The sequence below is a fragment of the Molossus molossus genome, unplaced genomic scaffold (assembly GCF_014108415.1).
Source record: "Molossus molossus isolate mMolMol1 unplaced genomic scaffold, mMolMol1.p scaffold_m16_p_13, whole genome shotgun sequence".
Classification (NCBI taxonomy): domain Eukaryota; kingdom Metazoa; phylum Chordata; class Mammalia; order Chiroptera; family Molossidae; genus Molossus; species Molossus molossus.
In genome coordinates, this window is record NW_023425348.1 from 32,264,171 (window position 1) to 32,336,259 (window position 72,089).

Consider the following 72,089-nt stretch of genomic DNA (forward strand, 5'->3'; position numbering starts at 1 on the left):
ATGAAAAACCTACAGCCAACATCATACTAAATGGGCAAAAATTAAAAGCATTTCCCTTAAGAACAGGAACAAGACAAGGATGCCCACTTTTGCCACTCTTATTTAACCTAGTACTGGAAGTCTTAGCCACAGAAATCAGACAGGAAGGAAAAATAAAAGGGATCCAAATTGGAAAAAAGGACATGAAACTATTATTTTCAGATGACATGATATCGTACATAGAAAACCCTGGAGACGCCATCAAAAATCTACTAGACTTCATAAATGAATTTGGCAAAGTAACAGGATACAAAATTAATGTCAAGAAATTGATGACATTCTTGTACACCAACAATGAACTTACAAAAAGAGAAACTAAAAAAACAATCCCATTTACCATTGTTCAAAAAAAGTTACGATACCTAGGAATAAACTTAACCAAAAAAGTGAAGGACCTCTTCACAGAAAACTACAGGTTATTTAAAAAAGAAATAGAGGAAGATATAAAAAAGTGGACACATACTTTATTCATGGATCGGAGGAATTAACATCATTAAAATGTCCATACTACCCAAAGCAATCTATAGATTCAATGCAGTCCCCATCAAAATACCAATGATATACTTCACAGAACAAGAACAAATACTTTAAAAGTTTATATGGAACCAAAAAAAGCCCCAAATAGCCACAGCAGCCTTGAAAAAGAAGAACAAGGTAGGAGGAATCACAATACCAGATATCAGGTTATAGTACAAAGCCAATGTAATCAAAACAGCCTGGTACTGGCACAAGAACAGGCAGAGAGATCAATGGAACAGAAATGAGAACCCAGAAATGGACCCAAGACAATATACTCAATTAGTATTTGACAAAGGTGGCAAGAGCATACAGTGGAGTCAAGACAGCCTCTTCAATAAATGTTGTTGGGAAAATTTGACAGCTACATGCAAAAAAATGAAACTAGACTATCAACTTACACCATACACAAGAATAAACTCAAAATAGATAAAAGACTTAAATGTGACTCATGAATCCATAAAAATCCTAGAAGAAAATGTAGGCAGCAAAATTTCAGACATCATACACAGTAGAATTTTCACTGATACATCACCTAAGGCAATAGAAACAAAGGAAAAAATGAACACATGGGACTATATCAAACTAAAAAGCTTCTGCAGAACAAAAGAAACAACCATCAAAATGGAAAGGGAGCCTACTATATGGGAGACCATAATTGCCATTGATACATCAGATAAGGGGTTAATTTCCAAAATATATAGAGTACTGATACAGCTCAACAAAAGGAAGAAAAAAAACCAATTAATAATGGGCAGAGGACCTAAATAGACACCTCTCCAAACAGGACATACAAATGGCTAAGAAAAATGGTCGTGAAAAAATGCTTGACGTCACTAATCATCAGAGAGATGCAAATTAAAACAACAATGAGGTATCACCTTATACCTGTCAGAATGGCCCCCATCAACAAATCATCAAACAAGTGCTGGTGAGGGTGTGGGGAAAAGGGGACTCTAGTACACTGCTGGTGGGAATGTAGACTGGTGCAGCCACTATGGAAAACACTATGATGTTACCTCAAAAAATTAAAAATTGAATTTCCATTTGACCCAGTGATCCCACTTCTAGGAATATACTCTAAAAAGCCTGAGATACCAATCAGAAAGAATATATGTATCCCTATGTTCATAGCAGCACTATTTACAATAGCTAACTTCTGGAAACAGCCCAAGTGTCCATCAGTAATTCAGTGGGTAAAAAAGCAGTGCTACATATACACAATGGAGTGCTATGCAGCTGTAAGAAAGAAAGATTTCTTATCCTTTGAGTTGACCTGGAGAGTATTATCCTAAGCAAAACAAGCTAAGCAGAGAAAGACAAATATCACATGATCTCACTTATTTATGGAATGAAATGAACAAAACAAACTAATGAACAAAATAGACCCAGAGACATAGAAGTAGGGTACCGACTGACAAACCTCAGAAGAGGGGGTGGGGAGGAAAGAAGAGATAAACCACAGAACTTATATGCATGTATGTATAACCCCAATGGACATAGACAACATACCTGGGGACGGGGCGAGGGGTGGGGGGAAGAGAGGATAGAAAGGAGGGGCATCAAGGGGGGGGGGAGGAGAAACATCTGTAACAAAAATAAATTAATTTTAAAAAATGAAAAATAGGGAAGATTTGGAGTCCTGGATACAGGTCTTGAGTTTGTGACTGATTTGCTTTGTAATGTTGATAAATTACTACTTATATACTGTACTTCCTTGTCCCCAGGCATCATCCTTGATATCTTATATTCATCATTCTGTTTAACCCACCAATCCTACAAAAGAGTTATTATGTGGAAGACACTACTAGATTCCTACACATTAGTGATTCTCCTTATCATTGTCTTTAGAGAGTCCTAATTTTATTTTAGGTTCTTGATGCAGAGAATATATACAAAAGGGCTGGAGTTCTCACACCTGTCTTGAACTCTAGGATGACTTGAAGAATAGAATCCACTTGCTAAGAGTGCAGAATAGAAACAGCCTGGGTTCCTGAGGACACTAGAGGACAATGTACATTCTCTGGATGGTTTTCCTCTATAATTCTTTTACATAAAATAAGTAAATCATTTAAATCTTTGGTTTTCTCTAATGTTCCCAAACATAATCCAAAGTGCTACAGAACTGGGTTCTCATTTTAGAGTGAGGAAAGCAGGTACAGAGAGATTAAGTAATTTTCCTGAGGCCACACAGCTAGTGAGTGCTGAGCCAAAATTGTTCACCTGGTAACATGATTCTAAGGCCAATCTTCTACGCTATATGACCTCCAAAAAAAAGATACGTTACTTTTATGTTTGGTATAGATGAGGCAAACTAGGATCTGTTGACACTTTTTATGTGCAGGTCATTGTGCTAGGTACTTTCACATACGTTCTTTATTCTTTAAATATTGGTTTCTCTGTATCTAAAAGTTAGGTAATTTAAATAAATTCTCCTTCTTTTCATCACTGTAAACCAAACCAAAGACCTTTATCTATAGTCTAGCAGAGAACATTTGCCAGTCTACAGCCAAGGGCTGGCTAAGGTCTTTTCTCCAAGTCAGGCAGCTCACGGGAGACAATGATCTATCTCTACATCTTCAGTAAACACTCACACATGAGATTCAAACAGGCCAAACTTTTCTTGTTCTCTGCTTCCCTTCCAAAGTTACTCGCACATTGTGGAAGTTGTTTTAGAACCTTGTGACCCATTCTAAACAGAATAAAAGAAAACAGAAATATATATATAGTTCTCCTGCCAGAGGAAAGAGATGAAAAAAGAGAATGGCTTGTTCTCTTAAGCAGCAACTCCACATTACAAGGTTAAATAAAGAAGAAATCACACATACACACACCACATAAAAATAGAGCAAGTAGAGACTGAAGCTAGGGAATTCTGAAAACACCATACATCACTGCATATTTAAGTACAATTAAAGTGTTGAGTGTAAAACAAAAACAAAAATGCACACAAAGTGAAGCCTTAAAAAAAAATAAAAACAATTATTTAAGCTCGTGATAAAAAAGGATTTTCTAAGCATAGGAGAAGAAAAAAAAAAGATCACAAAGGGAAAAAAACAATAGACTTGATTATTAAGAAAAAATAAAAGAAATACAAATGACAATAGGAAAAAGGTGAATTGTATGAGGAAAGAATTGCACATTACAGTGATAAATCATCTCTAACACATTAACAAACGTATTTAAACAACACAATGTTAGTCAAAAGCTAATTAAATAGGCATCTTAATATACTGATGTGGAGAAATAAAATACATGATGACTTATATAAAAAGAATTTTGAGCCCTGGCCGGTTTGGCTCAGCAGTTAGAGCATTGGCCTGTGGTCTGAGAGACCCGGGTTCGGTTCCTGCTAAGGGCATGTATATTGGTTGCAGTTTGTCCCCGGCCCTGGTTGGTCGTGTGGGTGGCAGCCACTCGATGTGTCCCTTTCACATCGATGTTTCTCTCTCTCTCTCTCTCTCTCTCTCTCCCTCTCACTCTACCTGAACAAAAAAAAAAATGGAAAAAATGTCCTCGGGTGAGGATAAAAAAAAATAAAAAGAAAAAGAATTTTGGCAATAACTATTTTCACAGGAATTCAGACTAAAACTTATATGCAAATATTTTTAATTTTAAAAATTTTATTAAGTATGACCTTTCACTCTTTGTTGAAACAAAAGCCACTTTTATATTTTTCTCTGAAACAGTTGTAATTTTTTCTTTTTTTTAACTCATTTTTATTGTTTAATGTATTGCATATGCCCTCCCTTTTTTTCCCCATTGACCCCCTCCTCCCCAATCCAGCCCCCTCCTGCCTTCCCCACACTATTGACAGTATCCATTGGTATATCCATATATGCATAGAAGTTCTTTGGTTTATCTCATTCTGCCCTCCCTCCCCCCTTCCCTTTGAGGTTCATCAGTCTAACAGCCAATTTGTACTTCTTAATTCCTTCATCTTTTTCACCGATCCCTCCAGCCCCTGCCCATCTGGCAAGCAACAAAAGTTCTCTGTATCTATGAGCAAAAGCCACTTTTAAATTATGAATATTTACTTCCACTAAAAATGTTTATTTAACAAAATGCACAACAGGCTTGCCAAACTTCTAGAAATGATTTACTAATACTAGGTTTATCAGAAGCAGCACGAATTTTCCAAGAAATCTCTAAAATCCTTTAGAATGTGGATGATGATGGTTCTAGAATGATGACTAGAAGAGTCTCAGTCATTCATTCACCCATTTATTCAACAAGTGGTTTTTGCTATTTCTGTGCATGAAGTATGGTGTTAGGCACTAAGGATGCAATAGTGAACGGAGGACGTGCAATTGCCACACTTGTGGGCTTGTTCTCCTAAGCAGCAACTCCACTTCAGTGATACAGGGAAACCAATCAAATCATTACTCATACTAATAGAAACATTGTAGCTGTAGCGATACGTGCCTTGAATAAGGTTATTACATGGTACTCAGAGAACAGAGAATAGGAAAATGAGGCAATGACAAAGCTTTCATTTGTTGTGAGTGTAATAGAAACTATTCATTCAGAAATTTGACAATTATGATTTCGACTATATCGTGATATACTTGAAGGTCTCTGATATTTAGATGATAGAGAACCCTCCTCACTGTGGCTTTTTTGTTTTCTCTTCAAGGCTCTAGGAATTTGTGAAAATCTGTGAATTCATCCCTTACAGATCACAAGATCCTTTCCTACAGTTAATATTTCTCCCAGGATTCGAGCTGTCTGACAATTTAAGCTTTAAACAATCTACTGTCTTTCATTGCAAAATCAGGATTGATTTTATTCACAGTTATATCCTCTTTACCAGGTGCCAACCATATATGAGGTGCCTAGAGCATATTTCTTTATTGATTGAACTACTGGGATGGCTGGTTTTGAAGAGCCATAAGGAGGCTCCAAAAAATCAACTTGTCAGAACCAGCTAGTGGGCTTAAAAACACAGAGAGGAATCCCTGTGCACACTGCCCCCTATAGGTAGGGAACCAGAATATTTAGGCATAGGAATGGAGCTCAAGGAATCTGTATTTGTTACAGGACCCCGGTAATCTGATGTAGTCTATTGGAAATCTGCATAAAAGAACATTTCTGGCCATTTAGGGATTCTTCTTTTATTTTTTTAAGCCACCTGGGCACTGTGAGAAAATTGATGCAATAAAATATGACATTAATGATATAACAAGGTCGAGAGAAGGGCCCAGAAACATATAGAAAATCTATTTGTTTACCAAAAAGGCTAGATATAATTCATTTTTCAAAAAAATGAAAGATGGTTTTTGTCAAACACTACATGTCATTTATTTCCCCAGTAATGAAATCATCAAGTATATGTTGAGTGCCAATGAGGTTTCATACCTATGTCGAGAGTGGGAAATCTGATTTTATAGGATTTGTACTTTGCATCCTAGGGACACTTAAATGGGGATGTGAATACTTATACAAACACAAGATTGAGAAAATAAGATATGAGGGGAAGGAGGGACAGTAAAAAAGTGGGGGGGCTTACATTCTTTGAGCATTAGTTGTAAGAGCTTTGATGATACTGGGTGGTATACAGATACCTCATTTAAGAATTTGATTTTGCCCTGGCTGGTTTGGCTCAGCAGTTGTAGTGTCAGCCTGCAGACCAGAGAGTCCTGGGTTCGATTCCTGCTAGGGGCACGTACCAAAAAAAAATTGATTATTATCATCTTGGATATTTAAAAAACTGAGCTTACAATGGAATCTTGGGCCAGTTACTTCACCCACCTAATATTTAGTTTAGTCACCTGCAGAAGGGAAATAATAAAGGTGCCTTCCTCATAAGGCTGTGGCAAGAATTAATGCAGAAAGAATGTTTGCATAGCACAAAATAAATACTAGATAAATAAGCCCTGGTCAGTTTGGCTGAGGGGTTAGAGTGTCAGCTCTCGAACCAATGAGTCATGGGATTAATTCCTGTCAAGGGCATGTACCTCGGTTGTAATTTGTCCCCAGCCTTGGTTGGGCCATGCAGGAGGCAACCAGTTGATGTGTCTCTCTCACATCGATGCTTCTCTCTCCCTCCCTCCCTCTCTCTCTCCCGTTCTCCCTCCCTCCTTCCCTTCCTCCTACTCTATCTAATGATAAATGGAAGAATATCTTCAGGTAAGGAATAAAAAGAAAAAAAAAAAAAAAAACGTAGATAAATAAAATGGCTTGTCCCCACAGCATACACAGGAGCAGTTTTCCAACTGCCTGTTTCCCTTAAATGATAGAATGAGGCCCATACCCTTGGAAAGGACATGGATAGTGGTTCCCTCGTGACACCCTTGATGCCTCGTGGGAAAGCACTTTCACATCAAATCACTGTTTTGTTTCGCATGGCCGGGTCATGATTTCTGTCCAGAGAACTAACATTTGACCTGAGATGACATATGCACAAGGCCAGTAGAAAATAACATAGTCTAAATCATCCAATGTTTATCTCTGTGCAGCTTTCTTTTGTGATTTTTTTTGAGAGATTAAAAAAAAAGCCAATCCCTCAGTGGTAGCCTTTCAGCAGCGTGTCAGTTCACATTACCTGAGAGATGTCTACCTATGTCTGTAAGTTTTGTAGCCTACCAGTGAGCGAATAAAAGCTAGACAAATGTGCTAGGGACTGTTTTTCTCTTCATACATTCCACCTAAATGATTGTTACTCTAGATATTACTGAATCTGACATGTGAAGAATGTTACCTCGGGTCTCAGCCTTCCACAATCTTTGCCTCTCCCCACCAGCCTTTCTGCTTTCTAACCCCATTCTATCCTTAAATGTTTAGTCTTGGGGTGATAATTGAAGTTACTGTGGTCCTATTCCCATTCCAGTTGAAGCTTTAGGAGTGGGTGGGGGTCACAAATCAAGCCAGTGAGACCCATAAACATCTTCCCATATAACACTTCTCTGCTATTGATGTCTGTCTCTTTATCAGCGTACTGCCAGATGCAAATATTGAAAGTGTCATCTCCACATGGTGTATGCTATAAGGAAATGCATGATTTTAACTAACACAGCATCCAAAGTTATGGTTAGTTCTCTGAGAAATTTACTCTTGGATAAGTAGCAAGAGAGCTTCAGCTCTGCCAGGTTTTACATCTAGGCAGTGCCAGTGCTCATTGTAGCTGGGTAAGAAGCAGCAAAGTTGACCTAGAAAAGCTCTCTCCCCTCAAGTTCAGTTAAATCAGTGAACACAGAGAGGGAACTGTGTACCAGGCATTGAACTAAGTGTAGGTTTACAGGTAAAAATATAGTTCCTGCCCTTAGGGAGCTTACAGTTTAGTTAGAAAAATGAAACAAGATAACAGATGTCCAAAATGCATTAAAAAAAAAATAAGTCTGTTCGATAACTATACTTAGGATACTATGAGAGGGGAGATGACCAGAGGGGGTTTAGGGAAGGCTTCCTGGAGGATAGGCTGACTTAGCTGGCCTATTAGCTTAGCATGTAGTTCAGCGGTGGAGAGAGGTGTGCGTAAGGGAGCACGACTGGGGTTTAGGACATGTGGGTGCCCAGGGGAAGAACTGTCAATCTGCCTGCAACACTCTGAAAAGCTTCTTGAAAGACAGGGTCCTGGATTCAGGCCAGTGGGATGAGTAGGCTTTTGACAGGCAGGAAAGATTACAGAGAGAACAAGTTATTAAGATACTGAAGGACTACATGGATTAAAGAAAGCAAATAGGTAGTCTAGAGAAGGCAGAGGGTAAGTGCTGTCAGGTGTGAACTGGGAATTAAAAACTGAGTGCTGCGTAGGGCTCAGATTATGAAGGACTTTGCACACTAGGATAATGACATTGGACACTATTCTCTAGGTGGTGATTATGAGGAATAAGAGAGCACATTTCCTATCCAAACTGAACACTAGTTACACATATATGACGGATTGGCCCCATTCTACAGTGTGTTCTGTGCCCACAGTCATTTGCTCTGGAGCAAATGTAAAAGACAGGTAAACAGGCTGGCAGTCCAGTAAATCCAATGTGATGAAACGTGGATATGAGGAATAAGGCAGTAGGAGAAGGAATCACAGTGCCAGAATCAAAAGGACGTGGAGGCTGACTCGATTTGAATAAATAAGGAAAATGAGAAGTCAAATGACTAATTTTCAAGTTGTGTTGTTTAGAAGATGATATTATAAACCTCTTGAGTTGCCAACTATTTTGACTTGAATTAAGCCGCAAAGGTGCATTTAATATAAGCAGGGTAGCAGCTAATAGTGAGCATTTACAGTCCAGGGCACTCTTCTAAAAGCATTCTAATTATCTCATTTTCTCCTCCAAGATGGCACTAATGAGGCAGGTACTACTTCCATCTCCGTTGTATAGATGTGGAAAATGACCCCTGAGCTTTTAGCCAAAATTACAGCTAATAAATGATAGCGGGAGGATTTTAACCCAAACGCTCCAGTTCAGAGTCTGTCCTCTTAATCAGTAGTCAACATTTCGTTACTATGGTTAAGGTTTATCTCACAGAATACTCCCCTTCTCCAAAGGAAGATAGGCAGCTAGCTTTCAGGAAGTGCTGAACAAAGATTTGGGGAAACTATTGGCAAATAAAGTGATGTTCATCTTTTTATCACTCGCTGTGCGTCCGTAGCCAGGGGCTGGGATATGGTGATGCTGGAGAAACAGGGCTCCCCATACTTTCCAACTTCCACACCTGACTTCTAGCCATGGTGGATCTTTCACCTTTTCTCTCTCGATTTTATTATTTTTATGCTTACTTTTCTTTTGTGCTCCAAAGTCCTAGCAAAGGAATTTTGACTGAACTGGAATTACATGCCCAAACTGGGAGCTGGAGTGTCTACGAATCATCAAACATTTTTGGACTTGAAATTTTAAGTGCCTGAATTGAGATTTGTATTTTACAACTGCTGTTAACAAGTTATTCTCCCTAGATCTTGATCCCCTCAAAATTAAAGTATCTATACTCAACCTTACCCAGCCTACCTTACAAGGTGCTTAAAAGGACCAAATCGAATAACTCCTCCTCCTTATATAAGCACTGTCACACATAAGCTCCATGTTAAGTGCTTTACAGATTATTGCTATTACTGCTCTCATTGACCTTATGAGATAGGGACTAATTTATACCCATTTCACAAGTGGAGAAACTGAAAAGCAGAGAAGGTAAAATCTTGCACAAGCTTACCCAGCTACAGCAATGGGTTTTTGAGTTCATGTTCTCAACAACTCTTAACGTGGATGTGAAAACACCTAGCAATCTACAAAGCACTCTCTAAAGATTGTTATCACTGTCAAGCACTGCATTTTAAAACCAGAAGAAGAAGAAAACCAGTGTTGATGTCAGAGGATCAAACAAATGAAATATGATTGAGCATGTGGATATTTGTTAATACAAGGTTTTGGTACCCTGGTTTTGTCCTATTTCAGTAGTTGTAGAAAAGATACTTAATTCTGGCTCAAATTTTTTCATGTGAGCTTTTTGGAAAACGTGTTTGGTTTTTGTGACAAATGTTTTGATGCCTCTGTCACAAATTAATACTTTGGGTTTATTCAGTTTCATGGCTCATAAAATGTGTATGATTTATTGCTGCGCTGGGACCTCAGTTACACTCTGTTGCAATTCCAGAACAAGGGCCTGTGGCAAAGAAAAGGAAAGCATGAGAAAAATGGTGAGAGTGACTGAGTCAAGGAACAAAGGGTCAAAGGACCCGGCAGAGAGCCAGGGAGGGGAACAAAATCTTGGTCACTTCCTGAAGGAGCATGTTCTCCTGAAAAGAAGAGTTACCAAACTAACTTAGAGAGAAGGGAGAGGGTACTGTCAGAATATGGTGGAACTTGAAGTGTGGGGTCTGTGCTATGGCTGGGCACCCTGGAAGCTGAGGCCTGAGATCTGAGAACAAGACAAGAGTCTTAGCAGAGGCCCTCCATCAATGTGACTCAGTGATTGTGTGTGCAACAAACTTTGCCTCTTTATTTGCTGTTTTCAACTAATTCAGTTTATCATTATAGTGAACCAAACTTAAAACTACAGCTTATGTTTTTGCTGCAGTTTAGATGGCCAAACTTTGATTCAGGTGTTCACCCTGGTCACATAAGCTGTGTCCCAAGAGGATATTCAAGGTGTGTACAGCCAAAACTGGGGGCAAAGAATATTCTATTAAAAGAGGTTGTGGCTGGGTAGACACATTAAACTATCCAATAACATTCCCTGTCCCTGGTTAATTGTGGGTTTATGTAAGGCGGACAAAACAGCACAAGGTATGTAATTTTTTCCACAAAACTTGAGCTCTGTTTTGAAATATTGGAGTATATAAACAATAAAACAGAATTAAAAGAGAAATTGATGTCTGATAAAAAACAAAAAACTTTGTGGTGCAGAAGACAGCATATACCATGAAGAACTCAAAGAAAAATGAAGCCAAATGACCAGAGTGGTAGGAGAGGGCTTCCTAGGGGAGCTTGGGCCTGACCTGAACTTGGAAGGATCATTGGGTTTGAATAGGATGGGTCAAGGCCATTCTATATAGGAAGGAGTGGGAAAGGGAAGGTTTCTTTCATTCATACTTATTTATGCAACACATAAATTGAACTTCTTCTATGTGGCAGATCCTGTGTTAGGATGCATATATCAATGGGTGCTACATAAGTTCTTGATGAATGTAATGATGGAGATTCTACATAAATAGGAGACAGGCATTAAAGACTAGTAAAAGATGCAAAATTGAGATGAGGCCATAATATGGAGAGATTTAAAAGCCAGGCAGTGGTCTTTTGGGAAACAGAAAACTATTAAAGGTACTCACATTAAGAAATATCATGGTGAAATTGGCATTCAAAGAGGATGAATTGAGCTAAAATGTACATTCAGAAGGCAGAGAAGTCAGCCAGAAGAAAATGTCCACAGACTTGGTATGAATTATTGAGGACCTGATCCAGGTTGTTGGCAGAGCATAGAGAAAGGTAATGACTGACATGAATGATCAGAAGAAGACAGAAGAAGATAAATCAATGGTACTTCTGAGGTCTTCATGCCATACATCACTAGAGGTGATAGGTTAAAAACGTAGTGGTTGGGAAGAAGAATGTGTTTAGTATCTTCCTAAATGTGATGTGATGATGACAGAAGGTAATAGAAACTTAAAGCCCTGATTGTAACTCTGTTAATGACATTGTTAGGGCATTTCTTTTCTTGTGTCTTTCTATTTTTTCCTGACTAACTCAATTCTGGCCTGATTTCCAACGGATACCGAGAAAAGAAATAGATCTAGCATTAGGCTTCTTCACATGTTTAGTGAGTGTCAAGACTGCACTTAGAAGTTGTTGTTAAGTAGATGGTTGTCTTGTCCAGCTGGTGTGGCTCAGAGGTTGAGCATTGACCCACGCACCAAGAGGTCATTGGTTTGATTCCCAGTCAAGACACATGCCCAGGTTGTGGGCCTGAGCCCCAGTGGGGGGCATGAAGGAAGCGGCCAATCGATGTTCTCTCTCATCAATGTTTCCATCTCTCTCTCCCTCTCCCTTCCTTTTTCTCTAAAATCAATAAAAGAAAAATAATTAAAAAAAAAAAAGAAGAAGATGACTGCCCCACAATCAAAAAGTACTCCTGCATGGCATGGAGCAGCTGGCTGTTTCCCCTAGAATACACAATTCTTTTATTGGCACTTTGATTTACTAACTGGGACCGGTTTCAACAGAGGCTGGCATACTGAGTTAATGGCCCTGGCTGAGCAGGTGAGAGTGACAGGAAACAATGCTCGATTAGCTCGGACGAACGCCAGCCTCACGTCACCCTCACGTCACCCCACCCAAGGGAAACGTTTTTCATACACCCAAAGAGCAAGGCATGCTCTGAGAATACAGCACCGAGAACACATCCAAATTAGGGCAAAAATGTTCATTTGAGCCTACTTACTTAAAACAAAAAGTTTATTACTCTCTGCTCAAAATAATGTCTTTCTCTCCCAAGGAATGTTTCCAACTCTCAAGTCTTTGGCCAGAGGAGAAGACTGCATTGCCATGTTCCTTCTGGCTTTTCTAGTTGTCCACCAGAAAGTCCCTTTAGTGTCTTCACAGAGATCCCTTCCCAGAAAATCTACCCCAGAGGCAGTGTCTGTGGACATTAGGGTTTTGTGTCGGAATTCCCCCTGCCCTTTAGAACAGAATAGTTGTGCCACAAACAGAACTGGGAAATCATGACTAGGTTGTGGCTGGCACTTAGAAAATCTAGGTGGAAGATGGAAAATTCAGCCCTGCTAATGTAGAATTTCTGGATGATTTCCTCACAAGTTGAATTTTGGGTCCATTAAGTCAGGGCAGTTTAAGGAATGATTACATCTTTCACTTTGCAGTAAATCCTCATGCAGATTCATTAGTTTAGCACTATCTCAATTGCTTAGTTTTCTACTCTCAGAAATTATGAAAATGCTTTACTTCCAATAGTTAGAAGTTTGAGGTGGTCAGGCACTCAATGCAATGTACAAATCATGTGTCATAGAAATATACACCTGAAACCTATATAATCTTATTAACTAATCTTACCGCAATAAATTTAATTTAAAAGTGCAATACTTAATATAGAATGAAATTGATTTTTTAAAAAATTTTTGGTTTTACTTTTCCTAGTTTCATTGAGGTATACTTGACAAAAAATAATTGTATATATTTGAGCTATGCTGGGTGATGTTTTGATATACATAACATTGTGAAATGATTATGACAATTAAGAAAATTAACATATTCATCACCTCATATAGTTATGGGGGGGTTGTGTGTACATGTGGTAAAAAAAAATTAATATCAACTCAGAAAATTTCAAGTATACAATGCAGTATTATTTTTTATTTATTTTTAAATTATAGTTGACATATTCCAGTTATGCTACATATTGCTTAGACATTTATATAACTTATGAAGCAATCACCCCTGATAAGTCTGACACTATACATGGCTATTACAATATAATTGACTTCTCCCTAACCCCTCTCCCATCTGGCAATCATTGGTTTGTTCTAATCTATGACTTTGTTTCTGTTCTGTTAGTTCATTTATTTTGGTTTTTAGATTCTACATATAAGTTAAATCATATGGTTTTTGTCTGTCTGACTTATTTCACTTAGCTCCATCCATGTTGTCACAAATGATAAAATTTCATTCTTTATGGCTGAGTAATATTCCAATGTATATATGTACCACTGCTTCTTTTTCCATTTCTTTATTAATGGGCACTTAGGTTGCTTTCATATTTTGGCTATTATAAGTAATGCTGTGATGAACATATATTTTCGAATTAGTGTTTTGGATTTCTATGTATAAATACCCAGTAATGGAACGGCTGTATGATGTGATATTTTGATATACATAACACTGTGATTGTGTGACCACAGGCAAGTCAACTGACCTTATCTGTAAGGTGGAGAGTACTCCTACCCCAGAGAGTTGCTACCCAGATTACATGGTATGATGTTTGTCTAAATTCCAGGTGGTATGCTTGACATATTGTAGGGACTTGAGTTTATATATATTTTAAATATGAGTAGATAGTTGTGCTTGTATGGTCAACTTCAAGCAAGATTCGTGGCAGTCACTATAAATTACCAGTTAAAACCAGGGGGGGTAGTATGTATATGCTCTAAAGGAAATTTGTCTTCATTTCTGAGTAACTGGTTCCTACTACTAACCTTCCCTCTTCCTACCTCAGGAACTTCAAGACTTACATTTCAGGCTTCAATGTTCTTGTCTGTTAAACAGAGATATTTTGTATATATCCTTCATCAAACTGTCGTAGTAACATTCTGCAGACAGAGGTACTTTGTAAAATAAACTGCTATTAAAATCAAATGATTGATTTGACTACAGACAAGACCTGTGGAGAGCACTGTGGTACTGCTTAGGAGAAAAGCCAGAGTGGTCTTATTTAGATTCTGAATAGAGAATCTACAGTATGCAATCACCTGTTAAGCACTTTATAGACACATTCACTGACTCACTGAATGCTCACAACAATCAGGATTTAGAATTTCTCCCAGATTCCACTTGGCAGTGAGTAGGGCCAAGGCACAAGCCCAGGTCTGACTGCTCCGAAGCCCATGCTCTGCACATGTGGTGCAGCCACAGCAGTGTGAACAGATGCCACCCAGATTGTGGTGAGCACGTTGGCATGGGCTGTGTGAAGTGGGCAGGACGGATGCTGAAACCAGGCAGCAGTATGTGTACTGTCTGAGGGGATCCAGGACAAACAAAGAACTTGCTGATGAAAAAAAAATCTGTTGCTCTCAAAATAGTAAAACATTTTGTTTCAATCGATTACTCATGTCCCTGCAATGAAGAGCAGAGATTTAGTGGAATATGATTAGTGAGGCGGTCAGGAAGCCTGTTCCCAGTGACGGTGTTGCTGGTCTTGGGAATACACCCTAAATATAGAGTGACCTTTAAGCGGGCCTCATTTAAAGGGTGACCCTTCAATTCATTAACGCCCCTTTCAGCAATATTTTTAAATTGCTTATAAAAATGTCACATGAGTTGTTAAAAGAACCACATAGGAAATTTTCAACCATCTTGACAAATAGGGTCATAGATCACCCCCCAAAAGAGATGTTTTATTGGGAAATGGTGTTCTTGCTCTTTAAATTGTGAGTAGAACAACTACAGCTACTTTGTTAATTTAGTGAAAGTTGAATTTCAAAGGAGCAGAGAAACTCATTGGTCCTGTCTATACTATCTGGTTATAAAGTTCTTTCTGCCCTGACTGGTTTGGCTCAGTGGTTGGAGCATTGGCCTAAAGGGTCTTGGGTTTGATTTCTGGTTAAGGGCACGTACCTGGATTGTGGGTTCAATCCCGGGCCACGATCAGGGTTGTGATGGAGGCAACCAATTGATGTGTCTCTCCCATTGATGTTTCTCTCCCTCTCTCTCCCTCCCTCTCTTCTGCTCTATCTAAAAATCAATGGAAAAATATCCTCTGGTGAGGATTAACAAAACAACAACAAAAAAGTCCTTCCTGAAAATATCATAAAAATGAAAACTTTAAAAAGGAAATAAAATGCTACAGATCCTTTAGTAAAATATGTTGGATTTCCCAAGCAAATATTTGGAGTAAGTCATTTCCATTTATTTTTTTTAACATTAATTCAGCCCTGTTAAGTGTTTACAGATCACAAACAATAATGCATTCTTGTTCTAAATATTTTGAATGATACCAAAATTACATAGAACAAATATCATTTAAACATAAATATTGTTAGCACTTTGATGAACATTCTTCTGCATATATGTATCTTTTATGTCTGTCTCTCTCTCATGCACACACTCATACACACATGCAAAATCCTATATGAATTGAATCAAACACATCTAATATATATATATTTTTTTATCCTCACCCGAGGACGTTTTTCCATTTATTGTTCAGATAGAGTGGGAGGGAGAGAGAGGAAGAGAGAGAGAGAGAGAGAAACATCGATGTGAAGGGACACATCGAGTGGCTGCCACCCGCACGACCAACCAGGGCCGGGGACAAACTGCAACCGAGGTACGTGCCCTTAGCGGGAACCGAACCTGGGTCTCTCTGTACCGCAGGCTGATGCTCCAACCACTGAACCAAACCGGCCAGGGCACATCTAATATTTTATTAAGGTTCTTCTTTGCAAGTTTCCATGGATTTATTTCCAAGTTTTCTAGTATCATGTTTTGTGTCAGCTTAGCATTTTCATTGTATGGATGGATGAAGCTTGTTAATAGTATTGATCAAATAGCCTGGAATCAGAGTCAGCAGTTTCTATCAACTCATAAGTACCTTTCTCTCATCAATTTTTAAGGCCCTTGCTTGTAAAATAAGGTGGTTGAAGTAGGGAACTTACCTGATACCGACGTGCCACACTTCTGCACATCCTACCTTGAATTGTTCTTTCCAGTTTTGTGTGCCCCTTTTCCCTCACCTCCCAGAATGAACGAAATACTATAAAAGAGGTATTGTGAGGGAAGATTACTTCATTTGGGAATCAAGAGGTGTTTTTTGGTGGAGAAAGCTTTAGAGGCTGAACTTAAAAAACTGGTAGTATTGAATATGAGGCATGATGTGGAGAAGCATTTGAAAAGCAGGGAATAGCTCAGACATGGGCACTGAGTCAGAACTCAGCACACAATCGGGTGATGCCTACATAAAGGCTACTTTAATAAAAAGTGACAATAAGGTGGTTGGGGTCAGACTTTCAAGAAAATTTATAAATTGTGGATATTTCAAGATGGAAAGGGGTAGAAAATGAGAGTTTTTTTAAGGTCTTAAGTGAGAGGAAGATAAAGTAAAAGGTAAAAGTTTTCTCACCTCCTTCTCCTTGCCTTTTTTTTTTTTTGAGTAGCTCAGGAGAGGAGGGTTGCTAGATGCCAAAGGCCAGGTGGGAGAGTGCAGGTTCTGAATCTTGTTAGCAGCACGGGGATAGGCAGGCAGGCAGTCTCTAAGGACATGGCCGCCAGGACCAGACTGCCTATCTGTGGATCTTTTCTCCAGGGTTCAGTGAATATGTGAGTCCAGGGAGCTACCTAAACTCTGCTTTAGTGTCTTCATCTGAAAAGTGAGGATAATACTATTAACTACCTTCATTATGCGTATTGTGAGGATTGAATGTGTTGTTTGCTTATAGCAAGCACTATACGTGTTGGACAGAAGTGTAAAGATGAGATGAATGAAAGACATTTCAGAGATGGAGTCAGTGGGGAATTTAGGGAAAAAGATTTGATGCCATAAGATAAGGGAGTAAAGATGACTCCAACATTTCTAGCTCAGGTTACTGAGAAGATGCTAGAAAGATGGGGAATCAGGAGCAGATTTGCACAGAACATGAATAATATCTGATTCGTGCTAGGTGGATCTTAAGATTTAGAAAGTATATTGATATAAAATATGCAGCTGGAGATTTGAAATAGAATATGGGACTCAGGAACTCAAAGAGAGGGGTAGACTTTAGAATCATGACTTTCATAAATCATTAGGGGTGATTTGGGTTTTGGGATATAATACGGTGAAAATTCTAGGCTTAAAAAGACAGAGTGCATGCATTCAGCCAATAAATATATATTGGAGGACTCTGATAATGTGCATGGCAGAATATAATTTTAACATTGGTCCGGTCCTGAATAACAAAGATCCATTTGACAACAACTTAAAATGGTCTGTTGTTACCTCCAAGAAAATGTTGATGATAATAGTACTGTGCTTTAGATTCTCAACTAGGCTGTAGTGTAACTTCCAAATGATGATTTTTTCCATCTGGGCTGCATAAAACAATGACAAATGCTCTATTTAATAAGCCTCAAAGCAATTAAGACACAGACACATCAGAGAATTTTATTGCATTTAATCATCAGTGAAATAGTAAGCAAAAAAGCATTGTGATGATTAAATGAACTTGATAAATCAATTACAAGTTGATTTCTAGAACAGATTTGCGAAGCTATAGATCTCTGATATAACATGGGTGTAGGTTACTTGTTAAGTTCTGAAAGAATGAGAGGGAAACAATGGAAGAAGTAGGTAGGATTTAGAAAAAATGAGTTGTTTGTGCTCGCCAACTAATTTCAGGACTTTTATCAAATTATACTTTTCCTGAACCTCAATTTCCTTATTTGTGAAATTATACTAGAACTATTTTTTTTCCTTGATGCTCTGATGGAAATAAATGATATATTGCAGGTAGAGATTATCTCATAGTCTGCTCGTTAGTTTTGCTAACACATACAGGGTCGAAGTGGGGTGGGTCATTGGTGTCTGTGGCAAAGAGAGTGGGCCTAGGTGCCAAGAAACCTCACCAACAGCTTGGCCATTACTTTGGTGTCTTTAACTTACTACATGTCAAGGTCTGGACAGCAGCCTTGCAGGCTCAGCACAGTGGAGAACAGATCCACTTCTCAGTAGCAGGCTCATATGTACAAGCGAATAAAACAGAAAAGAAAACAGAATCCCAATGTGCTTATTTATAATAAGACATAAGGATCAGTGAGAATTGAATACCTAAAATAGAAATTCCATCATATTCTCTTCCTTCTGGCATACTTTCTTGAGAAAATAGATATTAACAATGTATTTTTAATGTACAGAATTTAAAATATGAGGAATTGCATAGAATCAGAAGTGTAACTGTATAATATTATACACTAACCGGCTGCAGACATCTCATAAAAAGAGGTCTGGTCTTGGCAAAGGCTTCTGCTTCTTGGATGGTACTTGGTCACGGCTGAAAACTCTGTGATTCTCCTTTTCTAATCTTTAGTGACTGATCAAGCACCATTCTCAAAGTACATCTTTAATATGTTACTATAATCAAGCAAGTTATGGTTAAGTCCATTGGCCAGAGAACCACTACCACTAGATCTTTCATTTCTGTGATGTGACCAAGCTGGCATTGATTCTACAGGTTTCTTCTCAATCAAACGTCTTATTTCCCAGTTCCTGAGGAGCAACTCATTGTGCTTCCCCACCCTGCCCTCTCCCCTGCTTAAGTATATGGTAGCAACAAATGTTCCTTTATATTCAGCTAGGCTGGACTGTGAGCTCCTAGGAAGTAGAATGAGATAGACCATCAGTCCAGTCCAATAGAATTTTCTGCAATGATGGTATTATTCTACCATCTGTGTGGTATAATAGAGTAGCCACTAGTCATATATAGCTATTGAGTGCTTTATATATAATTAGTGTGACTGAGGAACTGAATTAAATTTTATTTTAAATTTAAATATAAATAACCACATGTTGCTAGTAGCTACCATATTGGACAGCAAAGGTAGAGTTAATTTCCAAGGTTATAGAATCAGAAAAGTTTATTAGTGGGACCCAGCCATCTCTGCTTTTTAAAAAAGCTCCCCAGGGCCTGGCTGGTGTACTCAGTGGTTGAGTGTCGACCCATGCGCCAAGAGGTCACCAGTTTTATTCCTGGTCAGGGCGCATGCCCAGGTTGTGGGCCTGATTCCCAATTTGGGGCATGCAGGAGGTGACTGGCCGATGTTCTCTCTCATCAATGTTTCTATCTCTTTTTCTTTACTTTCCTCTCTCTCTCTCTCAAAAGAAAAAAAAAAAAAAAAGTTCCCCAGGAATTCTGCTGGGAAAACACCTTTGGAAATATGTCAGGAAAAAGTAGTAGATTTGGATCAGAGAAGCCTAATCCTACCCTTGATCTTTTTACCTATTTAGTTTTGGATATTCAGCTTCCTTTTGTGTAGAAGAGAAAATTACCTTGGGGTTATTGTATGCATTACTTAAATTAATACTTACAATAAATAGGTCCAAATTCTTGGTGAGTCCCAAAGTTTTTAGCACAGTAGATGAAGTTGAATAAGTGACTGAATAAATGATTAAAACTATGGCAGGGTAAAATCCCTAACAAGAGGCTCCTAAGTTGTTCATAAGCATGATCTAATAATAATACTTATAGATAAAACTTATTAACCAGTTACAGTATGCCAGCCAATGTGCTAAAGACTTAACTTGTGTTGCTCTGTGTAGTACATATTTTGCCAGTATGACATCTAAGATTCAGGGAGGTTAAATTTTTACACAAGCCCGAGTACCTAACAAATGGTTGGGAAGGGGGTCAGATCCATATCCATTTGAATCCAATATCCATGAGCTTGATCAATAAACTCCTTTTTAATTTCATCATGGCATTAGCTTTTCTTCCATTGGAATATCTAAAGAAGAACAATAGAAGAAACAGCATGTATGGGCTTCAACTGCTTATACATTGACTGATTAAAGTCGCCATCAAAGTGAAAAGACTGGATGAATTCAAGAGAAAAGAGAAACTTGACAAGAACCAACTATGAGCTGAGAGTAGACTTAGGAGTGGGGCACCAGCAAGCTCTGTATTTGAGTACCAGGCTTAAGGAGGAGCCAATCACTTGACCACATCCACCCAAGGTCACTCCCCTACTCAATTCTTAGTTTTAGTTAACATGTCTGAAATCGAATGCTATGACAGATTTTGTTGACAGCATTAAATTGTGTACCAACCTTTCCCAACTCTCAATTTTGATATTAGATATTTTTCATAATTTTGTCTTGTCCCTTCTTAAAATGTAATTGTTGACCATTATAATTGTGTATATTTAACAACTAGTACAGATAACGAAAATTCTAATTCCAAAAATATTTGTTAGTCTCTAAATCAAATGCTTACCACGTGATAGAAGTTGTAGCATTAACCATTCTTAAAGTTTCAAAATCATTTGTTCATTTTAGAAATTGATAATGGCCTCTTTGAACTGACTCATCTGTTATTAGCTAAGTGATGCCTTTTTTGGTGCCTCATTTTGAGACAGTTTTTAACAGAGAATCACATAAATATTTTATTTATTTATTTTATTAAATTATTTATTTTGTTACAGATGTTTCTCCTTTATCCCTGCAAACACCCTCCTACCTATCCTGCCACCCCCCGCCCCAGCATTGTTGTCTGTGTCCATAAATGTAAATATATATATATATATATAATATATATGTAAATATAAATATATATATGTAAATTATTTGGTTTATCTCAACACCCCCCCCACCCCCTCCTCTGAAGTTTGTCAGTCTGAACCACATTCCTTTCTGTGTCTCTGGGTCTATTGTGTTCATCAGCTTTTTTTCTTCATTATATTCCACAGATAAGTGAGATCATGTGGTATTTGTATTTCTCTGATTGGCACATAAATATTTTCAATAAGCAATCTCATTTAACTTGATAGCCATTAGCCCTGACTACATCAGCTTTCACACTAAAGACTAATGGGTTAGATTCCTGGTCAAGGAGTAATGGGTTAGATTCCACATACTTGAGTTGCAGGTTCGATCCTAACCCTGGTCAGGGTGCATGCAGGAGGCAACCAATCGATGTGTCTTTCTCACACTGATATTTCTTTCAATCTCTCTCTCTCTCTCCCTCCTTCCTTCTCTCTCTCTCCCTCCCTCCCTTCTTCTCCTCTTCCCCTCCCTTCCTTCTCCTCCTCTCCCCCTCCCTTCCTTCTCCTCCTCCTCTCCCCCTTCCTCCCTTCCACTCTCTAAAACAAATATTCTTGGGTGAGGACTAACAATAAATAAATAAATAAACAAACAAATAAATTGATAGCCATTAGGTGACTTGTAGCCTCAACAATTAAAACATATTTCTTGGACTTCCAGTCAAGATGGTGGCGTAGGTAAATGTAATACTCTCCTCCTCCCACAACTACATCAAAATTACAACTAAACTACAGAACAACCATCATACAGAACTGCCTGAAATTGAGCTGAATGGAAGTCCTACAGCTACAAAATTAAAGAAGCAGCCACATTGAGACTGGTAGGAGGGGCAGAGGTACAGATGGGCTGGATCCATACCCCTGTGTGGCAGATAAAACTCAGGAGGATACCTCAGCTGTGGAGGTCCTCCCTGAGAAGTGAGGGGTCCCCATCCCACACCAGGCACCGAGCTCATGGTTCCAGTGCCATGAAGAGAAGTCCCCATAACTTTGGAATGTAAAAGCCAGTGGGAACTGAGGCTGAGGGAGGCTGTGGCTGCTGGAGCCCAGGCAGCTCCTCTTAAAGGGCCTGCGCAGGGACTTACTCAGACATGCTCCCTCTAAGCTCAGAGGGGAGGCAACTTGAAAAGCACCTGAGACATACAGGGAAGAACTGAGCTGTTTGGTCTCAGAGGAGGGCTGGAGAGGTGGCTTTCTCCTGGACAGACTTGCTGGCAGAGGCCTTTGTTCCTTTGGTGAGTCCTTCCCCGGGGCAGCAGACTGAACCAAATCTTGGACTCCAGCAACCTGGCTCACACTATTTGTCCCACCCTAGTAATTCCCTGAGGCCCTGCTCCACCCAACTTTCAGGCCCACCCAAGCTGTTTCCAAAGGCTTGACCATAGTATTTGCCTGTCTTGGATCCTGCTTCAGTTTCCTAAAATTTCTCAAACAAGCAGCATCTGGTCTCAGTGAGCCCCATACTTCTCGTTAAGTGGCCCCAAAATGGAGATAAGCAACCAGTCAGATGGAGAGTTCAAAACACTGCTTAGAAGGTTGCTCAAGGAATTTAGTGAGACCTTCAAGAAACTTAAGGAGACCACCAAGGAACTTCATGAGAACATCAGCAACATAAAAAAGGACCACTCAGAAATGAAGGATGCACTAACTGAAATAAAGAATAATTTATGGGGAATCAACCATAGAGTAGGTAAAGACAAGAATCAAACCATCGATTTGGAATATAAGGAAGCAAAAAACACCCAATCAAAACAGCAATAAGAAAAAGGAATACAAAAAACAAGGATAGTGTAAGGAACCTCTGAGTCAATTTCAAGTGTACCAACATGCTCATCATAGAGATGCCAGAAGGAGAAGAGAGAAAGCAAGAAACTGAAAACCTATTTGAGCCCTGGCCGGTTTGGCTCAGCAGTTAGAGCATCAGCCTGCAGTCCAGAGAGACCCGGGTTTGGTTCTTGCTAAGGGTGTGTACCTTGGTTGCAGTTTTTCCCCGGCCCTGGATGGGTCATGCGGGTGGCGACCACTCGATGTGTCCCTTTCACGTTGATGTTTCTCTCCCTCCCACTCTATCTGAACAAAAAATAGAAAAATGTCCTCGAGTGAGGGTTAAAAAAAAAAAAACTACTTGAAAAATAAATGATAGAAAACTTCCCTAACTTGTTGAAGAATACAGACACACAAGTCCAGGAAGCACAGAGTCCCAAACAAGATGAACCCAAAGAGATCCACACCAAGACACATTATCATCAAAATGCAAAAGGTTCAAGACAAAGAGAGAATCTTAAAAGCAGCAAGAGAAAAGCAGTTAGTTACCTACAAGGGAGTTCCCATAAGACTGTCAGCTGATTTCTCAAAAGAAACTTTGCAGGCCAGAAAGAAGTGGCAAGAGATATTCAAGATGATGAAAAGCAAGGACCTACAACCAACATTACTCTATCCTTCAAAGCTATTGTTTAGAATTGATGGACATATCAAGAGTTTCCCAGATAAGAAAAAGCTAAAGAAGGTAACCACCACCAAACCAGTATTATATGAAATGTTGAAGGGTCTCCTTGCAGGAGGAGAAGAACAAAAATATGAACAATAAAATGGCAATAAATACATATCTATCAACAATTGAATCTACAAACAAAATGAGCAAGCAGAACAGAAACAGACTCGTGGAAACAGAGAACATTTTGTTCTCTGGGCAGGGGCTGGAGGGATAGGTGAAAAAGATGAAGGAATCAAGAAGTACAAATTGGTTGTTAGACTGATGAACCTCAAAGGGAAGTGGGGAGGGAGGGTGGGATGAGATAAACCAAAGAACTTCTATGCATATATGCATAACCAATGGACACCGACGATAGTGTGGGGAAGGCAGGAGGGTGGCGGGATTGGGGAGGAGGGGGTCAATGGGGAAGAAAAGGGGGGGTATCTGTAATACATTCAACAATAAAGATGAGTTAATAAAGTATTTCTTAGTAAAGATGATATTATTGATGATACTGAATCCTCTGTTTCTTTTGAACAACAATTACATTCAAAATTATTTTTAGCTACCTCTAAATATATTAAAAGCTCAAGTAGTAGTACTCTCTCTACTTTTGACTAAGTGAAGACAATTTATTAGATTATGTTAAGTGGTGAAGATTACTTATTAAGATATATGAATTAGTTGCCTCAATTTTATTAAATTACATTTTATTTTATTATTTTAATGTTTTCTTTTTTTTTCTTTATTGATTTTAGAAAGAGAGAAAGGGAGAAGGAGAGAGATAGAAACGTCTATGAGAGAGAACATCGATTGGCCATCTCCTGCATGCCCCCACTGGGAATCAGGTTCACAACCTGGGCATGTGCCCTGACCAGGAATCAAACTGGCATCCTCTTGGTGAATGGGTCAACACTCAAAACATTGAGCCACACCAGCTGGGCTAAATTCCATTTAGTACTAACTCATAGGGCTTTTGTTTTTTTGTTAGTCCTCATCCAAGGATATTTTTTCCATTAATTTTTCAAGAGAGTGGAAGGGGTAGGGAGAAAGGGGATGAGAGGGAGACATTGATATAAGAGAGACATATCAATTAGTTGCCTCCTGCATGTGCCTTGTCTGGGGCCAGGAGCAAACCTGCAACCCAGGTACATGCCCTTGACTGGGAATCGAACCCGAGACCCTTCAGTGTGGGAGCCAATGCTCTAACCATTGAGCAACACCAGCCAGGGCGACATAGAGCTTTACAGACATCATTGGGCCAACTTTCAGGACTCAGTAAATTAGAAGAAAAACAGAATTTTATTATCTCATTCATGTTTGTCGTTTTATAGGCACATTTTCTAATTTATTAAGCAATCTAAGCCTCTAGACATTGTTATTTAGTTTTGTTTCAAATGGTGTTTCTTCATTTTTAGAGTTTCATTTTTCTTTTATGGAATATTTGTTTTTATTTGTACATTCAGTCGCTTTAACTGTTTATTGAATTAATCTATCAACTTTATTATTACTCTGATTCTTGTGAAGAGAAAAAATACTAGCATCTCTGTTAAAATGTCAGTTAGAAAGCCAAATTTAGTTTAAAATTTACTTTTTCAAATTTGTAATGACTTCTATTTCATAATTTCTATCAAAGTGAATATCTAAGGCCTGATACAATTTCCAAACCACTTTTGCAGCTAGTTTGCAAAACTATATGTAGCTGCCAGTTCGGTTTAATTTCTGATTTCTAGATCCTCAGGCATATTAATTATCTTTGATAGTTATGTGACAACCAGAAGTAAATTTAAAGTTTATTGAAAAAGGAGGATTAAAATAATTAACCTAATTATTGCACCATCTAGAGATACTTTTATTTGGAGACAGTGCCAATTAAAGCATCTGGACATTTTCAAAATCTTGGCTGAACTCGAGTTTCTCTCTTTAATGTTGTACTGTACCATTTGCACAAAGATTTGATGCAGTTTTCAAAGTTCTCAATAATCCTACTTTTTTTAACTCATAAATAATAAAACAATGTATTATTTCAGATAATACCCCTTCTAGTCCACAGGCTGGATATAAACCATTAAAATAACTTCAAAGTTATGAATTTTACATTTTAAGTAAATTTTGAAAACAAGCTAAACAGTTGGAACACTGTTGATAATAACTGAATTTTTAAAAAACATTTTTGGCCTTGCCAGTGTGGCTCAGTGGATTGAGCGTCATCCCATGGACTGAGAGGTCCTTGTTTGATTCCCCATCAGGGCACATGCTTGAGTGTCAGGCTCCATCCCCAGTAGGGGGTGTGCAGGAGGTACCTAATAGATGTTTTCCTCTCACATCAATATTTCTATCTCTCCCTCCCTTCTTCTCTCTCTAAAAAAAATCAATTAAAAAACCATTGCTGAATGTAACAAACATGCAGCAAAGTGCATAGATTGTGAGTTTATATCTATAGCTATGTCATTTGTCACAGAAAAATGACTGTGACTGACATTTGGGGGAAAGCTTTCTCTTTCTACCCCATATGAAACAGAAACTCCAATCCCAATGTCCTCCCCACCCCTGCTCCACCCTCCCAATATGGCACTTATCATCATCATATAGAATAAATTTCTTTATTTGCCTAGAATCTTAAAATAGCCCCTAAGTCTACCTGCCTATAACCCTTGTAGAATCTTAGTTCTTAGGTTCTCAAAATTCATTTTACCATTTCAGTACTGAAATGGCCACATTGCTACCTTTTTTTTTTCTTTTTAACTGAGTCTTTCATATCACTTGGTAAATAATATAATAGTGATTGTGGTAAACAGCAATATTAATTAATAAAAGTATGTCATTGGTTTATGGTGATTGTCTTAGGATGTCACAGAGAACCCTGGGGAATCGGATTCCCATCATGGTGGCATTTGCAATACGCTCAGCACACTCAGCACTGCCTTTCAGTTGATCTACATTATGATTAGTTGCAAGGCTGTTCTGAGGTTGTTTATGAAACACTGTGCTTTATGTGAAGCATCGGTTCATTATTCTTAAATAATTTGTGATTGATAATTCTGAGTTTAGATGAATCTTCTGGATCTAGAGAAGAGAAAAAAATGACATTAATAATTAACTACAGTCAAGACATTTTTCTGATACTGAGCAAAAGTCAGAAATGTCTGGAATTGAAATGTCATTTGATAATATGAAGGAGTTAGTACAAGATAAAAACAAATAATTTGTATTTGTGGGAAGAAAACTGATTATTTAACCACAAACATGAGTGACTTATTATTGGTAGTAATATAAAGGTTAGTTACAAATGACACTTAGAAGTGTTATCACTAAAAATTGAAAATGCTAAGTATTTATTGTTTCTATCATTCATGTTCTGTTTAAAATTTATGGTTCAGGTAAAGAAGATTGTATCCATCAAAGAGAAAAATGTCTTTAAGTAAAAAAAACATGAATAAATTTTACATAATGAAGTAATTAAAAAAAAAAAAAAAGGAAACTCGGGAAATATTCTTAATCACAAAGTGTCTGTAAACCTTACTGGAGGGGATCTTTAAGGGACCCCATTTCAGATGAACATTTTTGTCTGTCTGAATGATTCTATAACATATTGCCTTACATATTTTTGATGTCTTAGCAAATGAATATCACAGACCTACCCTAATGTTGGTCTTTGACTGTAACCCACTTCTTATATTCATAATTATTTGTTATCTGGAGAAGGTGGGAATGGGGTGCAGTTATATATTTGAGCCCAGCAAGCCCTGGCCCTTTTAGATTTAACTATTTTTCTTTAGTTCATCTCTGGTCTCTCGCATTTATTAGTGCAGTGAGAGAAAGCCAGGTGGTGCTTTCAGTAATATTCCTGGAAATCACCTCAGCTACATCATCCAATTCATTAGGTAGTATCTTACTTCCCACATTGCTGCAGGTGACAGTGTTGCCAAACTTTCTGTTACTTAGTAAAATTGGTCCTCTTTCTTCTAACTACCAATGTTACTTTCCTGTTTGCTACTGATGGTCTCCTCAAAACTTCATTGGCTTCACTAACACTCTTTCTGTGGCCTTCTGGCTTTCACTTACTGCACAGTCCCAAAGTCAGTGTTTTAGATTTTTGTTATAGTAGCATGCAACTTCTGGTACAAAATCTCTTCTAGTTACTCTCTTGCTGGCTACATAGCAACTTCAAGCTTAGTGACATAAACCAACCACCATTTTGTTGCAGGAATTCAGAAATGTTACTGCAAAGATAAGTTGTTTCTGCTCTATGATGTTTGTCTGGGGCCTCACATGGGAAGTCTCAGTGGCTAGGCATAGAGTCAGTAACAGAGAGCTGGAGTCATCTGAATGTTTGCTCACTCACATGCATGGTGGATTTTGCTGCCTACCAGCTGGGACTCATACCTACATATGAACAGGTAAAAATGGCCACTTCATAAAGCTGATTAGATTTTCTCATGCATAGTGACTGAGTTCCAGAAGTAATAGTCCCAAGAGAAGCTGAAGCTTTATCACCTTTTCTGGCCTAGCATCAGAGGTCATACAGCATCACTTAGCTGTCACAAGCCCAACCAGTTTCAGGAGAAGACAACATAAATCTCACCTATCTATGGGAGGAATGTCATATTGTAGGAAAAGCATGTATGATAGGAAATAGCTTTGTGGCTGACCTTGGAAAATACAATCAGCAACAATAGTATTTCCAAGCTAAATGTACATAATTTTGAAAGTTAAATCAGATATGAATCCAGCAGAAACAAATGGCATGCATACATACATTATATATTTTAAGAAGAGTTTTTAAGAGACTACTAATGTGAGAGCAGGGTGTCATAAAATTGGGAGGAATAGTGTACTTTCCAAGGCAGGACACTTAACCCTTAAGTTTGAAGCAGCATACCTGGTTTTTTTTTGTTTTTTTGTTTGTTTGTTTGTTTGTTTTTATCCTCACCCGAGGATATTTTTCCATTTTTTTTTGTATAGATAGAGTGGGAGGGAGAGAGAGGAAGGGAGAGAGAGAGAGAAACATCGACGTGAAGGGACATATCGAGTGGCTGCCACCAGCACGACCAACTAGGGCCGGGGACAAACTGCAACCGAAGTACATGCCCTTAGCAGGAACCGAACCCGGGTCTCTCCGGACCGCAGGCCGACGCTCTAACCACTGAGCCAAACCGGCCAGGGTGATTTTGAATCATACTATATCCATTATTTCATATCTTGCTCCTTTTATCAGCAGTATATTTGTAAGATTTGTCTGTTCTTGGCATATAGCTCACATTCATTCATTGTCATTACTGTATATAATTCTCTTTTATGAATACATACACCACAATTTATTTATCCTGGACTTTCTTCTCGTATTGGCCATTGTGAACAGTCCTGCTCTAAGCATTCTTAACTGGTGCACACATGCTTAGATTTTTCAGAATATACACCATGAGTAGAATGACTGCATCATACAGCATGTACATCTTCAGCATTACTAGATAATGCCAAACCATTTTCCAATGTAACTGAATCCATTTATAATACCACCAACAGTGAATAAGAGTATCTTTTGGTAGATATCTTTGATAACACTTAGGATTGTCAGACTTCTATCATTCTGGTGTAATGGTGTGGTTTGATTTTTTTTTTTTCCTGATTACTACTGAGATTGTACTTTTTTTTTTCCTCCTATTGATTTTAGAAAGAGAGAAAGGGGGAAAAGGAGAGGAGAGAGAGAGAGAGAGAAACATCAATTGGTTGTTCCACTTGTTTATCCATTCATTGGTTGATTCTTATATGTGCCCTGATCAGGATCAAACCTGCAACCTTGGTGTAGCAGGATGATACTCTAACCAACTTAGCTACCTGGCCAGGGTAGAGAGATTGTACGTTTTTTAAATATTTATTGATTGTTTAGACTTTATCTTCGTAAAAGTAATAATAGTTTAAGTCTTCTGCCTAATTTTTTATTGTTTCCTGTCTTTTATTTCTGCTTTTTTCAGATGTTTTGATATCGTCAAACCCTTTGCCAGAAATATATGCTGCAATACTTTTTCTTTTTTCACTTTCCTTAAGATGTCAATTTTTAATCACATGATTAATTTTTCTTTCTTTATTGCTTAAGCAATTTTACCATAATAGTAGGTGATATTTTCTCATGTGATCTTTTGAAAGTATTATCGTTTTCCTTTTTTATTTAGGTTTACAAATGATCTGAAGTTAATGCTTTTGATTCATGTTTAAGATGCATCTGGTTTAATTTATTTCCCTATGAATACTCAGTTTTCCAAAGCATTTATTGAAAAAGATATCTTTTCTCCCATTGCTCCATGTTTATATAAGAGAAGTCATCTCACATTTGCAGTAACAACTGATATACCTGGTTTTTTTTCTTCTATTTTACTTTATGTTCATTATATAATGTTTTCTTCTTAATAATTTTCTTCTATTTTGGTTTCAGTAAGTTTCAGTCAACATTCCCTCCTTTTTATTATAGAAGATGTGTATTCTTCCACACCCCTACGTGTGGCCTCCATTTCCTGAAACTCAAATATCTACATGGATCTGTGTTTAGAAATCTCTACATTCAGTATTATATGAAAACAAGATACCAACTATTTTCACACCTATAGTCCCTGTTTCTCTTGCTTATTTCACACCCTATTAAGATGAACATTTCGGTGTATTCAGATTTCACCCTTAAAAGATGAAGGAATTAAGAAGTACAATCAGTTGATAGACTCATGAACCTCAAAGGGAAAGGGGGAGGGAGGGCGGGATGAGATAAACCAAAGAATTTCTATGCATATGTGCATAACCAGTGGGCACCAACAATAGTGTGGGGAAGGCAGGAGAGGGGTGGGAGTGGGGAGGAGGGGGTCAATGGGGAAAAAAGAGGGGATACTTGTAATACATTCAACAATACAGATAAGTTATAAAAACAAAAGATTTCACCCTTGTCTCCGACTTCCTGTATACCTGTACTTGTTAAGATAATTCAGAAATTGTAATCACAGATGATATCAAGTTTTCCCTTGCAGTATAACAATATTAGATTAGTAGCCCTTCTTTAGAATTTTTTCTACAATTTACAAACTGTCATTATCCATTTACACACACATATACATGGAGGTTTAGAATGAGAGAGAAATTGAGTCATTGCTAACCTCTTCATTTTTGTTCATCTTGATTCTCTGGTCTGTTTTATTTCCTCATTTGTTAGAATCCTTCTGGCCATTTTTTAAAAATCAAATAGATATATTCTCTGAATATTTTAATATCTACAAATTATTTACTTTTAATAAAATACATGAAAAATGATATTCTGGTTGACTATCAGAGTCTAGGGTAATTCTTTACTCTATCATCTGGAGATGTTATTTTTTATCTTCTAGATTCTGTTGTTTCAGATAAAATGTCTGATACCACTCTAATTTTTGTTTTTTACAAATAAGTTGTTTTTCTTTGAGAAAACTTTTAAATTTTCATCTCTATTTTTTTAATCTTTTAAAAACAGCTTTACCTTTAGATCGCACATATTTTACCAGGATATGTGCATGTATATCTTCTTTTATCAATCTTGCCTGGAACATGGTGAGCACTTTAAATTAGAATATTTAAATATTCTAAAATTTAATTTTCTAAGTTCTTCAACTGATTGGATGAGGCCCATCCACATTATAGAGGGCAATCAAAGTTTACTGATTTTAATGTCAACTTCATGTAAAATACCTTTACAAAAATACATAGAATAATATTTAACCAAATGCCTAGCCTTGTTGATACATAAAATTAACCATCACACATAGTAATAGACTTCAGGGATTAGTTAAATATCTTTGGAGGGGCCATTATTCTGCCTACAACAGTGATGATCTAAAAATAATGAAGAATTGACTCCCTAGACAGTTTCACTCAGCAGTTAGAGTGTCATCCCACAGACCAAAGGGTCATGTGGGAGGCAACTGATCGACATGCCTCTCCGACATTGGTCCCCCCCCCCCCCCGGCCTCTCTCTTTCTTCCTTTCTCCCACTCTCCCTCTTCCACCCTCCCTCCCTCTCTCTCCCCCTCTCCCCCTTCCTCCCTCCCTCCCTCTCTCTTTCTCCCCCTCTCCCCCTTCCACCCTCCCTCCCTCTCTCTCCCCCTCCCTCTTTCTTCCTCACTGTTCCTCCCTTTCTCTCTAAAAATCAATGGAAAAATATCTTCAGATAAGGATAAACAAAAAAAATTTTTTTTAATGTGAGAAATTGAAGGAGTAAAGTAAGAAAACCAAAGTGACTGTGAAGGAGGAGCACAGGTATAAATGGAGGTGTGGGGGGATAGATGGGAGTGCAGGTGGCCATGGCACCTAAGAGGTTAGTTTTCATAAAGGGTTTTGATTTTTACCTTAAAGTGAATTCTTGGATGTGGATAGGGAGACTACCCAGAGTGAATCACTGCAGAGTTTTTCATCATTGTGTTTGAGGAAAACCACTCTGGTACCAGTGTGAAGACCTAACTTCCAAGAAGTGTCATTGGCAGTAAGGGAAAAACGAATAGTGACTGCAATAAACAATGACATTGAGTGAAAAGAGCTCACAGAACAATCAATAAGACTTGGTGATGGATGAGTTAAAGATGATAAATTGGTAAAAATATGTCTAACAAGCATTTGAAAGATTATGTTCATATCTAAGACAGAAATGTGATTACAAGGACAATCGATTATATTATTATAAAGCAGTGTAGACATCTGGCAATGTTAGAGTGGTGATGTTTTGTTATATTCTAGGAAAATGCCATGGTCGATTGATAAGAAATGATGGGGGGCTTCTGGTTACTAATGACTTTCAAGGAATTTTCAGAGAGTCTATCGTTAAGATTGCTCTTTCTGTTAGCCCCACTGTGAGAAGAGAAAAGGAGGGGTTGGTGAGGATCCTGGGAATGTAGTGGAAGTAATGGAAGTCTTCCTAATTATAGGAGAAATAAAATGAGGAAAAAACCCACTGTCATGTAGTATGTACTATTTGCTAGGCACTGTCATAAGCATATGACACATGATTTTTAAAAATCTTGATAATAATGACTCAACATGTGTTGAGCATGCTGTTAGGCTTTAACAGAAAGCCTGTGAGCACTTATCATTTAATCTTCATTTAATCTTCATGTATACCTGGTATGAGATACACACACACACACACACACACACACACACACACACTGTTTGTATTGCCATCTTAAAAATGAAGTAATTGAAGCTTAGGAAGCTAAAGCATCTTACTCCAAATCACATAGTACAGAAGAATTCAAACTTAGGCCTCTCTGACTCTACTATTCTTTTAAGGAAAGAAAGACATGTTCCATCTCTATTTACTGGCAAGGTCTCAGTTGGTGTAAGTAATGGGCCAAACAGCAGCTATGGTATAATGTACAAAGAAACTTGTATATTATGCAAAGATCCAAAACTTATAACATACAAGTATCTTTGTACATTACAAGTTTTGGATCTTCAAACAGCCAGTGGCTAGCTGTGTAACCTAGAGTAAGTCTTTACTGTCTCTATGTCCCCTTTTCCTCATCTGTGAATTGGATCTAAGTTTTCTATCTATTGATCCATTGACCAGTACAGAAAACTGTTCACTCTTTTGTGATTATTTCTTTCATCATTTCCTTCAGTGGGACTACGAGGCTCAGTTTCCCCTTTTTCCTTTCTCACATTCTAGATTTCATCTGGTGAGTGGAGATCACTGACTGAGTCTGCAATATGATTTGGTTTGCAAAATATCAGACAATACGACCTCTAAAGTCCCTTCCAGATCATAAAGCCTACTAATGCACCATAGCTGACAATGTTCGCTTTTTTTTTTTTCCAAATTGTAAATATATTCAGCTGTGAAAGAGAAATGCTGTTTACTAGACACATTTGAAGGAACATTTCATTTTGTGCACAGAAGAAATCTTAAAGTTAAAAATAAAAACCTGGATGGAATTTCTTTTCTGTGGGACAGATTAAAGACATGCTAACGTGGATTAAGGACAGTGGAATGTGGACAATACAGACTCAGTCCGGAACTTTGAGATATCTTCATTCCCTGGAATTAGTTAGAAAAAGCAGATAAAAAGAAATGAAGACTTCCTGGTGTGAACCCAGAAAAAGTAATTTGACATTCGTAAAACTCTTTAGTCCTGAGTTCCAGAAAAACAAATTGTTTACTTAGAAATGTAATTTAATTTAACAGCTGCCAATAACATGGAAGAAGCAGGTGGGCTTTTAAGGGTAAACACTGAAGTACAGAAAGTTATTATACAAGGTACGCACACTCTGTGACAAGCTGGAAAGGAGTGTGTGTCTTTAGTAGAAGTGTAGGACGGGGTTTGCAGCTGCGGAAACAATTGAAGTTCCTTCTAATTGGGAAATTGCCTCTTGCACACAGTCCATCAGACACTCACTTGGCGGCACTTAATGGAAGATGCTGATGGAAAGCCACAAAGGTGTCACTGGGGTGACATTTCATTTAAAGTCACCCTGAAACAGACAGTGTGAGCTTTCCAAGGGGAGGCATAACCGTTGGGCTGGAACAGGCAGGATTATAGAGCAGAACCTAACAACACAGGAGAGACTTGTCGAGCCCCGTGACTGAGGTTGGCCCAGTGGGATGTAGTATCACTGAGGCTTGCAGATGGATTCTGTTTCCCTCTTCCAACACCTCTCTAAGCCCTGCCTGCTCCCTGGAGGAAGAATGTAGAATACGAGAGCAAATGTGCACTTTTATTTGATTAAGAATTTGTGCAACTGGAAAGAAAACAAAAGTCCTTGTATAAGAGCATGAAAAGTAGATTAGGACGCAGAACAACTATGTGTGACCTTCCCTGTGTGACCTCCATTTTGTCATCAAGGAGGCAGTTGGCTTAGATAATGTCAAAATCTACTCCAAAGGTGTATTTCTGCAGATTCATTATTGTGTGTTTATTTCAGTTGGAGAGATGAATTTAAGGGATAAAACAAGAGCAAATATATAGGTATTGGCAGGTCCTTTTAAGAAATAAAAGAAATTGACCTAACTTATTTATGGTGACTGGTGATAATATGACATTGTACCTACTCACTGACTCTTGAATCTGTGTCCCTCTCTTCTTCCATCAGCTGTGCATCACTGTTCATTGTCTCAGTCATTACAAACCTCCCCTTAATTCCCCTGCTTCTATTCTTACCATCTTCTAATTCCTTTCTACACTGCAACCAAACTGAAATTTCCCCAAATGGCAAAACTTCTTTGCTCACAAGTTATAAATTGTTCACTGTTGGCTTCAGAATTAAATCCAAACTCCTCAGTATGTTGCACAAAGCTCTTGTGATATGACCTCAAGGGGGCACCTCCCGTGGCAGGTGGGAGGAAGCCTGCAAGCACTGGGGGTTGTGTATCTGAGGGACTGGAAATGTTCTTGGGAGAGAGAACAGGAGTCATATATAAAAAGAGGTGCATAGAAACTAATAAAGTGCCTAGCATCAGATTTGAAGTGTTGAGGGGAAAAGCATGAGGCCCAGAAACAAGTTAGTAATGTTAGAAGCAGAACAGATAGAAGTGGTGCAAAGAACGGGTGGCAAGGAAGCTTTAAGAGGACAGTTCTGTGAAGTGCAGGTGGCACTCTTCATTTACATGCTGCCTCCCACGTGTTGTGGGGCAGCGTGAGAATGGACGGGTTGGGGGTGGGGGGAGGGCAGGAAGGATTCACCACTACATCCCTTACCAGCCTTAACTGCTGCTTACCCTTATGTATGCTATCCTCTTCCAGTGAAAGAAACTGAAAAATACTGTGTGTTTTTGCATGACCTTGCTCACATGGTTCTTACTTTGGAATAGACTGTTTTCTTCATCTGCCTGACAAACCCCTTTTCAACCTTCAAGACATGACATGGATTTCAAAAACTGAGTGGACCCTTCTACAGGCCCTGACACGATTCATTTTTCCTTCTCCGTATCACCACAGGACCTTGTACATACCTAAGAAATACCACATATTACATTACATTATTGTTTGTTCATGTGGCTATCTCTGTGCTAGAATGTTTTGGGAATTTAGGGGTTAGCCTTATTCATTACACTAAATGTAGGGGAGAGAGACTGAGAGACATTCAAGATACTCTCCTTTCTCATAGATTGAACCTGAAGAACTGAAATAGAGCTCTACTTTAAGTAGTATTATTTTTCTGATTTCAGATAACCCAGGGGATGTTTTCTTCTGAATTAAAATAGCTGTACCAAAAACATTCTTTTTTCCTTCCCATGAGAGGCAGACCTACATGGAAGGAAAGATGAGGAAGGAAAGGACATTAGGTCAAAATACAAGAGATATGGGGTAGATAGCAACTTTTCTGGCACCACATAATGTTAAACACCTTTAAGCTGCCTCCCAGAGAAAAATGACTCAGCCTGCCTTCGATGGGAGTGAGCAAATAGTAAAGAGAGCTGGAGTTGGATCTGGTACTGCTTATATCACAACAATACTTCCCTTTGGATGAGCGGCTCAATGTTTAGCAAGCTAGATTTGGGAAGAGAAAGCATCTCAATAGACAGGAATATCAAAAGTTTTAAGTGATGGGTTTTTTTCATTGCCCCATTATCTTTCTGAGATGAGGAGAATATTTTACTATAAAGAAGGATTCAATTTAAGTAAATTCTATTCTGCAAATATGTATTAGATTTCTGCTGGGATAAAAGTTACTGTGCTCAATTGGAATTATAAAGGATATATGGAGTCATGTGTAAGTGAATGAGTGAAGCAATATAAAAGAATGATTAAGTGATTTAGCTGTGGAACCAGATAGATCTGGGTTCATAATATAAATCTTCCATTATTCTATATAACATATTTGGTGTTACTATAAAAATTGAAAGACTAAAGTATGCAGATGAGTTAGGATGATTCCAGATGAAAGTTAACAGAATACCAACCGAATAATGGTTTAAACCTTGTGGTAAGAAAATGTCTCACATAACAGAGAAATCGAAAGAAAAGGCAGTACTGGGATTAATGCTGTTATGACCCATTGATATCAATAAAGACCACGCGTTTACACTGTGTTTGAGGTGAATTGTGTTACACCAATAGGAAATGTTGAATTTCTATCTCCCAGAGCCCAAGAAAGTGAACTTATTTGGAAACAGAGTCTTAACAGAGGTAATCAAGTTAAAGTAGGGTGGGGTATAATACAGTATGGCTTGCATCCTGATAAAAAGGGAAATTGAGACATGCACAAAGGAAAAAGGATGCGAACAAACACAGGGAGAATATTATGTCAAGGTGGAGGATTGGAGTGATGTAGCTACAAGCCAAGGAACACCAGCATTGAGCGTTGGCCAACAAATTACCAGAAGCTCAGGAACAGGCAAGGAAGGACTCCCCTACAGGAGTCAGAAGAAAGATGGCCCTGCTGATATCTTGATTTCACACTTTCAGCTTCCAGAACTGTGAGACAATAGTTTCTGATGTTTTAAGCCTAGCAGTTTATGATACTTTATTATGGCAGCCAATAACTAGGACATCAAATATGCATTGTTTCAGGTCTGCCAACCTTAATTTTCTTTATGCCAATCCCTTCACATAATCACAAAACGACTAGGATAGTCTCAGGCACCATATCCTGTCTCTTTCTCCAAAAGAGAAAAGGGGAGTTTTCTCTGGTGTACTTCATTTTTTGGGGTGTGGAGGAGGAGAAGAAGAAAAAAGAAAATAATTTCCTTACCCAGCAGGAAAACTTAGCTGTAGGTCCCCCAGTAGTCTTATCTTCAGGTCCCATTACTTAGGAATGAGTCATATGCCTAAGGCTGGCTGGCAACATGAATGTCTGGAATGTTAAACCTCTGTCATGGGAGGCACAGACTGCTTTCAAAGAAAAAAGAGAAAAATAGCTGCCAGATAGGCAACCAGTGCCATCTGCCATAGCACATAAGGACTGAGGTGGCTGATGACAGCTATTAAAATCTCAACTTTATTCCATTCTGACAGTTTATGTAGACTCTAAGTAGAATGAAATTTTATATTAAAATATCAGTTAGCTAAGATCTATTTGACCATGTACTGTGTGCTAGGCACTGTGGTAGATTTCACATGTATTTCCTAATTTTATTTTAACAGGCACCCTACAGAGTCAGTATAGTTAATATTCCTGTTTAACAGATGAGAAATCTGAGACAGAGCGCGTAAGACTGCTCCATGTCACACAACTAATAAATGTTGCGGCCAAGACTTGATCTTAGGCAGACTTATTTTAAAAATCAATAAATGTAACATCTATCCTGCCTTGGCCAGTGTGGCTTAGTTGGTTGGGCTTTGTCTTGTGCACCAAAGGGTTGCTGGTTCAATCCCTGGTCAGGGTACATGCCCAGGTTGCAGGCTTGACCCCCAGTCGGGGCCGTTTAGGAGGCATCTGATTGAAGTTCCATTCTCACATTATTGTTTTTCTTTCTCTTTCCCTTTCCCTCCCTCTCTCACAAAAAGTCAATAAAAAAATATTTTTAAAAAATGTACCTTAAGCCAAGCTAGTGTGGCTCAGTGGATTGAGCATCATCCCATGGATTGAGAAGTCCTTGTTCAATTCCCAGTCAGGGCACATGCCCTGTAGGGGGTGCGTAGGAGGCAATCAATGTTTCTCTCTCACATCGATGTTTCCATCTCTCTCTCTCTCTAAAAAATAAAAAAATATACAATCTTGTGAAATAGAAAAACATGCCCCTTAATAACCAATTTACCTTGGGAGAACTATAGCAAAACTAAAATATTTATAAACTCAACAAATGCCTTTGGAGATTTTTACAAACTGCCTCTAACACAGAGTTCTATAGATTCACTTTTTATGTATACAGGGTTGGGCAGAAGTAGGTTTACAATGGTTTGTAAGGAACATAATACAATAATTAATAATACAAGAATAAACTCTGTGTTTCACATACTCACAACTATGAATCCACTTTTGCCCCACACTGTATAAGAAGCCCATATTCTTCAGAGGAAAATACTTCCAGCCAAATTCAAGAAAGAATGTTTAGGGGTCTTCTTGTCAAGATGGTGGTGTAGGTAATTAAAGTACTTGAATCCTCCCACAACCACACCAAAATTACAATTAAATCACCCATAGAACAACCATCATTCATAACTGCCTGAAATCTAGCTGAATGGAAATCCTTCAACTAGGGAATTAAAAAGAAGCTACATTGAGACTGGTAGGAGAGGCAGAGATAGGGAATGTGCTGGTTTCACACCCACATGTGGTAAATAAAAGTTGGGAGAAATATCTCAACTGCAGAGATACCCCTAGGAGTGAAGAATGCCAGCCCCACACCAGGTCCCCCAGCCCAAGGTTCCACTGCCAGGAAGAGAAGTCCCCATAACTTCTGGCTGTAAAAACCAATAGGATTGAGGCTGAGGGAGATGGAGAGCTCTGGAGTCCCAGGCAATTCTTCTTAAAAGGCCCACTGATGGACATCCTCCCTCTGAGCTCCAGTGCTGGGGGAGCAGCTTGAAAGAAATTAGGGACATACATGGAAGGACTGAACTGTCTGGCATCAGGAAAAGAGCTGTAGGAGCAGATTTCTGCCAGACAAAAGAGCTGGCCAAGGCCATTATTCCTTTTTTTGAGACACCAACACACATACACATACACACACACACACACACACACACACACACACACACACACAGCCAACAGGTGGGCAACATATCTGAGTCTCCGTTAACCTGGCTCACACTTTTTGCCTTACCCTGGTGATTCCCTGAGACCCCACTCCACTCAACTTGTGGGCCCATCCAAGCCATTCCCAGTGGATTTTCTGTACAACTGGCCTCTCTTACCTCATAATTCTGACTTTCCTAAAATCTCTCACATAAGCAGCATCTGGCCTCTCCATACCCTCTACTTCTTGCTAAGTGGCCCCAGGCCCAACACTAGTGGCAGCCACCTTGGTTCATAGCTTGGCCTCTCCTGGGCACACCAACACAAGCAGCAGCCATATACAGATCAATTTGTAGCTCATTCTAGGTGGCCCCAGGCACAGGTGTTGGCTGACCTTCCATCACCTGGGAGGCCTCAGAGTCAGTGCATCCAGTGGACAGCTTCAGACCATGCCAGATTACAACCTATCACCTCCACAAATGACACATTTGGGTAGACTTGGTGAGCACCAAACATCCACTGAAGCAAGTCCTGCTTCATAGGATAAATTTCTGCACAGCAGCTCCTCTACTGTAGTTGCAACTAGTCCTTGCAACTTATTGGCCAGTGACACCAACAGCAATCAAGGCTCAACCACAACAGGACAATGCACAGAGGCCACACAGGGATAAACCTGGAGCACCCAGCTCTGGTAACTGGGGAGGCTACATCATTGGGACACATACTACAGGACACCTACTACATAAGACCACTTGACTAAGTCTATGAGATGTAGCAGCTCTACCTAATACATAGAAACGTGTAGGGAAGCAGGCAAAATGTGGAGAAACAGGTCCCAAATTAAAGAATAGGAGAAATCTCCAGAAAAAGAATTCAATGAAATAGAGGCAAGCAAACTACCAGATACAGAGTTCAAAATAATGGCTATAAGGATGCTCAAGGAACTTAGAACTTCAAAAGCATGAAAAGGGACATAAGGCCATAAAAAGACCCAATCAGAAATGAAGGATACCCTATCTGAAATGAAGAATAATTTTCAGGGAATCACAGTAGAGGACACTGAGAACCAAATCAGAGATTTGGAATATAAGGAAGCAAAAAACACCCAATCAGCAGGAAAAAAAAAATCCAAATATATGAAGATAGAGTAAGGAGCTTCTGGGACAACTTCAAGTGTACCAACATTCACATCATAGTGGTGCTGGAAGGAGAAGAGAGAGCAAGAAACAAAAACTATTTGAGAATATAATAACAGAAACTTCCTTTAGCTGTTGAAAGAAATAGACATACAAGTTCAAGAAGTACAAAAAAATCCCAAACAAGATGAACCCAAAAAAGTCTTCACCAAGACACATCATAATGAAAATGCAAAAGTTTAAAGGCAAAGAAAAAGTCTTAAAAGCATCAACAGCAAAGCAGTAAGTTACCTACAAAGGAGCTCCCACAAGACTGTCATTCGATTTCTCAACAGAAACTTTGCAGGCCAGAAGGGAGTGGCAAGAAATATTCACAGTAATGAAAAGCAAAGATCTACAACCAAGATTACTCTACACAGCAAAGCTATCATTTAGAATCAAAGGATTCATTAAGAACTTCTCAGACAAGAAAAAGCTAAAGGAGTTCACCACCATCAAACCAGTATTACATGAAATGTTAAAGGGTCTTCTTTAAGAAGAAGAAGAGCCCTGGCTGATTTGGCTCAGAGGTTAGAGCATCAGCCTGCAGACCAGAGAGTCCTGGGTTCAGTTTTCGCTAAGGGCACGTACCTCGGTTGCAATTTGTCCCCGGCTCCAGTTGGGGTCATGTGGGTGGTGACCACTTGATGTGTCTCTCTCACATCGATGTTCTCTCTCTCTTCCTCCCTCTCTTCCTCCTGCTCTATATGAAGATAAATGCAAAAATGTCCTCTGATGAGGGTAAACAAAAAAAAGAAAACAAAAAAAAATGTTTAAAAACATAAAATAAAATATATAACAATGAAATGACAATAAATACATATCCATCAACAATTGAATCTACAAAGTAAAATTAAAGAACAAGCTGAACAGTAATAGACTCATAGATACAGAGAACATTTAGATGGTTGCCAGATGGGAAGGGGTTTAGGAGATGGGTGGAAAAGGTGAAGAGATTAAGAAGTACAAATTGGTTGTTATACAACAGTCATAAGGATGTAAAGTATAGTCTAGGGAATATGGACAATAATATTGTAATAATTATGTATGATCTCAAATGGGTATGAGATGTATCCAGATGATCAGTCTAATCACTGAAATGTACATCTGAAACTATTATAATGTATGTCAACTATAATTGAAAAAATTTTAAATGATTAAAAAAGAAAGAAAGAATGTTAAGAAGCAAATATAAAATGTTTTCTATCAGAGAAGTAGTCTGGTTTAGTGAAAAGCTCACTAATATTAGAGTCATTGAATATCAACTGTGGTCATTACTGAACATCTCCAAACCTCATTTTCCTCATATGTAAAACAGATAGAATAATGACTAATTTGTGTGGCTGTGTTAAGGATGAAATGAGAAAAGCATATAAAATACTTAGCATGCTATGTGTTGCAGAGTAGTCACTCAATACTTAGTAGTTCTTATGACTTCACATTAGAATTTATTGTCTCATTTCTCATGCTTGAACACTGTCATTGACATTAGCACCATCTTAAGAATTTTTTTAAAGGATATATACATGAAAGCTAATATATTCACAAGAGTGATATCTCATCATATTCACAGCTTCCAAGAATTAGGGCAGGACATTTTTGGAGGCCACTATTCAGCCTACTGTATCTAATAAAAGGTGTGATAGTTTTAGAAGTCAAATAGAATTAAAAGATTAAGAATGAAAAAGAAGTCATTTACCCTCTCTCAAAGATCTTCTCCTCTGCATTCTGTTCCTCCAGATCAACTATTTTCAGTTATTTTACTATGTCTTCTAAAATGTTCCCTAATATTTTAAAAAATTAATTTACTGACAACTGGACTTCCAGTTTGGGACAAGATGGAATATGCTCATTTCTCCCTGCTCCTCCCTGCTAAGTACAACTAAAAACCTGGAAATAATATGGCAGGCTATGATAGGAGGACTCTGAAATGTGGGAAGAGGGCAGACAGGCTAGAGAGCCCAGAAATTGAGGAAAACATAGTGGCCCGGCATCTCTTACATCCCCCATGAACAAAACTAGGGAAGATGGCCAGGGTAGCACATTCTGACCACACAGGCAGCACCAGCAGGGATTGGGAGGGAGCCTTGCTAGCATCTAACCTCACAGGCCTAAACTCTCCCACTTTCTACCTAAAGCCACCGAGGCCTAGAAAATTCATCTCTCACAGTCCAGGTGGCACAAGCAGAAATCAAACAAGAAACCAAAGGTACCAAGTGAAGGAAGCAGGCCTGAATTACTAAAAGGGTTCTGAAAACAAAATTGTCATAAGAAACACAGCCCATAAAAGTAGACCAGCACCTATATTCCTAAAGCTGAAAAGGGTGACTGCTTGCTAAAATAGAAGATTTAAATAGAATTCAGAATCTCTTAAAATCCCAAATGTTGATGATCTAACCAAAAATCACCTGACAAAACAAAAAAAATCTCAACTTGAAAAAGACAAGAGACTTTGAGATGAGTTTGATGTCGAAATTAGTTTACATGGATTTTAAAGCAGTCATTTAAAAAAATCATTGTAAATTTTCTTGAAGCATAAAAAATTTAGAAATGTTACCAAGGAGCACTGGCTGGAGTGTTCAGTGGTTAGAACAACAGCCCATGCACCAATGCTAGTTCAATTCCTGGTCAAGGGCACATACCTGGGTTGCAGGTCTTATCTGCAGCCCTGGTCGGGTTGCATGCGAGAGGCAGCCAATTGATTGATGTGTCTCTCTCACGTTGATATCTGTCTCTCTCCTTCCCCTCTCCCTCCACCCTTCCCTTCCCTTCCCTTCCCTTCCCTTCCCTTCCCTTCCCTTCCCTTCCCTTCCCTTCCCTTCCCTTCCCTTCCCTTCCCTTCCCTTCCCTTCCCTTCCTCTCTCATTGATTTTTTTAAATCAATGGAAACAATATCCTTGGGTGAGGATTAACAAAAAACAAACACAAAAAGAGAGAGAGAAATATCACCAAAGAAACAGGTATAAAAAAGAAGAAAAATTACAGAACTGAGCCCTGGCCAGTTTGGCTCAGTGGTCAGAGCATTGGCCGACCGACCAAAGGGTTAAGGGTTAAATTTCCATCCAAGGGCATGTACCTGGGTACCTGGGTTGCAGGTTCCATCCCCAGCCCCGGTCAGGGTCATGTAGGAGAGGCAACCAATCTGTGTGTTTCCATTACATCAATGTTTCTCTCTCTCTCTCTCTCTCTCTCACCCTCCCACCCTCCCACCTTCCTTTCCTTCCACTCTGTATAAAAATCAATGGGAAAATATCCTTGGGTGAGGATTAACAACAACAACAAAAACTATAGAACTGAAAAGTATAATAACCAAAATAAACTTTCACCACTCTTATTTAGCCAATGCAGTAAGACAAAGAAAAAAGAAACATAGATTGAAAAGGGAAGGGAGATGGGGGGGGGGTAGTAAAGGGTAAAGGAGGGCAAATATATGGTGACAGAAGATGATTTGACTTTGAGTGGTGGGCACACAGTGCAATATACAGATCATGTATCATAGAAATGTACACTTGAAACCTATATAATCTGATAAGCCAATAAAACCTCAATGCATGTAATATAAATAAATACATAGAAATCTATTTTTAAACATTTGGTTTTATCCAAAATAAAAAGAGAGAGGGAGTAAAGAAAGCAATAAGACACTCCATATTTGCAGGTGACATGACATGATTATATACATAGAAAACACTAAAGAATCTACAGAAACTCCTAAGACTAATGAGTAATTCAGTAAGTTTGTAGGATACAAGATCAAACCATACAAATCAACTGCATTTCTATATACTAACAAAGAACATTCTATTGACTGAAGAAGTTAAATAAATAATACCATTTATAGGAGTTCCAAAGAAAATTAAATATTTGGGACTAAATCTTTAAAAAAGATGTGTAAGAGCGATGTGCTAAAATTTTTTTAATGCTAATGAATTAAATCAAAGACGAGCTAAATAAATAGAGACATACCATGTTTATGGAGTGAAAGACTCAAGATAGTGTAGAGTCAATTCTTTCCACATTGGTTTATGGGTTTAACAAAATTGCCATCAGAACCCCATCAAACTTTTTTGTAGCTATAGACAATAATTCCAAAATTTACAGGGAAGTTAAAGGACCTAGACTAGCTAAAACAACTTTGAAAAAGAAAAAGTGGGAGACATAACACTACTTTAGGTTTAAATATATAGCTATGATAATGGCAACAAAGTAGTACTGGCAAAGGAATAGACACATAATTCAGTGGAATGCAATAGAGATTGCACAAATAGCCACATCTGAGTATGGCCAAATGACTTAAGAAAGATCCAAAAGTAAATTTGATGGAGGAATAATAGTTTTTTAACAAAATGCTGCAAGTGTAAATGGACATCTAACTATACACAAGCAAACAAAAAACACAAATTTCTCAATTTAAAGAAAATATGGGAGAAAAATCTTTAATACCTAGGGCCACATGAAGAGTTCTTATTCTTGACATGAAAATCATGCTCCATAAAATGGAAAATTGATCAATTAAAAGTAAAAATGTCTAGGCAAAAGACCCTTTTAAGATGATGAAAAGACAATAAGGTGTAGGCCAAGGTAAAATATGTATAAACCACATACTCAACAAAGGACCAATATTTAAAACATACAAGGAACACTCAAAACTCAACAGTAAAAAAATTATACAATCCAGTTAGAAAATTATTTGCAATAGACATGAACAGACATTTCACTGAAAAGGATATGCAAATAAGTACATGCAAAGATGTTTATCATTTTTAGCTATTAAAAGAAGAAAAATTAAAATCTGGATCACACATACAGTGCTCATGGGAATGTAAATTGGTACAGCTGTTCTGGAAAAGAATAAAACTCTTGCCTTCTGAGTGCTCATTTCTATAAAGCCACCCAATAACTTCTCATGGCTGCAGCATCTTCTCTTATCTCTGTGAGCATTAATTTTAATCTCACAGGTTTTGTTCTTAAATTGTCTCTGTTTCTTCTAAATATTTCTTAGCTTTTTGATTTTGTGTTTTGATTTCTCTCTTTCATTTTAGATACTTCCCACAGTGTTCAATATTTTTGTTTCCCTTTCACATTTGAAAAGGGGGTCTTACTGAGCTGGTTGGTATTGCTGTGCACATATTCAGGGCTTCCTGACTGATGTACACCACTCTAAACTAGCTGGAAAGTAGTTCTGCTGTTATAGTAGGCTTTCTCAAATTTTCCTCTAGAAAAGAATCCTCCCAACTTCTACCAAGGAGATATAAGCGTAGCTGCTAATATTTTAAAGCTAGATGGACAAAGGGGACTAGGATGGGTTATCTTACCTTGGATATCTAGACTTCCACTTCATCACTTTTTTTTAAGCAGAGCTTTATCTACTGGATTCCACAAATCCATTAACCTCTCTGTTTTAATTTTTCAAAAAAAATATACCTCCAGTGTCCTTCATTGGTAGACAAAGGGACCGAGGTGGACTATGTTCTCTTTTGTAGACTTCCAAATAGTCCTTTTGTTGTCAGACCAGCCAGAAATCTCAAGAATTTATTTTTTACTTGGAAAACAAAAAAAAGAATGAAATTATTAACCCAGTCCCTATTACATCTTTAACACTGTGTTTCAACTAAATTTACATCGTCTCATTGAATTCTCTCTACCACCTTCTGAGATATATAATCTTTATTTTACAGAAGAGGAAGCTGAAGCACAAAGAGGCTGATTAAGTCTTCCTATATAGCACAGCTAGTACATGTTAGGAAATTTAATATAATTTCTTAGTGGAGTTCTTTACTCTTCTGTTCGAGTTTGTACAAAGGTTCCAACGTAGAATACCAGAGTATTAGAAATGTTGCTCTGATCCTTGTTTATCAGTTCATATTGGTGACTTCTTAGATGTTCCTTGACCTGAAGCATGTGATCCCACCTTGCTGATTCCCTGGGGAATAGACATCTTTCTAATCTAGGTAATGACAGTGGTTGCTATTTGTGCTCTTTAGCTAAACTACCCAGGCATTCTTCCTGAGTTTTAGGGAAATCCCTGGAGGGTGGTCACGTTGGATATGAGACTTGACTGTTTTCAGAACCCACTAATCTCTATCCCTTTCCCAGGCTAAGGAAATCTCTCAAAAGTGTTTACACCACTCTCCTATCTACTTTTCAGGGACATGAGTCACTTAATCTCTATAATAAACTTAAGGGATTTTGCAGAAAACTAAAGAAGAACCATAAAACAAAGAATTTGGAGTGGGAAAATGGCAGCGGAGTGAATGGAAGCTACACAGACCATCTCCCAGGACCAAACTGGAATTACAATGAAAATAAAGACAAATCATCAGGAAAAGGCAACAGAAAAGCAGCTTGGAGGACCACATAACCAGGGACACTGACTCAGTCCTGGTCGGCTTGTGAAGACGCAAGAGGGGGCCAGGACCCCACGGTCTGCAGCGGCCTGGACTGAAACCTGTGGCCTCAGCTGTGAGCTGCGCCCTCGGCTGGGACCTGTGGCCCTGGCTGGGACCTGCTGCAGCCACCTTAAATGTAAGTGGATTGAATGCTCCCATAAAAAGACACAGAGTAGCTGATTGGATAAGAAAGCATGACTCATCTATATGTTGTTTACAAGACACCCACCTCACAACAAAAGACTCACATAGGTTGAAAGTGAAGGGATGGAAAAAACATCTTCCAAGCAAACAGAAAGGAAAAAAATGCTGGGGTAGCAATACTCATATCTGATAAAGTAGATTTCAAAATGAAGGCCATAACTAGAGACAAAGAAGGCCACTACATAATATTAAAAGAATCTATCCAACAGGAAGATATAACCTTGATAAACATATATGCACCCAATATAGGAGCACCAAAATATATTAAAAACCTTCTGGAGGACTTGAAAAGAGAAATCAAGAGCAATACAATCATAGCAGGGGACTACAACACCCCACTGACATCACTGGATAGACCTTCTAGACAAAAAATTACCAAGGAAACAGAGACTCTAAATGGAGCACTAGACCAAATGGATTTAATAGATATCTACAGAGAATTACACCCCCAAACTACAGAATTCACATTCTTTTCAAGTGAACATGGGACATTCTCAAAGATAGACCACATGATAAGACACAAACTAAGTCTCTACAAGTTCAAGAAGACTGAAATCATATCAAGCATCTTCTCAGATCACAATAGCATAAAACTAGAAATCAATAGGAACAAGAACATGCAAAGACATTTGAACAGATGGAAGCTAAATAGCATGTTATTAAACCATGAATGGGTTACCGAGGAGATCAAGGAATAAATTTAAAACTTCCTGGAAACCAATGAAAATGAACACACAACAACACAAAATCTATGGGATGCAGCGAAAGCAGTTCTAAGAGGGAAGTTCATAGCACTGCAGGCCTACCTCAAAAAACAAGAAAAATTTCTAATAGACTACCTAACCTCACAACTTAGAGAACTAGAGAGCAAACAAAAAGAAAACCCCAGAGCATGTAGAAGGAAGGAAATAGTAAAGATCAGAGCAGAAATAATTGACATAGAGTCCAAAAAAACAATTCAAAGGATCAATCAAACAAAGAGCCGGTTTTTCAAAAAGATAAACAAGACTGATCGACCCTTAGCCAGACTTACCAAGAAACAAAGAGAGAGAACCCAAATACACAAAATCAGAAATGAAAGAGGAGAAGTAACAACTGACATGACAGAAATACAAAAGATCGTTAACAACTATCTTTCTATGACACCGATGATGAACTCACAGAAAGAGAAACTAAAAAAAACAATCCCATTTACCATTGCGACAAAAAAATTAATACCTAGGAATAAACAACTTAACCAAAGAAATAAAGGACCTATTCACAGAAAACTACAGTTCATTGATAAAAGAAATAGAGGACGATATAAAGAAGTGGAAGCACTGTTCATGGATTGGAAGAATTAACATCATTAAAATATCCATACTACCCAAAGCAATCTATAGATTCAATACATCCCCATCAAAATACCAATGACATACTTCACAGAATTAGAACAAATACTTCAAAAGTTCATATGAAATTTAAAAAGACCTCGAATAGCCACAGCAATCTTGAAAAAGAAGAACAAAGTTGAAGGGATCACATTACCAGATATCAGGTTATACTACAAAGCCACTATAATCAAAACAGCCTGGTACTGGCACAAGAACAGGCAGATAGATCAATGGAACAGAACAGAGAACCTAGAAATGGAACCAAGGCAATATGCTCAATTAATATTTGACACAGGTGGCAAGGGCATACAGTGGAGTAAGGACAGCCTCTTTAATAAATGGTGCTGGGAAAATTGGACAGCTACATGCAAAAAACTGAAACTAGTCCATCAACTTACACCCCATACAAGAATAAACTCAAAATGGATAAAAGACTTAAATGTGACTCATGAATCCATAAAAATCCTAGAAGAAACTGTAGGCAACAAAATTTCAGACATCATATGCAGCAGAATTTTCACTGATACATCACCTAAGGCAGTACAAATACAGGAGAAAATGAACACATGGGACTACATCAAACTCAAAAGCTTCAGCACAGCGAAAGATACAATCATCAAAAAAGAAAGGCTACCCACTGTATGGAAGAACATAATTGCCAATGATATATCAGATAAGGGGTTAATTTCCAATATATAGAGAGTGCTCATACAACTCAACAAATGGAAGACAAAGGACCCAATTAAAAAATGGGCAGAGGAACCAAATAGACACCTCTCCAAACTGGACATACAAATGGCTAAGAGACATATGAAGAAATGCTCAACATCACTAATCATCAGAGAGATGCAAATTAAAACAACAATGAGTATTACCTCACACCTGTCAGAATGGCCGCCATCAACAAATCATCAAACAACAAGTATTGGCAAGGGTGTGGAGTAAAGGGGACTCTAGTATACTGCTGGTGGGAATGCAGATTGGTGCATTTCCATATGGAAAACAATATGGTGTCACCTCAAAAAATTAAAAATTGATCTTCCATTTGACCCAGTGATCCCACTTCTAGGAATATACCCTAAGAAGCCTGAAACACCAATCAGAAAGAATATATGTACCCCCATGTTTGTAGCAGCACTGTTTACAATAGCTAAGATCTGGAAACAGCCCAAGTGTCCATCGGTAGACGAATGGATAAAAAAGCTTTGGTACATACACACAATGGAGTACTATGCAGCTGTAAGAAAGAAAGATCTCTTATCCTTTGAGACGACATGGAGGGACCTGGAAAGTATTATCCTAAGTGAAACAAGCCAAACAGAGAAAGACAAATAGCACATGATCTCACTTATTTGTGGAATATAATGAACATAACACTGAGGAATGGGGTAGTCCCAGAGACGTGGAAGTGGGGTACAGACTGAAAATCCCCAGGAGAGGGGGTGGTGGGGGAAAGATAAACCACAGAACTTATGTGCATGTATGCATGAATAATGGACATGGACAACAAAGCTGGGGACAGGGCAGGGAGGGAGGGGCAGGGAGGAATCTGGGGGAAAAAGGAGAAATATCTGTAAGAAAAATAAATTAATTAATTAATAAAAAACAACCTAATTAAAATAAGCAAAAATTAAATAAATAAATAAAAGAATTTGTTTCCAATTTAGAAAAATTTATGAGGAAATGAATTACCCTGATCATTTTTTTTAATGGGAGGTGGAAGAATAAAGAGTGAACAAATGAATAGTTTGATCATTTATTCTGTCACACACATACAACTTTTTTAAAAAATCTGGATATTTCAGCAAGTTTTCTGTATAATGTCACTAATTTTTTTTTTAATTATGTCCTTTTTGTTTTTAATTGAGGCCACTTGCAACTCTACAATGTGAATTGCTTTTCTTGGGAGTTTTGCAATCTCTCTAGTAGACTTCCCTTCCAGATGTTTTATGGTGCTGTGTCATGACTGTTTTTTCCTCTGAACTTCTTGAAATCTGCTTCCTGAAGCAAACTTCAGACAATGTTTTTCTTTCCTTCTCTGGCTAGGATAAGCTAGCAAATGTGGCAGCTTTCTGCCCAGAGGTCAGTCTCTCTCACTTCCCTCCACATTCAGTCACCACATACGAGTTCCTCTAGACCCTTTCTCTCTTTCTCAGGAATGAAATTATCCAAAAGACAGTAAAGAATCAGTCAGAAACTCTTCTTTGAGCTGAAACAGTAATTTGGCAGAGGTTACTGGGGTGGCTCTGTGTCTCTCTCGGTCAGGATATGTTTCGTGACTGGTCCCTGTTCTTCGTCATGTGCACCCACTATGATACTGCCTCTGTTTCTCTCCCACTGTCTTCATGGAAATGAACTCTAAAATCAATTTGCAGATTTCCACAGTGTATATACTCTTGATATACAGTAGAACTCTGAATCCCAGCCCAAGAGATTTTTTTTTTAATAGGGCTCAAGCTTAAATCACCATATTCCAATCTTGATGTTCGACCCAGCAAGTCTCAGTAATCCTTATAAGATTAATGTTTTTTATTTGAGGTATTCATCTCAATTTCACAAGTTAATATGTAGGTTTACATTTTATCTTTTTATTACTGTTTTCTGTTGTTATCTTTTTTTTTTTTTAAGAATTGCCAGATGCTTGACATATTTTCCTTTTTTTTTCCACACTACAACTTTATCTTAATGACTTTTCACTTACTCTCTCCCTCATTTGGTGCTGTTTAATTGATAGACAGATAAACTATTTAGTAGACCATAATTTCGCAAAGCTCATAGTGCATAAGGAATAACTTTAGGGCTCATTTAGAGTTGCAGATTCAGTGACCTCGAATCTCCTTTTCCCAAAGGGCTCAGTAGGTTTATGGTAGGGCTCAGGAGTAGGTACTTTGAGAAATAATTCTGATACAGACCACCCTTTAAGAAGTACTGTTCCAGACATACAAATATTCCATCTTTAGTGACATAGACTACATCATCTAAGAACCCACCATTCCAGTTTCTTCAGCTATTGTCCAAACATCCGAATGAAATACCTTCTGTGTAGCCAAATGTTCAATTGAAACCATTTTTCTCTTCTAAGGTCTTATGGATAGAAAGATATGTTGAAAATACCACCTAGAATTTGCGCTTCCTTTATTTCTGATAACTTTCTACCCAGCCCTTCAGAAAGAATTCTATTTTCAAATGTCTTCAATTCTGATATCTCAGGAAGAGGGAGAAATGGCTAACCATGTTGCAAAAACTATCCTTTTCTTGTAAGAGACATGCTTTGGAAAACCAACACATCTCCTGAACGAAAAGGATGTTTACCTTCATCTGCTTCTAAATGAATCAATTCAAAGTTACCAACAGCCAAGCCAGGCTAAGTTATATCCTGCCTCCAGTGTCAGTGGCAAGCTATTCTTTCCCCAACAGTGCTTGAATATCATTCTTACTGCATAATATCTTTCCAGATGATCTGAAGTCTCTAAATCAGGTGCAATTTAGACCCAGGGGACATCTGGCAATGTCTAGAGACATTTGTAGTTGTCATAGTAAAGTGGGGGGTGGGGGTAGGGCTGGCAGGAATCTAGTGAGTAGAGGCCAAGGATGTTGCTAAACATTTACAACGCACAGATCAGTATCACCCCCCCCCAAAGAAAATAAATGTAAATTATGCTGATATTGAGAGCCCCTGCTCTATGTAAAGTAAGCCTCATACCTTTATGAATATGCAGTATTCTCTTTAACTGTTTTTTCTTGCTTATTAAATATTTGCATCCCATTAGATTAATATACTTTTCAAACTTTATTCTCATTACTAAACTTTTCACTTTTTTATGTAATCTTTTATTCCATGCACTCTTTTTTTCTGTTTTCTGTGTTAGAAGGATAATTGTGGACGTCTGTGTTTTTGTATGTCCAACAACTCTTCCTTTGGGGGAACAGCATCTCACCTGCTCCTTCTATGTGATTCTTATGAGTCTGCCAATCACGAACTCCTTGCTCTCCTGAACACATGGGTGATCATGGAGCCCAGAGCTAGATCAATCTGTCTGTTTTCTACTGAGAATAACACGCTTACACACTTGACTGAAGACACAAGAGTACAAGATAAGTATAACTGACTCATGCAGTGACAGCACTCTAATGAGAAAGGTCCTATGTTTGCTTATTCTAGATGCACTGATTCTTCTCTCCCTGTGAACCTACCCAGAATTCTTCCACTAAATCCCTTTTCCTTATTTAAAATCATTAGGGACAAATAGCATTGCTAGTAATCAGAAAACCTATAAGACACTTTTATCACTGATCAGCTGATCTGAAGAAGAAATAATCTTCCAGCTGCTTCACCTCTTGGGCAGAAACCAGCTCGAATTATTTCAGAATCAGTTGAGGCCTACCTCTGGTCAGTAGGAAAACTTGGAATGCATTCCTCAAAGCTCTGAAGTGTTTGCCTCAACATCCGCTCTGGAAACAGAATATTTTACAGGGGTGCTACTCAAAAGCTGGCCTGCCTTCCAGCAGCATCAGCAACACTGTGGCTTGTTAGAAATGCAAATGAGGGGCTTCTGGGGATTGCAGTCATTCTCAAGTTTCAGCATGCATAGAAGTCACTGGGTAAATTGGTAAAAGAAAGATCCCAGGGCTGTGCCCCAGAGATGCAGTAGGTCTGGATTGGGGCCCACGGATTTGCTTTGCTAACAAGTTCCAAGGGGATGGTACTATTGTATTGCTGCTGTTCTTCAGACCACATTTAGAGTTGCTCTGTGAGAACACATCACTTTTTCTGTTTTTAACCTTGATCTCATCTGACATAAAGCTCAGCTGCTTTCATTTGCAAATAACAGGAGCTGCTTCAAACTGTCTTAAATAACCAAGGGAATTTGTTTCTTCTACGCAATGTAGTTTAGAGGTTTGAGAGCTTCAGCTGTAGCACAATTATGTTGCCAAGTACCTGGTTCTTTCCAAGTAAATGACCTCTTTTTAAATATTACTGAAAAATGTGAAGCTGTCAGGTGTGGCTGTACTTACTAACTGGTCACCACTCATCAAATTTCTTTTCTGCCATATCCATATACCATTTTATCCCATTTTAGGCCCCCAATAAAAAATGCTAATATCTGCCCTTCTGTAGTAGAGAGTTAGACAGGCATGAGCAGAGTGGGAACACTAGACCAGATACAGAAGGTCACCAGGACAGAGAAAGCCCCGAGTGCCTCACAAGGGTAATCATAGGGTGAGACCTTGCCCCCAGGGTGACCTTTCCTTCCCTAGCATATCACTGGTCATGTGGTAGACAACCCACACACCCCCCACCCCCGCCCCACAGAGGAGGAACAAGGGGACCAGAGAGTAGCCTCATATGACTCCCTGACAGGACCACTCCCTTAAGCATTAAACCCTAGAGATAACATCTAGGCCTCAGCTGTGTTTCAGCTCCAGGCCTAGAAAAACAGCCAGCCAGGCAGGGCGAAGCCATGACTATTATCAGGACCAGCTGCCATGACTAAAGACCCCCCCTGACTAGAAGCATGAGAGGACACACCTAGAAAGCCAATGACGATTCTATTGAGGCCCTCCCCTGAGAATTCCCCTGAAATCCCTGCTTTAGGATACAGGATACAGGTATAAACCCCTTAAGACAAAGTACTCCGTGTGTTTCTCTCTCTCTCTCTCTCCCTCCCTCTCTCTCTCTCAAGCATGTCCAGACCTTAGCCATCTTCTTCCCCCAGGCACATATATCCTTGCTTTCTTCTCCTAAGTTCTATGGGCTCTTCTTTTTCTTCTGTAACTTGTTTCCTGAGCCCACACAACCCAGCTGGCTCACTTTTTCTACCTCTGTGACTTTCTAAATAAACATTTGCTTATATCTGAGTCTTGGCTCTGAATTCTTTCTTAGCCAAAAGTCAAGGACTGAGATCCAACATCTGGTGCTATTTTATCACTTACACTTCTTCTTTCTTTGAAGATGTCTTTCAGCTATCTCTACCTGAAACAATTTTTTTTATTCTACTCTCACATCCCTTCCTTATATGAGAATACGTCCCAAATGCCAGAAACTTCTCTGTGCTAGGTAGAAAGTGGGGGGCAAAACAGATATGATCCCTGCTTTAAAAAGCTTTAAAATACAGGTTAGATGACTGTCTACAAAGTTTTCCTCACTTTCTTCCTCTACCCCCATTCCCTCAAACCAGTGTTAGGCTTAACTCTTCACTTATACATGTATCACATTATACTGTGTATATATAATAAGTAGAAAAATATGAATAAATATTGTGAAAAGCCAATATAAGTGGAGCCATTTTTAAATGGAGCAGAGCAGCCATTCCACAGGAACTGCCTCACATGTCTTGCTACTTGAACCTTTAGAATATCTGAATTGGGCAAATAACCTTTGAACCGAGCCGTAGCAACATTGTCTTCCAAATAATTGTTTGCAAAGCTAACAGGAAAGCGGACATCCTGACCACAAGAATGGATGGGTATGGATTCTCTGTCTGAAGACAGAATCAGTAACCAACCATGCATAGCTAAAGAGTAATTAAGCTTATTATTACCAATAGAAATTTCTTTCTTCTATTCATGTAGTAATTCCTTTTCTTTTCTCTCAGAAATCTCTGCCCTCACCTTGTAATCGGAACACTAGTTGGGTTTTTGCCTGAATCTGTGCTACATGAGTTGCAGTCCTTTTTTTTTATCTCCGATAGATGCTAATTGTTTCTCATTTTGGCTTTTTTATTTTTAAATTGACAGTATAAAGTAGAGTCTATCAAGTAAAAAGAGATAACTGGGAGAACATGATAATATGGTTATAAAGGTCATTGGTCTTTGTAACTCGAATCAGGATCCATTTGATTGATCTTATTAAGGTACTCTCATTTTTAAATACAAAACACACAGGGTAATAAAGGTTGGGAAAACATAACAATTCTATATAAGAAGTCATATTATATTTTTTATTAAATCCAAATCTTAAAATATCTGATGGTGTCTTGAGAAATAAATAACATTCCAAAATACTCTTTTTTAATAATAGTCTTCTGCCTTGGGATAGTCAACTGTATTAACTGAACATTTTACCACATAAGCAAAAGAACCCCATGAGGTCCTGGATTGGACATGTCTTCAGTTGAATGAATCCTCCGAAGAATACAGACTTGATTTATAACTCCATTTGAGCCATTTACTTTACTGATGGTCTTTTCTCCTTCCATCCAGCATGGTAAAGTGCTGTCAGAGAAAACAAATGACTCAGCCTCTGTGCATTGTGTCAGTGTCTAGTTTACCTGGAGTCTTTCATGTTCTTCCCTTGTGCACGTCTAACCTTGGCCTTTCAAGGTCAGAGAAAGAGTGTGCACACACTGCTGAGCAAATTGGAAATAAAACTAGGAAAGCTTGTGGAGAAAGGGCAGCAAAGAGGACACTGTACCCAGCCCCCACCTCACCTCACCTTTAGGTTTCTCCTTTTTGTTTTTTTCTTCTCTCAACTCATCAGCTCAGGCATTGGCATAACCAAGATGACTTTTAATCGTTGCATTTTAATCTGTTACTGTAACAGTAATGATAGAGGTTGTGATCTGGTGGCTTTGCAAGGGCCAAGAAAGTGGCTGAGACTTTGCAGTGAGAAAACACAGCCTGTCCTTCTATTGTTTGGGTCATTCACACCAGACAGATGGGCAAAGCACAAGTAAAGGAAAGATACCTGCTGTTCTAGTTATATAGGAGAGGAGTAATATCTTGTGGGCCCAAAAGTTCTGACAATTTTGGGCACTTAAGAAAAAAAAAGTGTGTAAAAACATGTTTAGAAAATGACAAAGGAAATGGAAAAAATTATAAATGTAAAAGTGCTAACAAATACTACAAGCATCATAAAATCTAGAAAAATAACATATAATATACTTATTAATAAACTGACTCTCGCCCAGCTGTTGGGTCTCAGTAGCTGAGTGTCAACCCATGCACCAAGAGGTCGCTGTTTTGATTCCTGGTCAGGGCACATGCCAAGGTTGTGGGCCAAATCCCCATGGTGGGGTGGGGAGGGGGACATGCAGGAGGTGGCCAATTGATATTTCTATTTCTCTCTCCCTCTCCCTTCCTCTCTCTCTAAAATCAATAAAGAAAAAAAAATTTTAAATAATATAAACCAACTCTTCCACTGTTATAATATTTTTTTCTCTGTATATATGTCAAATTCCTAGTGCCATAGAACACCTTTATATATCAAATAACCCTGATTCTGCAAATTCTGGAGGAGAAAGAGGCAATAGACTTAAGGATGTGGTTAAAATATATATTATTGTAAATTTTACCAAGACCTATCGGCAAATTGATAGTGTTCCTGGAAGATGACCTGGAAGGGGGTTTGCTATAGACTAAATGTTTTGTCTCCCCAACATTCTTATGTTAAATCCTAACTCCCGGTGTAATGGTAGTAGAATGTGGTGACATTGGGAGGTGATCAGGTCATGAGCATGGGGTTCTCATAAATGAGATTACTGTCTTTATAAAAGAAACTCCGAGGAGCTTCCTCCCGGCTCCCACCAGGTGTGGACACAGTGAAAAGACAGGTATGAATTAGGAAGCAGGCCTTCACCAGACACCAGATCTGCTGGCACCTTGATCTTGGACCTCCTAACATCCGGAACTAGGAGAAATAAGTTGCTGCTGTTTGTAAGTCACACAGTCTATGGTAGTTTGTTAAAGAAGCCTGAAAAGACGAAGACAGGGCCCAAGCAAGTGAGGACCCTGAAGCTGTTAGTTTCATTAACTTCATAGTTAATTTATCTCGTGTGCTGTGTGCACTTGGCTAGGAGCTTGACTGTCAAAATTCAGTGAATATTTTGAGATCCTGTGCTAGGAAAATTGGAGAGATTGATGAGGCACATGATAATGTGGAAGGGAGCCTATTTATATACTTTCATCTTAGAATTTTGAAATTTTGATCTATGTGAATGCATTGCCTATTCTTAAGATAAGTAAATGATTTTAAAATAAAAATTTAAAAAGAAACCGATGAGACATGGTTTACTACTATTACCTTTTTAAAAAAATCCTCACTCAAGGGTATTTTTCCATTCATCCTCAGATAGAGTGGGAGGGAGGGAGGGAAGGAAAAAGAGAGAGAGAGAGAAACATCGACATGAGAGAGACACATTGATGGGTTGCCTCCTGCACAACCCCGACCAGGGCCAGGGACGAACCACAACTGAGGTATATGCCCTTGACTGGAATTGAACCTGCAACTCTCTGGTCCATGGGCCAACACTCTACCCACTGAGCCAAACTGGCCAGGGCTGTTACTGTTACCTTGATAAGCTTCTTCAAATTATGCTGGGGTAGAAAAGGGAAGAAAAAAACCGAGAGGTTTGAGAACTCTCAGGAATCTAACGGGCACCGACTATAGTTCCTATGAAAGTATCTGCACATCTCAACTCAGGCTTAGTTCTGAGCTGAAGGGAAGGAAGATGAGGCCAAAGAGGAAAGGTCGTCAAGAGAGGGGCCACTGTAGCCTCAGAAGATGAGTTTATTTACAAAGTCTATTTATAAAACCTTGTATAGAATGGGATGAAAGCCTTAGCCAAGCCATGTGGTGATAAGCAGGAGTCAGTATCTGGAAGGCCATACAAGGCCCAATTGAATGGGCTGGACCAAGATAAACAGAGGAGGATGTCTGCCTCCAAGTACACACTAGCATGCCCCTGGCTGGCCTCATGCACATTCGCAGTCCAAACAGTCCACCACAAAGCAGATTCTGCTCTGTTTGGGAGGTAGCCTCAGGCCATAGATGTGCAAGAGGTTTCATCATTTGTCCTTTATGAACTCTTGACCCACATAATCTGTGAACATAATAAAATGGTTGTCATTTTAACTACTACATTTGGGACAGTTTGTTATACAGCATCGTAACCAGGACACTCTTCTCCATCCATTTACTTCTGAAGCAAGATACTAGATACTTTGAGTATAAATTCTTTTTAAAGGGAGTTGGAACTTTTTTGTCCAAAGACCTGGAGGAATTCCCTTAGTGTGTTATGACATGTTGTTGGATGTGTAGATTGAGAAACAATATAACCCTCAGAGACCAAGAGGTGGAAGGCATTGCAGTCCTACATTCCAGGAGTGCTGAGCTCCCAGAGCCTCTCCAGCCTTGCCGGGTTCTCTTTTATCTACGTGCATGCTATTCTTTGTGCCGGGAGTCCTCTCCCCTGTATCTCAGTCCTCAGTCACCTCCCTCCCCTCCATAACCACCTTCTTTCACTGACTCCCTACAGTGTGAGTGATTTCTTCTCTGCACAGACCCCTGCTTTTGTCATTGTGAGCAACCCTCACACTGCATGGGAATTGCCTTTTTGCATATATCATTCACAAGATTATGAAATTGTGAAAGGATTTTAATGTAAAATGGAACTAGTGGACATAAAATGGAGAATCTTATGCATGAGCCCTCCGAAGAATAGAATTTCAGAATTGAGACATTTCATATATGCCTGATTTACAAAAGACCAAGACTTATCTCCTGACCAGGAAACATCCACCAAGAATCTCTCCCCTCCTCTAGCCAGAGAACTTACTGTTTGGATTCTGGCTGGACTTGCCCCTCTTTGCATTCCTAGACCATAAATACAGCCCACCTTGGATCCTCGATGGACTCGCCTATAGCTTGATACAGCATGCATTTCCCAAATTGTGATTTCTCTAATATTCCTGAATACACTCTATTTCTGATTATTGGAGCTTGCCTCAGTTTATTTCTTTATTTAGGTTGACAAAATCTTAGAATGTATGGAAAAATTCTTGTTCATTGTTGTACTTCTAAAGCTCTAACATGCACATACAATCTGATATATTGCTCTGGCCGATTTGGCTCAGCGGTTGGAGCATCGGCCAGCGGACCAGAGAGTCCTGGGTTTGGTTCCCACTAGGGGCACATACCAAAAAAAAAAAAAAAAAAAAAAAGTAAAAAAACAAAAAAAAGAATCTGGTGCTCATTATTTACTCACTAAAGGAGTTAATGAACTATATAATATGTCCTTTACTGCAGGGATTCAATTAAGTTATCCTTGACCTCACTTCAGTTTTTCTTAGTGTGCATTGACTAAATGGACCTGGATCTTTATTCTGTTCTTAGAAAAGAGGAGGAACCATTCTGTCAACCAATATCAAGACTTGGGCTAGTGAATATATTGACCTGGTCATATAAAGCCACTGGCCATTTTGACCTGGCTCCCTACATTCTATGACACCCCTGTAATAGCCAATATAAAGTGAAACCCAGCAATCCTGTCAGAAGTAATACAACTTAAGAAACATCAGAGCACTGTCCCCTTAGGGCAGCTCCTAGGTTAATCCCAAGCACTTTGGGCCATGCCCCTGCCCACTCGTCACAACGTAGGCCTTCAGGTAGCTGTGGTAAAGGGAAAGGTCTGGCTCCAGGAAGGCATCAGAAGCACTGCACTGACCTGAATGAGGCTGGGCAAGGGAGTTCAGTGGCCAGAGGTAGGGTGAAATCTGTGATCACATCACCTGGCCCAATTTTGGCTCTGCAGCATACTTCCCATGGAAAGTGGGAGTCAAACTCATTGATAAATTGAGGCAAATAGTAATAAGAACATCATAACAGTGTTCTTGACATTAATGAGCTGATGAATGGGTAAAATGTAAAGCCTTTTACAAATGTTAATTATTGTTGCAAGCAGAAAGGGTGGATAAGACATACTTAGTAAAAATATCAATAAAAGATGAGTACTAGTCCTATAAGTACAGCAAATAAATAGCTGCATCATTTACCAATGGCCTTGGGCAAGTCACTTAATCATGTTTACATCTGTTTGCTCAGATGCAAAATGGAAATAAGAGTTGCATTTACCTACAATGTTAATACATGGAAAGTGCTTAACCTAGCACCTGGCATACACTGAATTCTCATTATAGTTTAACAAAACACTGCTGTGTACTCTTAAATTATCTCTGGAGGTTTAGGAGAGGGAACGCTTTTATTTATTTTTAATTTAAAAAATTTATTTTGGGTTTGGAAGAATAAGGGGAGGTTTCATGATGAAGGAGTATATTGTCTGTTTTGAACAATAGGTAACATTTTAAAATAGACTAAGAGAAAGATCTCAGAATTTTCTTCTAACCCAGAGCATTAAAGATTAAGCTCTGCCAGCGGTCTTTTTGGAGAAGTTAGAATTATGTTCAAAGCTCTCATTATAGACTATGGTAGGAAAGAGGCACATGGGGAGAGGGCAAGGGTAGGTAACTTGACAATTTCTAGTCCCTCTAGCCCTTGGCATTTCACGAGCTGGGACCCTCAGTGGCAATGTAGGAACTGGAAACAAAGACTTTGTTCCAGGGATACTTTAAATGGATCAAAATTCAGTTCAAGATTGTTCACTGAAGCAGTGCTCTCTTTTAACAATTGGAAATGAGATTAATTTTAAACTTTCCCAAGTAAGGTCACACACACACGTGGTGGTGGAGAGAGACGGAGAGGTGGGAGGAGAGGAAAGAGGAAGGAGAAGGGGAGGGAGGAGGGAAGGAAGGAGAAGAGAGAGATCAATTGATTGATTTACTTGATAATCAATAATACAAAAATCCTCCTCTGCCTCTCTGACTTTCTTACTCCACCCCTAGTCACTCCCAGCAAAAAGACCCAGCTGATAGAAGTGTAGCCCAAATAAGTACTTGAAAGGAAGGGGGGGGGGGGGGTAATAGAAATGTTATTGTGTATCCCTGTAGGCCTAAAAAGAACTAAAATTGTGAAGTAAATTTCATTCTATTTTTGTTTTAAGAAGAAAATATGTTAAGGGTAAAGGATTAGGAAAATGGTGGAAAACAAAAAGAAAGAAAAATCCCTAGGGAAGTATTTAAGACAGGAGAGAGCTCCCTCTGTGGAGTAGAGGAAACATGAGCCACATGGGAGAGAGGTCAAGGCTGGTGCCCTTGCCCTGCTGACTGGGGACGCCTTGACGACCAGCTGGCAAGAGGAAGCTGTAGGTGGGGTGTTTTCGAGGCAAGTGTTCTCCAAAAAGTGGTTCCTCAATTCTTCAGCTTCCTGGAGGTCATGTGAGTTATTTTCTGGTGTCCATTCTGACTTTGGGGACAAAGGCAGCTGTCTGTCACCCCACCATCACTGTCTCCTCACTATGTTTCCTGTGTTTGGGGGCTTTTGGCCCAAGAAAGAATTTTCACTAGAATATGTCGATGTAAGAATGCTCAAACCTGTAGAGAATTTTCGTAATAGTCTGTTTAAACCAAACTGAAGCCACACCCTGAAGCAAGATCTCAACAGACAGAAAAATGTTTTCCAGAAGGACAATTTGCAGTTTCTTTTACACATTTGGAATTAAGGAGGGAACGTAGGAAAGATTATATGAAAATGGGAGAAAGCAAGGCAGGGAAATTTCTATAATTGGACTACAGGATAGTTCACAAGATTATATGCTCTCTTGAGGGTAGTTACACTGCTTAGGAGTCTGAAAAAAAAGGCATTTCAAAGGCGTGTTAGCCCAGATGCATGAAAATATCTGACAGGGCTTGCTTAAGGCAAAGGTAAATCTCATATAGGTCTGGGGCATGACTACCCACCATGACCTGCCCAGTTAGGAATTTGTGAGAGTATGTTCATTCAGATGTATTACAGAGCCCCCTTTTCATCCACAAGTAAAAAGAAACAAGCACACAAAGACATGACCCTCCCAAATCTCAAATATACTTTAATGTAGGGCTGGCGTATGGCACATCCCTTTGAAACTCGGAATAGTCCTCAATGAAGAAAAAAAAATGCATTTCGGTGATTTTTACCTGTGACCTTCTGTGTCAATTCAGTTTAAAACCCCTGATTTTCTGCAGAAGCCCCAAATAATTGTTAATTTCAGTTCTCCTGGCCCATGGAATCTAAATGTGACAATGGAAAAAATATTAGGGATTACTTAATGTTGTATAACCCCCTCAGACCTCCCCAGAAATTTAATTTTCCAGAGTGGCAGAGGGTCATCACTGTGACCCTCTCGGGGCATGAGCAGGCAGGTGTGACAGGTCACTCAGACTTCCACACCCAGGCTCCTAGCATGCTGCCGCAAAGCCTCACCGTGTGCCTGACTCCTTGTGTTGAGCTTCTGTTGTTCCTGCCCACATCCGGCCTGCTAGCAGGAAGGCAGAGATCAGTCACTTACAACTTGGTTTGGATTTCAGTATCAATATCCACGCTCTGTATTTGGAAGAGGAAGATGTGTCCCTTCATTGGAGGACTTTGGACACTTCCCACATTATATGGTCGGGAAGAGAGGTTTACGAGAAAGCCTCAGCGTCACACCAGGAAAGCATTTGCTCACTTGGCCCAAACGTGAAGCAGGCCTTATGTGAAGTAAAACATGAGCCAAAGAGAGTAGGGAACATAGTCCCCCCTGTGCCCTGTGTCCCTCCTTGGCGTGGACAGCCAAGTTGTTTCTAACTGCCAGCACACTTGTCTTGACATCCTGTTCTCATGACACACTCAGGCTTTTATTTCTCTGCTCATTCTTGACTCTCTTTATGCCAGTTGGAAATCCATCTGCCACAAAAACTAAACATGACTCCAAAACAAAACTCCGTCTCTCCCCTCCCAAGTCACACCTCTGCACAGCCTGTTCCATGACTCTCCACGTGACCACGGTTGCTCACTTGTTATTTTCTGCCATTAAGTCCTAGAGTCTCCCTCTGGATCACTCTCAGGCTCACTACTATTTCCCATCTCTCCACAGCCTCACTCTGGGCCAGAGGCCAACAGTTTCTAACCCTAAATTTCTCCTCTGGGCTTACAAAAGTTAGTCCTAAACCAGAGTATGAAATCTTTCAAGGTCTTCAGGTCTTGGCTGGCCCTTTGACACTCTTCTTCCAACTGGAACATCATAAAGGCATATAGGTAGGCATAAGTTACTCCCTTATGTAAGTTGTGGTGTCGCTAATTTGGCAATAGAGTATGACATAGACAGAATGGGAAATACACCCTAGATATTTTTTAAGTATCTTTAAAACATTTCTCTCCATTCTCACTGCATTGTCGTGGTCCAGACCATTATCATTTTTTTACCTGGGCACTGTCTTCCTGACAATCGCCATGCTTCCCGTCTGCCTCCAACTTCTCCATTCTACACATTCCACACTGCCACCACTGCACCACTGCGAACTCCCAGAAATGAAGGTCTGATCCCCCTGCTTAGGTGCCTTAGCACTTTAAGGTGAAGTCTAAGATCCACAGCAGGGTACTCCATTCCCATCTCCTGCCACACTCCAGGCAACTTTGGGTGACAGGCCCTAGACACACAATATTGTTTCTGGTCCACTCCATGCTGAGCCTCGCTCCCCTGGTCCTCCTCCAGGAATGTCATTCCCTAGGTTCTTTCCCAGAAAACAATTTTATCCCTCAGAACTAAGCGTAGGTAGTCTACGCAGACATTTACTTCAGAAACAGCTGCTCCCATCACACCTGTGAGGATGTATTCACAGCACTTGCCACTTTATATTTTTGTTAAAATGTGTGGGGTTACCTTTCTATGTATAAAATACATTTATTGCAGAAAATTCAAAAGATACATAAAGCCAAATGAAATCATCTGGAGATAAAGTCTACTAGTGTTCTGAGGTATAGTTTCCAATCTTTGGTTCTATGCACAGGTTCATGTTATTTTTCTCTCTTGCTCCCTTGCACATACCACATATATATTCACAAATACACACTTGTCCAATCTCATATATTTTATAGTAACTTTTATGTTCCACTTAAAAATACATTATAAGCTTTGTTATATATCCCTAGGTATTCAGAGAATAAACTCCATGAGGAATAGGAAGTGTGTGTGTGTGTGTGTGTGTGTGTGTACAAAACAGATATATAGAAACATTTAGATGAGTTAATAGTGTATAATAGGCTCTCAAGAATTATTTGTTGAACAAATTTAATAAAGATAATGAACAAGAGGAGAGAATATGAGAAGAACTGGAACACATGGAAGGTAAAGAGATGGAGTACTATGCAGCTATAAGAAAAAAGATCTCTTATCCCTTGAGACGACATGGAGGGACCTGGAGAGTATTATCCTAAGCGAAACAAGCCAATCAGAGAAAAACAAATATCACATGATCTCACTTATTTGTGGAATATAATGAACATAACAGTTTGAGGAACAGGGTAGACTCAGAGACGTGGAAGTAGGGTACATACTGACAACCCTCAGAAGAAGGAATTGTGGGGGAGGGAAGAGATAAACCACAGAACTTATACGCATATATGCATAACTGATGGACATGGACAACAAAGCTGGGGACGGTGTGGGGGATGGGGAGGAGGTTGTCAATGAGGGAAAAAGAAATATCTGTAACAAAAATAAATAAAAATAATTTTTAAAAAGGATAGAAGAAAATAAGTTACTGAACTTGGGACTTGTAAAGTTTTTATACACTTGATATTGATTCTCACAGTAGCCTTCTGAAGTAGCCATAATAGTTATTTACAAGTCAGGAAAGGAAAACTCAGAAAGGTTAAGTGACTTGCCCTAGGTTGTATACTTAGTAAGTGGCAGAACTAGTTTTGGGAATGCGTACACTGTATTTATCTCACTCCACGTAACTTCTAAAAAGTAAAGGGCACCGACAAGATCTCTGCTGAGGTCTGGGAACATGAAGCTGCCTGGCATGGTGCCTAGCAAGCAGATAGCTGGCACTTAAGTGGTTGTTAAGCTGAACTGAGGACTAGAAATGAGAAAGAACAAGCAGAAGATAGTAGGTATCCAGGGATAGGCATCCTCAATCCACTTTGCTTCATCCTCATCATGCTTGCCTGATCGCCTGAGAAAGCCTCCTAATTGATCTGCCTGCTCCTTGTCTTCCCCACTTTCATCCATTCTTCATAAATGGAAACCGATCCCATTAAATCATTTATCAGTTCCCTTTGCTCTTGGGGAAATGTTCAAAATATTCTCCTGGCTTAAGAGGCTCTTCATGATCGGACCCACTCATCTCCATCTCTATTTCTCATTGCTCTTCCTCTTGTACATTCGCAACCCCTCTACATCCATGAAAGTGCTGGAACATTCCTCCCTTGTTCTTCCTCAGTAACTAGTACTTGGAGCCTTGCTCTACTGATTGGATTAGTTTCCTATGATGTGTAAGAAATTACCACACATGTAGCAGGTTTAATCAATACAGACTTATCTCACTGTTTCTCTAGGTCAGAAGTCTGGCATAGTGTGGCTGGATTATCTTCTTACACTCTAACTGGACAAAAATCAAGGTATTGGCTAGGACTGTGGACCTCCTCTGGAGTTGAGGCTCCTCTTCCAGACATACTGGTTTTTGGCAGAATTCAGGTCCTTGTGGTTATTGGACGGTGGTCCTCATTTCCTTGTCCCTTCCTCTTCCAGAGAACAGTAGGCCATCAAATCCTTCTGGTCCTTCGAATCTCTGTGGTGTCTGCTTCTGCTTCCCTCTTCTGTTTTAAGGGTTCATGTCATGACATTGGGCACACTTGGATAATCAAGGATAAACTCTCTAAAGGTTAGCTACTCTAAACTCAATGAAATCTGCAGTCTTTTTACCATGTAACATGGCATATTCACAGGCATAACACCAGAAGGTGAAGACCACGGGGATCACATTTCTGCCTAACCCAGTGATCACCCCAAGTTTGGCTCAGGTGTCCATGTTATAGGACCCATGCCCATTTATTTCTCTACCTCTACTTCTAGACTATAAACTTCATGAGGACAATGACTGGGTCTATTTCACAAGTGAGTGGTATGTTGGAGCCAACCTTATACCAACTAGCCAAGTGCCTATTATTAAATAACCAGAAAATGTGTAATCTGGCTGTTAAATATAGATAGTATTAAAAATTAAAAGTTCATAATCATATAAATTATATTTTCAAAAGGTAATAAATAATTAGAACTCATGGTTTCCTATATATTATAATCCTGTTTACTTTTTTCTGTTCTTTTGAGGTTATTTTCTTTGCTTGTATCTCTGTGGCAGAAGCACTATTCATTGATGTCCTGCTTACTGCACGTCCCTGCCCAGCTCCTTGTTCGATGATGTCACACTGGCTTGAAATCAGCCGTAGTGAGAGTATTTATACCAGAGGTGTCTGTAAATACTTGTTGATGGCTTGATTTATTGTTTATTTTCTTGTCTAGACTTAAGAAAATGATGGTGAAAATGTTAATATGGATTAAGCTTAAAAGTGAGCTATAGCTATAGCCATTCCATAAAAACTTGAAATGTTGTTACTCTTCCAGTATTTAAAACCTATGATCAGCAAAGAAGCAGCTCACATTATTGACAAGAGAATGAATCTACAACATATGTCATTGTTTTCTTTCATCTTACACATTAATATATTTTTATAAATCAAGCAACATTCGCGGGTGAGATAACATTTCATTCATCACTTGCAAGGTTAGCTGAAGATATAAGACTTTAACCCCCCCCCAAAACAAACAAACAAACAAACAAACAAAAACCTTCTGTGGGAAGAAATTGGTTCTATGAATATTGAAAAGTATGTGTTATAAATTGCTTATATCGATGTTTTATATAAATCATGTACATATGCATGTATATGTAGCATGTGTTCAAAAATATTTGTTCAATAAATGAATTGATGGAAGACATGGTCTACATGATTGACCAGAGAACACAAGTGGGTAGAAAGGAGAGAAAGGCCAGAATAGAAGCAATGCATTAGAGAAGTTGGGAGGATCAAGGAACTAGAGGTCAGGAGGATAAGCTGAAAATATCTTTAAGATTCAACATAAGTGAGGGAGTAGAGAAGGAAGAAGACAATAATAAAGGAGCTATGATGAGAGAAAGTATTTGAGGAGTTAGAGTTAATAGTTAATATATATTAGGCACTAACTTTTTGCTAGGCCCTGCACTGTAAGTCCACTTTAGGTTAATAATCTTTTGTTATTAAAACCCTCATTTAGTTTCATATCATAGGTGAAGAAACTAGGTTAGTAAAATTAATTAACTTGTCCAGACTCAGTCAGTTAGTAAAAGATAGGAGCCAATGTGGTTTGAACCCAAAGCCTGGACTCTGACAAGCTACACTAAAAATGAGATCCAGGCTATGAGTAGGACTAATTTAAGGCCTTGTGACTCATGACTCACAATGTGTTCAAAGGGCCAGAGGAGGGGGCACCTGGAAACTTGTTACAAGGTTGACACTTGAACTCCACCCCAGATTTAATAAGTCAAACTTCATCTTTTAAACAATCATTTTAAAAGATACCCTGGAAGTTCCTATGCACCTTAAATTTGAAAACCACTGGTTTAGGGGCAGATGTACCAGCAGGTGACTACACTACAGATGATCATTAAAGTTGAAGAAGTCAAGATATTGGGGATATTACAAGATTGAAGTTGTCCAGGACAATGTGATGTTGCTTCCTCTAGCAGGTGGCATATTAAAAGCACCTAGAAAGCTTTTATAATATAAGGGCATTGGTCATTTAAAAATGATCCCCATATATAGCCAGGATGGAGAACTTAATTATAAGCCTCACATTGGTCATACCATTCTTAGATGTGCACAGCAGCCTCCAGTTATCAAAGTAAACAATGAAGGAATGTCTGTGGATCTACTTTTGGGTTTTAGAGACTCCAGCCATCTCCTGCCCAGGGGGATAATCACCACTTTCCTCTACAGTGGACTCCTGATCCTGCTGTCTATACAAATAGCCTTGCCTTCTACACCAAACAACAGACCCTCTGGCTCTTAGGATTTTACATGTCACCCACCCCTTACCTAACACAGCCTCTTACCTCCCTGTCAGCAAGCCACATCCTTTCCATCATCCCCACATTTATTTCTGTCAGCCCACATTTATTTCTAGTCTTAAAATGATGTTTTAATATAAGCCTTTTTTTTTTTTTCATGCTCACATGTGATCACATCCCTCACCAGGATCAAATTATACCACAGGTCCCTGGAAACAAATTGTTCAAAATAAACAGAAGGATTTAAGAGAGGGTGCAGAGTTCTGTTTGCTCAAATTAAGCATTCTCTTTTTTAAAAAGAGCCAGTAGCTAGCTAGTTTTCTTTTGTCTGGGTCCTCTGTTGTGCGGTAACAATCCATGGCCCACAAAAGAGTGTGAGCTCCCTCCCACAGATACTGCTTTTTCTCCAGCAATAGACTTTCTAGTTGACTGCAGAGGAACAATAGTTGGCTTACACTCAGCCAGCTCTCAAAACAGGTCTCCGAAGAAGACAGGGAGCAGAAGCAAATTGCTACTTCTAGTCTTCTCTCACTAATCCTTCCCAGGGTTTAGATTTACACATAGACTCCTGTTATCAATTCTGTTTGAGCTCTTTAAAAGGTCCCTTTTCTCTGTGTGGGTGATAGGAAGCCGCTATGAGAAAGCAATGAGAAAGTACATGAGTCTCCTCTCACATGATCAGCAAACTGATTACATCCTTGTGGTTTAGCGACTTCCTCCTTCCTTTTTCCAGTAGCACTGATTGGGAATGTAATTGGTTCTTTGGATTTCGCTCCATTCCTAACAATATTTCAAGCTTATAATTAGAGAGTGGGTTATCTAGACTGAAAAATGTTTCAGCTGATTGTAAGGGAAAGTATTTCCAGGTTATTCTTTCATTATAAGAATTCATTAAGGCATGTAAACCAATTTAACTTATTTCCTCTTTTGTTTCTCAGAGAAAGCTGTTTGGTTTGGTTTTGGATTGGTTTGGTTTTGCTGGGGGGAAGGGATGATGTTGGTAGCTTACAGAAATTCTAGAAAAAGAACATGGAGATAAAATATGTTTAAAACCAGCAAACTGAAACAGTCTCCTACAAGGAAGTCAAGGAAAATCCCTTTGAAATTTGAAAAGCTTTAGTTTGATTTGGTTCCTCAATGGTACTTTGTAAGTTATAAATTCTAGGTACGTAGACACTCAAGATTCATTTATGCATATGTACATTTAACTATTAATTCACTTATTTATCCAATAAACATTTATTGGGCATTTGATGTAAACAACACGTCCAGAGTAAACAGAAATAAGACATGTTCCCTGCCCTCAAGTAGCTTATAATCTAAAGGCGTAGAAGAGTATATATGTAAAGACCTAGTGCTCTAAAATGTTACAAGTACTAACATGGAAATTCTAGAGAATACAGTGGGATCCCAGTAAACATGATGAACTCTACAACAGTGACTGTATCTCTGTAGGAAACTTCTTTTTTTTTTTTTTTCATCCTCACCGGAGAACATTTTTTGATATTTTGTTCAGATAGAGTAGGAGGGAGGGAGGGAAGGAGAGAAGGAGAGAAGTAGAGAGAGAGAGAGAGAGAGAGAGAGAGAGAAACATCGACGTGAAAGGGACACATCGAGTAGTTGTCACCTGCACAACCCAACCAGGGCCGGGGACAAACTGCAACCGAGGTACGTGCCCCCAGCGGGAACCGAACCCGGGTCTCTCGGGACCTCAGGCCAATGCTCTAACCGCTGAGCCAAACCAGCTAGGGTGGAAACTTCTTAGTGAAGCAAAGGAAGAAGAACAGGAAATTTGGGAGTGAGGAGGAGCTTTGGGATCACTTTTCTATAATCAAAACTGATTTCCTCAGATTTTATGTGTAGCTCAACCCCCCCCCCCCTTTTTTTTTTTCCCCATAACAGCACATGCCTCACACGAATCAAATTATATCCCAAATCCTTGGAAACAAGTTATGTAAAATAAACAGAAGGATTTTAGGGAGAGTATATAGTTCTGTTTGTCCAAATTAGTATTCTCTTTTAAAAAAGAAACCTAACTGACATGAAACTCATATTTGCTGATGATACATCTAATAAGGGGTTAGTATACAAAATATATAAGGAACTCATAAAACTTAACACCAAAAAAGAAACAATCTGCTTTTGACTGAAATGTCCTACAAATATCAATTAAGTCCATGTGCTGTAATGTATCATTTAATGACATGTGACTTTTCTGTCTTGGTGATCTATCCATTGATGGCAGTGGGGTGTTGAAGTCCATTATTGTTATTGTCTTACTGTTCACCTCTCCCTTCATGTCTGTCAATAATTGCTTTATACATTTAGGCTCTCCTATGTTGGATGCATAGATGTTTACAAGAGTTATTTCCCTTTGTTGGATTGATGCCTTTATCATTGCAAAATGCCTTTTTTGTCTCTTTTCACAACCTTTGTTTTAAAGTCCATTTACTGATAAAAGTATTGCTACTTTAGCTTTTCTATTGTTTCCATTTGCATGCAATATAATGTTTACCTGTTTACCTTCAGTCTGTGTGTGTCACTCAGTCTGAAGAGGGTCTCTTGTTGACAGCATATATATGAGTCTTTCTTTTTTATCTATTCAGCTACCCTGAGTTTTTTGTTTTTGGTACATGCCCCTAGTGGGAATCAAATCCGGAAGTCTCTGGTCTGCAGACCAACGCTCCAACCGCTGAGCCAAACCGGCCAGGGCTACCCTCTGTTTTTTTATTGGGGCATTTATTCCGTTTACATTTAAAGTAACTCTTGATAAGTATGTAGTTCTTGCAGTTTTATTCATTGTTTTCTCATTGTTCCTGTAGTTCTTCATTTTTTTCTTATTCTCTTGTATGTTGATGACCTTTTATAGTTTTATGTTCAGATTTATTTCTCTATTTCCTGTGTGTATCTAATAGATTTATGGTTTGTGGTATCATATATTCACATATACCAAGTTATGTTTATAGCAGTCTATTGTAAGCTGATGATTGCTGAAATTCAAACACATTTTAAGATTACCACAATTGCCCTGGCCAGTTGTGTTAAGTGGTTAGAGCATAGGTCTGATGACCAAAGGGTCACAGGTTTGATTCCAGTCAAGGTCATGTACTTGTGTTGCAGGTTCAATGCCCAGTCAGGGTCACGCAGAAGGCAACCAATTGATGTGTCTATCTCACTTCGATCTCTCTCTCTCTCCCCCTCTCTACCCCTTCCTCCCTTCCATTTTATCCAAAAATCAATGGAAAAATATCCTACGGTGAGGATTAACAAAAAATAAAATAAAATCACTGAAATTTTTACTCAGTCTCTCCATGGTTGGGGTGTGTTTGTGTGTGTGTGTGCGTGTGCGTGTGTGTGTGTGTGTGATTATTGTTTACTTATGTGTATGTGTGTGTGTATCCCTTTATTGTAATATGCATGGTCTTCCTACTTTAATCTTTTAACCTTGGAACTAGCTTTATAGTTTGATTGGTCCACTGCTTTTACTAAGTGATTACCTTTGTCAGTGACAGTTATTTTCTTTCTGATATTTTCTTATTCATAATATTTATCTTATCTTTCTTTTTTTTAAATTTTTTTATCCTCACCTGAGGACATTTTTGCGTTTATCTTCAGATAGAGTGGGAGGGAGAAAAAGAAGAAGAGAGAGAAACATCAGTGTGAAAGAGAAACATTGACTGGCTGCCACACGCATGACCCCAACAAACCGCAACCAAAGTACATGCCCTTTAGTGGAAACTGAATCAGGACTCTCTTGTCCACAGGCCTATGCTTTAACCTCTGAGCCAAACTGGCCAGAGCTGATCTTTTCTTCTTAAAGTGATCCCTGTAACAATTCTTATAATACAGCTTTGGTTGTGATGAACTCCTTTAGCTTTTTCTTTCTTTTGTTTTTAATTTATTTTTGTTACAGATGTTTCACCTTTTTTCCCCAATGACACCCTTCTCCCAATCCCCCCAACCCCATCACCAACTTTGTTGTCCATGTCCATCGGTTATGCATACATGCATATAAGTTCTGTGGTTTATCTCGTCCCTCCCCGGCATTTCCTCTTCTGAGGGTTGTCAGTCTGTACCCTACTTCCACTCGCTGGGTCTACCCT